This window comes from Argopecten irradians, chromosome 7 (assembly GCF_041381155.1).
Source record: "Argopecten irradians isolate NY chromosome 7, Ai_NY, whole genome shotgun sequence".
NCBI classification, from domain to species: domain Eukaryota; kingdom Metazoa; phylum Mollusca; class Bivalvia; order Pectinida; family Pectinidae; genus Argopecten; species Argopecten irradians.
This window is the reverse complement of record NC_091140.1, coordinates 7,373,385-7,434,448: the sequence shown is the minus strand read 5'-3', so window position 1 is coordinate 7,434,448 and position 61,064 is coordinate 7,373,385. Positions and strand designations below refer to the sequence as shown.

The following is a 61,064-nucleotide window of genomic DNA, read 5'->3' as shown; positions in this document are numbered from 1 at the left end:
TGAGTCTATAAGTAGTACTGACAGTATGTTCATTGTATAATCTTAGTCATTTACTGAATACTTAAGTATGTAAAGCTTGGTACACTGTACATTTTCCTGAAGAAGCTATAAATTGCTAAAAAATAGAAACGTGTGGCATTAAAAACACAAGTGAAAATGAAACTTTTTTATTAACCTTTCAGTTGATTAATTGTACATGCTTTCATTTTGATCTACCTTGATGCAGTTGTATTATAATTTCTCTAAAAACGTGTTATTGACAATCAATTCTTTCCACAAAGTGTTTGAGTCTCGGTCACCATATTGAAATAACCACGATTTTACCATCGCCAAAAAGATACAATTCATAACTCACTTATAAAGAATTATCTTGCATCTGAACGGTGGGGATGCAAATTCCGCCAACGATCCGATTTCTTTAAATTTAAGTGCATTGATACGGTATATGTTTTTTTATCTCTTTTTTCATCAACAATTAAAACTTAAACAATACAAATTAAGATTACCTTTCCCTATAATGAAGATAAGCATTATTTGTAATTGAATTTATTAAAAAACGAAACACAATTTCTCTTTCAAATATGATTAAACACCACCAAGGCTATATATAATTTATACCTCATGTCCTTTGATTTATTTACTATAACAACAAAATATGTCAACAATGCTACTATCTTATGCGGCATACCTCATAATCCATACGTACCAATTTTCACTTATACAAGACCAACTAATCATAGTCGGCCTTTTTGTTACCAGGGAAACCAAGCATATGTTGGACGTGTTCATTTGGGATACAGCATACATGTACTTGCTAACCCCTATATACCAATTTTCACTTAAATCTGACAATATCTAAATTTCCACGAATCAGAGAGGCAACCAATATTTTCTTGAGTGTTACCATTGTATTCAGCACCCAAAATTAATACTATACACTAATTTTCACATGAGTCGAACCCTGGAATCTTGAATTGGAATCGTATAGCTATGTGTTGTAGGTATGTAAAGTGCTCCGTTGCTACATGTATGTACCTGCACTGGCTATGTCAAAGTCCAATGAAATTAACCAAAAGTGTTATCGTTTTGTAGAAATGATTATTTCAACGTTTTTCTTTAAAAATCAAAAAGAAATAGAACAGATAAAAAGCATACGATTTACTCAAATAATTTATGAATCAAAAATTCAAAATATTTAAGAAAAGATATCCCATTTTACCTAGTATGTACAGGCAGGTTTAATGAAACGAAGACTCCAGGCATAAAAAGAGTAGTGTTGACTAAGAGGGACAAGTAGTACTTTCAGCATGCAAAATTTAAAGACAATCGGGTTTTGGGCTGTGTTTCTATGCAATTGAAATATACGTCTTAAGCTTACACAGAACCTTTGCATATATACAGTCATTGATGTAACATTTGTCGTTTGGTCCTTGCGCTATGTACATGGATATCATTCAAGGCTAACCGAGACTAATACGGGGTTTTAAATTCTTAAATCTATCCAACTGGCATCGGACTATACATCATGAGATTGTATCGCCGATTTGTTTTCAATACATTTATTTGTGTAAGTGGATACCATTTAGAAGACATTGTAACGGTCTGTTAGTATGACAGGGGTATGTCGTGTTTATGTCGTATCTAACTTCCTGGTGCAGTGTTGACATTCGACGTATTTATAAATCCGTGGAGAGGATCATCTGGGAGCGTCCGCATGACCGAATGCTTTAGTTTTGTGAATATTGTAGACAATCGAGGTGAGTTGTATATTATAGTTAGCTTATCACTTCTCAATCCATCCTCAATATCGTAAACATATTTCTGTTTGTATACATGTATATACATATACATTTGTATGTATATTATACAATTTAATACCGCTGTACACGGACACATTTTACACCATATTCGGGAATACATATTGTCCTGATCTAAAACACTTACCGACAATCATCCATTGATATACTGTAAATCAACTTATTGTCGTATTTTCGTACCGTACGACTTGTCCACGACGATTTAATTCCGCGATGTCACCTCCATTTTTTCCACTGTATATGTGCTTGAACCTCTTTGCGGCGATTCATTTTCGCGATTTCCATTAACCCGCGTTATTCGCGAAAGGTGGGGATGCAAAATCCGCCCACGACCCGATTTATTTTCAAATTTTGCGGTGTTAAAGGTCTAGGTACAAAACTATTTTATTATTAAAAGGGTCTAAAATGATGTTTTCTAATACTAGGCCTTTGGGTATGTGGCAAGGGGGCCCCTTGTGTCCATCTTTTGAAGATACGTTTTATTTTTTAATTATTTCTGTTAATAAAAGATATTTTGTTCTTTATTTTATACCCATTTATAATGATATTTTCTGAAACAAATTTTACTACAAATTGATTTTTTAAGCAAACAATTCAATTTTTGGCTGGATAGAATTGAGGATATTGAGTTTGCTTGAAATATTTGGCATGTTATCGATTTTGTCCACACTTTTAAACCATTTTTAACACATGCTTTAGGTAAAATCTTATAACAGATACTTTTTAAAAATAAAAATAAAATCCGGGAAAATAGCAATATAAAAAGAATAATAAAAAAATGAAAATCAATGTTTGACTCAGATGACTGTAAATTCAAAATTTATCATAGAAGCTATAATAAAACAACAATTAGTGATAAAATTTTGTAAACTCTATATATCATAAAATTAGTGCATTTTTATTCTTGCATTTTCCCTAACAGTTCAAATTACCTAACAAATAGAAATGCTCATAGGTGAAACAAATAGTTTCCTTTTTTAATATCAGAAATCAAATAAATATTGGAAAGACATATATTTCCGTCAGCAACTCAAACTCAAAAGATACAAATTAAGATTACCCATCCCTCTTGAGCTGATAAAACTATTTCAAAGTGAATAAAAAATGATTAAAGAGTGACACAGAGTTACATTTGATTTTACATCTAAAAGGAATATCAGCGCCACAAAGGCTACAATATTAATGTTGACCTATCAGGGGGCCTTTATTTCGTTACAATGACAACAAAGTATTTAAAGTTGTTACTATTTCATTCGGTCAATATCACAATATTGTACCAATATCCACTTACATCTAAAAATATTCATATTTCAACCAATCAGTGGCCTCCGTTTCGTTTCCATTGCAACCAAGTTTTTTGAAAGTGATACCATGCTATTCAGCATACCTCGTAACCTCGATATACCAATGTTGTAGTTCTGACATTATCTAAATTAAAGCCAATCAGATTCCTCCGTTTTGCTACCATGGCAACCAATATTTTCAAAGGTGTTATCATGATATTTAGCATATAAAACTATAACTGTACACTAATTTGCACTTACATCGAACTCTGGAATCATAAGCTGGAAATGTATAGCTAGGCATACTGACAAAGAAGTGGTCCGTTGCTACCTGCTCTCTCTTTTTTCAAGTCACTAAAATTGTTTTCCCGGATTTTAGTTGCGAATCTTATTTACACATAGACAGGAAATGTCATGGGAGTATTTTAATAGGGGGTAAAATTGTGGACAAATGGGTGAAATGAGATGACAAAGAGCAATGTTTCGTTGACATTTTTTCTCAAAAGTGTTAATTTTTCGTGTAAAATTATTATTTTAAAAAACATTTTCCGTTAAAACTCTAAAGGAAATGACTCAAATATAAAGTATACGATCTGCTCAAATGATTTATGAATTAAAATTGTAGACTATATTTAACAAAGGCTAAGCCATTTTGGCATGTTTGTGAATGAATACGAAGAATTCGGGCCATTTGAGCCTTTTTAAAATCACAAAAGGAAAAAGTAGTGTAATTTTAAAAGGACAGCTAGTAGTATTTTCGATATACAAAGTTTCAAGAAAATTGGGTTGTGGGCGGTTTCTATGGAATTCTTAACATTAGCTTGAACATCACTTTTGATCGCAAGCAAAATAAATTGATATACAGTATACAGTTGACAATATTTTTCGCGCAACATTTGAATAAAGCGATTTCTTTATAACGTCAGGTTGTGTTTCTAGCACTTGATATATGATTATCATTACGAGCATTTTATTTCGATACATTGACCAAAAATCTTTTTAAAAAATGCTCTATAATTTGACTACATAATGTTATTTTGTTATTCAGATGAGTTCAGTGGCGGTACAGAAGGCACAGCCTAAGATACTGGTGAGCTTAAAAAATAATTCTTTATTGTTACTCTATATAATTTTCACAGAAATTAGTATTGCGAATATTTGTGTCGGTACGACTAAGTGCTGACTTTTGTTTGAACAAGAAAGATACTTTGTAACATTTTTGTTATTTCAAACTTTATTATTATATACTTAAATATCTGTAAAATATTTCATCTTTTGTTGATAAGACGATAGAAATAATTCATAAGATTATGCCTTCCAGCGATCGGTGTTAAGTAGCTACATACAAAAATACTTATGAAAAGAGAGCACAAACCGATATGGGGATGGAAAACAAATACATTGGTACATACAGTACCAACCGTTCTGGGAAACACATGTTATAATGTTCAATTATTAATCATTGTTTCAGAAAAAGGAGCTTAAGAACATTCCGTACATTTTATCAGCAGCGTTAGACTTCGGTACTACGTTTTCAGGATATGCTTTCTCCTCACGGCTGGAGTACACAAAAAACCCATTGAATATCAGTACCCTCGTATGGCAAGCGGGGTCAGGAAACCTGGCGTCTCTCAAGACGTCAACTTGTGTTCTTTTCAGACCTGACGAAAGTTTTGATTCCTTCGGGTTCGAGGCAGAAGATAAGTACGCCGACCTGATAGATAAAAATAAGCACCATGACTGGTTTTTCTTCAGGCGATTCAAGATGTCACTGTATGAGAAAAAGGTAAAACAAACGAAGAACATGATATTTTGTATATTTTCGTGTATTAATACAAACTGTTCCAATTTCCAAATAAATACATATTTTGTATTGTTGTGGATTTAAAGAAAAACTTAATATAGTCTCGACAACCTAATCTGCTGTTAGTAAAATGTGATACTCACATATTTCAAATATACATATCATGTTTGCATTGACTATATAGATGATCTTAGTTGCTATGTAATATCACAATGTTTAGTGTAATCAATTCCATATTACATAGATAGAAGTGTAAGATTCTATTCATCACAGAACGAGTATCTATAGAAATATAAACAAACTGCCTATTACGTTTCTATATAAGAGTATATGACGAAATAAAGAGACGATAGTACAACGTCATTATTACATGTGACGTCAAAACAGTCTTATTTCACAATTGCCGCACTTTATTTGTGACATGTCCTTATAGCATAGCATGTGATAAGTTAATATATTTATTATAATTTACCCATTTCTTTTACTCCGAATCTGGAGTTAAGTACCATTCTAAATTATCATAATTAAACCCTTTGTTTCACTCTCAGTACTGAAGTACTGAGGTTTTCTGCCTTCTTTTTTTCTGACGCCAGTACTTCCTACAATTAAACTAACCCATTAAAATGTTTCAGGAAATTACAAGATCTGTGACACTGGAAGCCCAAAATAAGAAGCCGATGTTGGCAATGAAGGTTTTTGCAGCAGCAATAAAATACTTAAAGGACCACTTGTTAGGTACCTGTAAGAAGAGGGGATTCGAACTACAGATGTCAGACATACGTTGGGTGCTAACCGTACCAGCCATCTGGACTGATAGAGCAAAACAGTTTATGAGGGAATGTGCTCAACAGGTAAGCAACAATTAGGCAATATCAACTTGCCTACAAACGATCAGGTCAAATTTCATATATGTTCGGTCTTGATCGTTCTAATTTTAACATCAAAGGCATTTACTGTGATGTGAATTTGTTTTCGAAGTTATGAAAGACTATGCAAGTAATCGAAAGCATATAGATGATCGATAGTTACACTATAAAAAAAGTTATACTAAAAACACAACTTAGCAGTTCAAAATATAAATGAATGCTTATGTTACTTTAACTATGCAGGCTGGTATTCCAAGCTTTCAACTGATATTGTCGTTAGAGGCGGAGGCCGCAGCCATGTTCTGTAAACACCTGCCGTTAAAAGATATGTGTGTAGGCGAAGGAGGAGACAACCTGGCGGTATTTAGACCAGGGTCACGATATATTGTGGTCGATGTCGGCGGTAAGTTACTGTTATAAATCAGATGTGAATGATGCATGGGTTCCGCGTATTTAAGTAAAATTGAAAAACTTATATATTCGCTCGGATGGAAAAAAAAACAACATTTAACACATTTATCAGAGTGAAAGGTGAAAATATATTGATATTTTTCACCCGAGTGAAAATACAATTTTTGATATTTTCTCTCAATATTCACCATTCAGAACTCAGGATTCACAGTGAAAATATCGTTTTGGCGGGAATACTAGTTTTGAAATATCAAACAAAAAGTATAACATTACGTGTTTCTTTCCTATTGTGTTACATACGTATCATAAATTATATTACAGGTGGAACTGTTGATATTACAGTACACGAGGTGCTGGAAGGTCTCAGATTGAAAGAAGTTCATATGGCTAATGGTGGTGAATGGGGAGGAACCATGGTCGACAAGGAGTTTGAGGCGCTTTTATCAGAGATCCTAGGCCCCGGTGTCTTTGAGAAGTTTAAACACAACAACGTCGGTGATCACCTGGAGCTACAGAGGTCTTTTGAAACAAAGAAAAGATCAATATCTACAACGAATGATGCAAAAATTACATTCACGCTCCCAATTAGCTTGGTTGAAACATTTGGAGAAAGTCATCCAAAGGAGACTATCGAGGAGAGTATATCCTGAAGTAAGAAATATGCAAATAACCTGACTTGGAAAATGGATAGGCTTAGGATAAAATCTGATCTAGCTCAGACAATATTCCGACAATCCGTGCAGATGATAATAGATCACGTACTTGAGCTGATGGAACATCCGGAAGTGGAAAAGGCACAAGCAATTCTTCTCGTTGGCGGGTACTCGGAGTGTCCTCTACTTCAAACGGAGATAGCCAGGAACTTCCCGAACAAGCGCCTTATTATTCCAAACGAGGCAGGTCTGGCCGTCCTGAAAGGTGCTGTCATCAATGGGCACGAGATAGACACCATCACCGAGCGCATCAGCAGACACACGTATGGCACAGATACAATGGAATATTTCAACCCAGACAAAGACCCAATGGACAAGATGTTAATACTGGAAGATGGTAGAATACTTTGTAAAGATGTATTCAGTATTCATGCTCAGAAAGGTGAAGTAATTCCTGTCTGGCAAAGCTTGAGCAAGATGCATTATTCTGTGGTCACACCTCACCAAACGGGTATTAATTTTGACATCTTCATTTCGAACAATCCCTCCCCTGAGTATATTACGGACGAAGGGTGTGAATGTATCGGGTCCCTTCATATAGAATTACCAGACACTACCAAGGGATTGGATAGGGGAGCGGATGTTCAGTTTACATTCGGAGGGGCGGAAATAGAAGTCCAGGTGAATGACTCGGACTCGGGCGAAGAAAGGACCGCCTATCTCAACTTTCTTGGCTGATCCATCAAAACTTTATTCCCGGATAATATCAGTAACTCTTCATGGCTATTTATGGGAGATCAAAATGCGCAACAGGAATTTGCAATAAACAGTTATGTAAGACATCGCATGCTTTCTAAAACATATCGCCATGAAATCAATCAACACCGTATACATTTACACGCATATTTGTTTTAATGTTTTAATTACTCAAGACTTATACATGCAAATATTGTTATCTGACAATCTAATACATTGAGTATAAAATATAATGAACTTTGAAATATTTTCAAGAGGTCCACAAATTTGAAAACCGTGTGTCCTAATATGTTAACGCATCAGCAATAAAGAAGATTAGGATGTTAATTTTTGAGTTGTTTTGTTTTAATTCGACATAATAGTTATATTAATATGGTCAGAAACAATAACATCCACATGACAGGCATATATATATATATATATATATATATATATATATATATATATATATATCACGAGATTTCTAAAACAGATGAAATTACGATCTAGTTAGGTAAAAGTTTAGCCTTACGATTACAAAAATCAAATCGCTAACAAAATTAACCTAATTAACAAATTGTAAAGTGAAATGTTGATTATAATTGCGTGTGTAGCAGTGTCTGACAACTGCCGATCAAATAATAGTCACAACAGAAAGCAAATGAAGACGATTCATCCCACCTCCGGCAAAAATACTCGGTAATGATTTGCAGAGAAGGTCATGAAATGGTCTTTTACTGGATAGCTATCGATATAATATTATTAGTTACACAGTTTGCTACTGAACATATACGGAATAATCCTGGGTCTAAAAGTAACTTGCATCGGATGAAGTGAAGTCGAACCGGATACTTTTTTCTCATATAGGTCAACAAGCTAAGGCCATCGGTGGGAAAGTTTCGTTAGATACTGTGATATGGAAACATATTGAGTCTATTAACATGTTGTATTGGGTGAAGTTACACATTAGTTAGATGCATAGACAGTACCATATACTGAAACCATTTACAATGAAGTATATAATATGTGTGACAACAGATGTAGAAATAACTGCGTTACATGTACCATCAAATCTACATATTATTTAAAAATATTTATGATAACTTCACTGCCTGAGCTATGTTTGAAACATAGATATCAAAACATTAAATGATATTCTGCATACCGTTAAGGTTAAACAAAAGATGTTTATATTAATGTTATAACATACGACATTAAATAAAAGTTCTCTATAAATGTATTATCCTGTGTTTAGGCTTGTGATATTTTACTTGCATGTATATCACTTCTAGGATCAACTTGAACATCACTAAGCTATGCTACATAAATACACGTTTGATCCACTTGGTTTGTTCAACTAACCAATAGACGTGATTTATAGGCTTATAAAATGGTCTTAGTGTAAACAGGGAATAATACCGTAAATCACCCTTAAAATAGGATCAAAACAGGTGAAACGGAAACGGGTATTTTGGCTTGTAATCATGTTATTGTACATGTTAACACATCATAATGTATACATCACGAGCACTCAGGATACATTACGAAAGCCACAACTTTCTTTCGTTGGTAAAGAATTTCGCGATTCCCATTTCAAAACAAGATCGCGAAGATTTATATTCGCAGATTTAACAATTGAATGATAATTCCTATCAATATATACACCTGACCATAAGTAAGGGAGCAGTTTTTACTTGAAAAAATAATGAGTTTTTTCCATTTCGAACAAATGGACATTTGCGATATGTATCCTTAAATTTTATAGGTCACTGACTATCTAGTAACACATGTACTCTACGATTTCACGCTCTGAATAGGGGTACCCCCTACCTATGCAAAACATACGTTTTGGCTGTCTGCGCACAGATGCATTTTCACGTGTTTTGACGGTGTTTGTTACACCTGTTGCTGGTGTTTTGATGATGGCTCATCGAAAACCAACAACTGCTGAAAGATGGCAAGCAACAGGCATGGTACAAGATAGTTTGTCATACAGAAACATAGTTACGCGTTCTAACGTCAGTAGCTCATTTATTGCGCGGTTGTGGACGCGCTTAAACAATAATGGTCGTGTTGAAGACCAGAATTACATTCAAGGCACGATACCATACGATGGTGGCGGTGTTACAGTTTGAGGTTGCTTTTAATTGCTTACTAATTTGATGCCTATGTATAAGAAGATTGTCCCATCTTGATGGACGATTATGCCAGACCGCACAGGGCCTACTTTGTACAGGAGTATCTCCAGACAGAGCTCATACATAGAGACTATCCCGTGGCTTGCAATGTTCCCAGACATGAACCCTATTGAGCATGTGTGGAATTTTCTCGGACAAAAAGTCAATACAAGGGTTCCAAGATGCCGAAATATTGCAGAATTACGAGCTGTGTTGATTCAGGAATGGCAGCGATTCCCACAAAAACGACTTCGACGTTTTGTTTATGACATGAGACAAAGGGTCCTGAAATTTTACCGGAAGCATGGAGGCTACACCACATATTTGCAATCGTATCGTCATTAAAAATTGTTGATGATTTGTGCGTTAGGCTAAGTTAAGGAATACAACATTACATGGAGTCATATTGTGAAAAAACACCAATAAATTGAAACTTCTTTCAGTGTTTTGAAAATTCCTTTTCAGGGCATGTTTTTAATTCCATGTACATTGTAAAACATCCGGGTTCATATATGCATTTCCTTTTGATAATGTAAGAGATCTTCATAGATATAAACATTATTATTGCATATTCATGTGAATATTCGTGTCCATTTTTGTGCTTTTACATAACTGACAAAATCGGGTCCATCAAAAATTAGGGATGCTCCCTAACTTATGGCCAAGTGTATCGATGTAGATATTAATTCGCAGAGATAAACGTTCGCGAATTTACTTGAATCGCGAAATTCGCGAAGTAAATCGCACACGAATGAAATTTGAATATAAATACCGCCATCGGGCAGTATTCAGCTCAAAATACGATTTAAAAGGGAATGAACCTTAAAGTCTGTCTTGAAACATGTAAATAAAACTACTCCATGCAGTATATTTTTATTATTATTTATAAAACATATTGAAACTTGAACACCAGTCTCTTTACAATTAGCATGTTCCCTGCATTGTTTATACTATCAAAATGTCGTTTACTTGTGCATAAAAATAAACTTTACACTATCGATTAGCAAATTAGCAAAGATAGGATATATCCTCTACATACAGAACACGTTATTGTAAATATATGTCACACCATGTACTGGCTATATGTAACTCACAAGCGAGCAGAGTGATCAGTAATCATTGACCACCTGTCCGTAACTTTGTCCGTACCCTCGATATCGATCAGGGTAGATTCAGTTGTCCCAATAGCAGTGTTCGTTCCCTGTGGTGATGGTGATGTGGAAGAAGATCCCGTTTTAGACAGGTTTCCATCCACATGAGGATTCGGGGATACTGGTTTCAGTTCACTGTTAACTTTATCGCCCCCAACATTTAGTGTTTTATCAGGCTTTTTAGCATCATTCCCAGACTCAATAACATCATTAATGTCTGGCTTGTCTTTGTTTGATGTCATTGCGGACTTTTTCATCCAGTTCATAGCTATAGAGTGCGCTTTCACTGTTGTCTGGATAGAAGGTTGAGGTCTCGGCGATTTAAACACTATCTTATCCAGCTTATCCACGACGTCACTGACGGACATGCGCACCGCAGAAGCTCTCGTGACGACACTTTCTGGGATCGTATTCTTTGTTTTCTCCTGCATGTGTCTGTTGTGAGACAAATAAACAATCGGTTTGACACAAAAACTAAACAGGGCAATGATGATCGTTATGGAATAGTACCCTCTCCAGAAGTCTGGGTCATTGAGGCCGGCATGTCGAAATACGACTATAAAGTATGGCAACCACAACACCAATAATAACACCCACATTATCATATACGTGACAGTCAGATGGAAATCTGGGTCATCGTAATCATCCTCCAGTAGCTGTTTATCTCTTCGTCTCGGCGTCCTGGCACGCCGTCCTCTCTTTTTCCCTTTTTTATTCTTTCCTTTAGGATCTGGTTTTCGTTCTGGTTGCTTGGTATCTGTCCAGCCTTGTTTGGCATGCGGAGTTAGCTCTTTCTTTTCTGGATCATGACTCCCTTTAATTGTGTCAGCTTCGCCTTCTTTTTTCTCTTCCGCAATTGCCTCCAACCGCTTCTTACGTCGAAGTTCTGCCTCGATCTTAGCCGCTTCTGCGTTTTCAAATACGATTCTTTCCTTCCGAGATTTCAGAATTATTGGGACACAGATAATTCCAGACAGGATGGATAAACCTATCCCGAACATAAAAAGTATAACGGCATATGAAACGTTAGATTCATGATAAACAACACAACTCGCGTGATAAAAGTCGTAGTCCACACGACTCCATCCAGAACTAGGAATGACAGCCACTCCTAAATCAAAACTCCAGATCAGAAAAGAGATAATAGTAACCTTGGAAACCTTTCCGAACACCTTTTCGTGTAACATAGGGTTTCGTGCTAACACTGTCCTCTCGATAAGCAGAGTTGTTATAAAACTGAACATGACTAGATAGATCCAGTTCGCTATGATGGCCTGAGCGTTACACATACCCATAGGGAGGTCCCACTGTCCTCTCAGGGCTACCACCGCCCCGGGGATGAGGATGAACACCCATGCAAAAATGTCCACAACAATTAACTGGAACATCAGTCTATTGGCTGGCTCTAGAAACAAATGCTTCTTGTGGAACATGACAATGAGGAGAACATTGAGAATAATGCTGATAAGAAGAACAGTCAAATCTACCGCTGTAGCAAACTTTGGCATAACATCCTCCGAAAACCAGTTGAGGAAGGAACCTCCAATGGAGGTTCCTATATTAGAACTCATAGTGGCGATCTATGACGTCCAACAATTGAAAAGTTTACATATTCCACGAATCCTTGTTTATGTAAACATATTCCGCTAATTAGATAACTTTCTGTTTTTAACTTCTTTCAATATAACTTGCTCCTTGCGTAATGTTAAACAGATTACCATTGTTTGAATTTACGTAATCTTCTGAGTTGATAAACAGAATTCGGTGTATCTGAAATCATGTGGCTCCTAAGAGTCCAACATCCACAGGTTCATCGTCAGGTTAACACGTCCTATAATATTTTTAAACGTTCAAGCTTCTCCGAATCCATACAGAGGACACATGGTTGTGAACAAATGTATGAACTAAATGAGCATTGCATTAATCCCACAACCTTATATTTGATTTACTAGCAAGGTTAATCCGCCAACGGATTATCCGCCAGGACAATACTTTCCAATAGATTAGTTTATAAAATCCGCTGTGTTCAGTGTACGACTTCCGTTGCTGTGTACAATTGATTACACTGTCAAAACAATAGTTTAAACAGTTATTAATTATACTAGAAAACAGTGGATAATAGACAATAATGTGTCTTTATTATATGTTAATTATTAGTTTTAGGGTGCTTTGTTTAATATTTTTGTTTTTATTGTTACATGATACCAACGTTGATTTCATGTCAGGAACGCGTCTTTTTTTCGAATAAATATAACGTCAAAAATCGTTTTTTTTAAATATTAATGCATGTAGGTATACACGTGTATGTTTAACTGCAGATTGTTTTGATTTCAGTCTTTGAAATCCAAGGTCCATGTGCATTGATAAAAGAACACGATTTGGTGGATTGTGATGATATTTAATATAAAACTCATATTTACAGTTTTAAATTTATGTTTACCTAAAATGTTTCGTATATTTGCATGACATTAATTTAGAAAAATTAAATGGAAAACAAATGTACATATATACAACATATCTGGATAAATGAGGTATACCTAGTTATCTATAATCTTACATTTTTTATACTTCATCATGTTTACTCTACAGGTTACGTGTGTTAATGTGTAGGTATTGAATGGTAAATGCAAACCTGAGCCTTATTCGGTGGTACTGCATTGCACATGTATGGGTTATTATGGGCATTTAAAGAACACATTTCATTACTTGTCAATTTGGAGATATTACAAACAGTGTCTATACAATATAATGCACACAATATTTGATCAGCATACACGTGACAAGATGAGTTATCAGACAAGTCGATATTTGTCTAAATGTATTTTGTTTTGTTCATTATTGTAAAAGCCCGCCCCGGTTTGCTGAGCTATCTGTGAAGTTGGCCTGATCGGGTATCATTCTCAGAAGTTGCACTATTATACTATTCCTAGTATTTAGATCATTATAAAGATGGGCCTCAAAAAAGGGATATGACCTCGTAAATAATCCCTTCTGATTTAATAATGATGTTGACAACAGAAAATACATTCATTCCACCATGCAATTGTAATGGAATTGATAATCTGAACACACAATATGCAACCATTTGGTTATATCTGTAGACTAGTAACAAGATTTATGTGAAATATGTCGGTGTTTTATTTAAAATATATATGTACATATGTGAAGATAGACAAAACAACATTGTGTTTAAATAAACAAAGACATGAAAACAATATATAAGGTAATAATGGAAGCGTGGAGAAAACAATAAATATCGGATAGTGCCACTGCACATGTTATAGACATCATAGTTTGTGTATATAATATATTTCTTTCATACCTACGGGTGTAATACTGGCTGATCTAGGGCAATACATTCATGCCGCCTGAGGCTGTATTGCCTTTCTACCCACGCAATAAAGCCTCGTGACATCACGGCGTTAACAAAAAGTCTATTTCCTCGGTAAAATTTTAACATTTTTCACGAATTTGACTGGTTTTATTACAAAAGATGCAAAAAACGGAATTTTCGTTGAAAATATCTCGTAATTTTTCAGAAAAATTGACTTTCAGCCGCGGATTTCTTCGAGTTTTTTCAAAATGGCGGGATATTATAGTTGTAAAATTTTAATAAGACGTTGAGGTATGAAAGAAAAATACTCCTTCATAAGTGGATATGAAGGATAGGGATATTCTACCCTCGGGATCACAAAATGTTGCAAAACCCTCGGCAAGCCTCGGGTTTTACTACATTTTGTGACCCTTGGGATATCCCTATCCCTCATATCCACATATGAAAGAGTCTTATATTCTTCCCGAGAAATTCATACTCTAATGACAGAGAATAAATTCAGGGTGCATTCACTTTTCCTTTTCAAATGATGTGATTTATAGATGAGTTTAAATTTGTTTTCTTAAATAAGACCCTTACAAAAAAAATGCAAAATGTTATAACGGATATAGTTATAGTAAAGGAATGTCGTTTGTTGTTGTCAAATGACCCTTGTTATAAACATAATACGGTCTTAACAAGTGGATAGTATGGGGAATCTCTCTCCATATCAATTATATTTTGGTATATGATGTCATGTACAGTACATGACTGTAATCATTGTTATTCTGATCGAACCACTACCAATGCTTAATGTGTGTAATGGTGTGAGGTGCCTGTCCACTTTTGAGTAATATGTTGATAAGAGGATTACTGTTTTGGTGGATTAACCTAAGGTAACACACAAAGGTGTTTTGGCCTATATAACAGGTAATAAAAACAAATATGACCTAAACCTTCGCATTATCCTGCTGCTTGTTTTATTTCTGGTCGCGTACAATGACCTATGATATAGACCATGGACTGGCATGGATCCAACGTCCAAAATTCATACTTTCCATAGATCCTCTATAACCATGATCGAGTTACTGCCCTTATTCTACAACAATGACTTTTCGAATTGTTAAAGAGACAATTCACCCAGGTTGATTCTTTTACATAACCAAGAAGCAAACTATGGCATAATTATATTGTTCTACATTTCTTATGAAACATATAACACAAAATATTGACAAATTCCACGTCAATGTTTAGTATTTTAATTGATACCGTTGTAATTACAAATCGTTGATCAATACGATTAAGCAGGTACAATATGGACGCTGTACCCATACCCGAGCCAAAGTCACGCACGATAAACACATGAACTACATAACCACTAAGGAGGTGATGAAATGATTTTGAGGCAAGATAATTCACTTAGTAAGGTAAACACACCACTGTCAGAGCGATTTGAGCAGTTCTAGACAAAAGTTGCACTACTCTACGAGCAAGGGACAGGGTTTGGCTTACAAGATGTTCGACCACAATGTGTAATGGCGGATAGCGAGCGAGTTTAACATTTCACCACCATTGGCTTTTCTGGCATATCACAGTAAAACCGACTGATCTAATTTCAATTAGAACAGGGGTTTTCCCCGATATTTGTACAAATTTTAATGTTCTCTTAGACTGAATTGTCCCTTTAAATGTTTTCAGAAAGTGTAATTTTCGAATATGATAATTATCTATAAACAGTGTATAGAGTAAAATTCATTGCAAACTTAAACAAATGTATGCTTACACATTTTCTTCACATCATATCCATTTGTAAATTTAGTTTTATTTTCTACTTTGTGGGAAATGTTTCGCCAATGTTTCCGAATTATCTATTTGAAATTAATAAAATGTATGCATTGGTGATTTATAAGGTTAAACTTAGCTAAAAAAGTATTAACTTTTTATGTTTTTGTCCAATTATACATCTAACTCTATAATCTGACAAATTAGTTATGAGCAAACTGCTACCGTTATGCGTACGGAGGCGATGGTCAGTATATGTCGTGACGTTCAGCTCATTCGGGCCACTTAATATGATAGAAACTATAATAGAAACAAAACATTAAAATACACTCGTAGAGTGTATTTACTGTGAAATAATTACCGGCGGTTGATTAAATTTTTTAGCTAGTTTTGCTTCTGTCTATGTATTATACCGCGTGTCTTTATTGACATTTTTCATTAAAGCAGAGAACTAACACATTGAAAATCATATGATCAAACTACACCTATCAATGCTCACATTAAATTATTAAACTGTCTTTCTGGGATTCTCAGGCTTTAGTTGAAAACAGTGGTGTTAATAAATGAAAGACTGCTCATTACTACTGTGAAACCGCAACATTAGCAATAACTAATTGAATTATGTTGAATTAATTAAAGGGACAATTCAGGCTAAGAGTACATTAAAATTTGCATATATTTCGGAAACAAACCCGTTCTAATGGAAATAAGATTAGTTGGTTCCACAGTGATATGCCAGAAAAGCCCACTGTGGTGAATGTATTTGAAGTGTTTAAACTCGCTTACTGCCCGCCATTGCACAATATTGTGGTCGGATTTTTTATATGCCGAACCCTGGCCCTTGCCAGTGTAGTGTGGATTTTTTTGTCTAGAACTACTCATATCGCTCATACAGGAGTGTGTTTTTCTTATTAGATGCATGTTCTTGTCTAAAAAGAATTTCATCAACTCCTCGGTGGCTATGTACATGTATAACATTTGTTGAACGTGCGTGACTTTGGCACGGGTATGGGTAGTGTACATGTTGTACATGCTTAATCGTATTGATCAATGTTTTGGAATTTCATCGGTATCAATCAAAACACTTAACAACGTCGTTAAATTTGTCAATATTTCTTGCTACGTGTTTCATAAGGAACAAAATATTCATCGCACAGTTTGCTTAGTGGTTATATAACAGAATTAGCCGCACTGAATTGCCCCTTTAAATAAACTTCCATGTAAAAATCTGAAAATGATAATGAACTTGATATATAATTCTAAAATCAGAAAAATCAAAACAGACTATTAATAAGATGAAATATGAATAAGGCCTGTAACATATCAATCACCGTTAGCTGTGTATCTTACTTTATGACACGAATATATCAGAAAGTAGATAAACTGTTCAGTATGCACTTGTACGGACAGTAATTTAATTTATAGGAGACACACGGACCCTATCCCTTTCTATATCTATCAGCGATTTGGTATCTGGCATATGTATAAACACTAAATTGTCCAGTTTCTTTGATATTTTTCTGAGTGCTGCATGTGTCTTGGCTGCTCTGTTTCTCACCGACTCCGGAAATGACGCCACTGCTGCCCTCTTTAGGACTCTATTATGACTAAGGTAGACAACTGGTTTGATACAATAAGATATATCAGACACTAACACTACGATGGAGAACCAGCCGCCCCACACCGTACCCTCTCCACCGTCCAGGTAAGACAGCGTTACGTACGGCGTCCACAACCCAAACACCACCATAAACATCAGAATGTAACTAACGGACAGAGTTACGTCCCTTTCTTCTGCAGACGATTGGTATACGTTGAACATCACCTTGACCTTTGATAGTTTTGTCTTATCTTTATTTACACCATTAGATAATATATCCATTTTCGTGTCACTATCAAATGACGATGATACTGGTTCACTTACTATTGCATCTTCGCTGTCGGATATGACGTCAGCAGCTGTATCGTCACATGTAATGTCGGATATGACGTCAGCAGCTGTATCGTCACATGTAATGTCGGATATGACGTCTGCAGCTGTATCGTCACATGTAATGTCGGATATGACGTCTGCAGCTGTATCGTCACATGTAATGTCGGATATGACGTCTGCAGCTGTATCGTCACATGACATGTGACATATTGGCTCAGGAATAGAGCTGTTATTAGGCCGTGTTGCAGATTTACCATCATTTTGAATTAGCACAGTCTCCGATATGGTAGGAAAATGGTCATGAATGGAATCATCGATGATATCGCTAACACTTAAATCACTCTCCCTATTGAAATGGTGACTTGGCAATGACTTAGGGTTTTTATCTTCTGCAGTCTTGGCGAGTTTCATATTGATACTTTCGACCTGTTTGTTAAGTTTTGAAATGGACAGTACGATCTGTCGCTTGTGGGTATATGTGAGGATTCCGCAGACACACACGATGATAAGGGGGATGTACAATCCAAACACAAAGAGAATATGCATGTGTATCTGATTGCCTCCGTGGAGGTTACATCGCTGTTGTAGTGGGTTATACACGGCCTCCCCGTACCCGGTCAGGGGGAGGGCGGATACAGTCACACTAACTATCCACACCATAATAAGCATAATCAGATTCTGTCGTTTTCTATCGAAGCTTTTTTCATGAAATTTAGGGCTACAGAGTTTTACCGTTCTCTCAATGCAAAGGATAGTCATAACGACAAAGGACCCAAGCCAGCATATTGTCAAACATAGCCCGTTTATAAGGCACATTCCCTCTGGAAATATCACAGAGTCACTGAATGCTGCTACAATACCAGGCAAAATGATAAATACATATGCACAAAAATCTATCACAATTAACTGGATAAAGATTGGCTTACTTGTCATAGTCTGGTGCTTGTTTGAATACAGAACACGTATGACTAGAATGTTCAGCACTAGACCAAGCAGGAATATAACAGACATCGTCACGCCTGCAAGGTTGTCCAGGACATCGTCCTCAAGCCATTTGTAGAAAGACCCACTCACTGTATTCAACGCATCTAATCCTGATACATTGCTACTCGACATGATGATCAAAGTTTGTTTACTTCAAAAACTGACTACGGATAAAAATGAAACATGCACTGTCATCTTCTGCTTGATATAGTTAACATTAATACATTTGCATTACATCCCAATATCTGGGGCTCAAAGAGTATGCTTTCTATGATGTCCTCTCCATATTATTAAACCTCAAAAGTACGATCAGAAACAGATCAGGTTTGTAAAATATTATAATCTGAACACAAGGCCAGTACAATGTTTTCTACGTTTCGTTTTATCCTTTCGGACTGTTCACACAATGTACATACAGGACACACATTCGAGGAATGGAGTAGTTATACTCGTGTAATTAGCTGGTTCAATATCTTCTCAAACGCTTTAATACTGTAACAGGACTGGACATGGTACATCATTAGTGATTGGCGGGTCGCTCGTCCAGAAGAGCATCTGGCGCTAATGGTCGAACCCAGATCTAGGGGCTACATTATCCCCTCTACTGTGACATACTGTACAAAGCACGCCAACACAAAATACGTTTAAAGCTGACTGCCACAATAGCGAAATTATACAGATTTATTTTATCTTTTTCTGAGTTAATTACAATGCGTTATAAACATGTAACAATTGAAATAAAATTTTCATTTAAGAGGACTTCGTTATATCTAGTGTCGACTTTCGACTCGATGATTTCCAGCTTTGAATCTAGAATTAGTTGCTTCGACGTCGTAGATTATTGATTCGAAAATAAATCATGTTCATTGCCTATACAACAAAATTCAAACAGGTAAATATTTAGTGTCCACCCAATAACAAACAAAACATTAGCATGGCCTAACCGGGTAGTTGATAATGCTCACCTCATGCATGTTACCCACATTGGGTTGTATGTTGATGTTTTTATTCTAAATATTGATAGACCTCACGTCAGACAATAGACCTGTATTATAGTGTCCCTTTAAAATATATTTAAGTATTCACAATATTGATAGTACTACACAAAATAAGGCGATTACCGTTTGGAAATCACTTATAAAAACACACATCGATATCAATATACTCTTTGGAAATACAGTATGCAAAACCAAGCGTAGGTTCACATATAGCATTAATCATGTCTGGTTGTCAAGATAATAATCACGTGCATCTTGTAATGACAACTGTATGTGTATATTGGCTGCATTGATCAAATACTATTGGCTAACGTCACCAGAACCAGGAAGTATCCCCCACAATGGCTGATAATAAACTGGGCCAAAAACGGGTGGTGGAGCGATACTGTGTAACATCAGAAATGTCTTCGGTATGACAGTATTATACACTGTTCACTGATCAATGAGTAAATGTATCGTACGGGAGGTATTGTTTAAGGTTACCATGTGTTAATTCAGGTACAGATAAAAGTTCTACAGACCAGTATTTCGTAATTAGACATTATTGTAAGCACTATAAACAACCTACAAATAACGTTAAGAAATTGAACAAGATGACTATCTATATTTATACGTCTTCTCGCATACGTTGTGTAATATTGCTCAATACGTGTACAATAACGTTGTTAACTCACGGTCCTTATCGCAACAAATCTACAAACAGCAATAGTAAAATATATAATGACCTGAACAAACCTAAATACCAGTTAACACATTGTGTGTATTTACTATTAATATCAGGATTGTAGACAATATTACAAAAAAATGTTACCAACATATTCTTTGTATGATCTTATGTTTAAGGAAATCAAATTTATCACTAACATCCTATAATACCATCATGAGTTTTTACATTCAGACACGCAACATTTAGGAATTACGAAATTAGCTAATCCACATCTTTTAAGTTGCATAAAAATTAAGACAAAACCGACACTAATGTTACCAAATTCCCCTCCGTCGCTGTCAAGTATATAGTGTTTTTTTTACACTGCTGAAACCTTTCCCTATCTAAGCAGTTCCCCAAACCCTAAGGTGTTGATAATTTTTTCTATTGTCCATAACACTAGATCGCTCCTTCGCTAGAATCAGACATATATCACAGAGACAAATATACCGCTTACACTGGGAAGTGATAAATAGTTTACACGCGCACCTATATAGCTACACTGTAAGGAACTTAAAACCGAAATCTCAAAATTTCAAAAGAAGAAAAAAAACGGAAAACCTAAGCTCAGAAGGCTCTTTGTATTGAATATGTATAAATGACAACTACTCAAAGTGTGAAAACTGTGTACACATTAGCTTACTTACTAGTGTGAACTCGATATCAACTACTCAAAGTGTGTAAACTGTGTACACATTAGCTTACTTACTAGTGTGAACTCGATATCAACTACTCGTGCTACATCACTTTGAGATGGTTGATCAGTGTTCTGTATTTAAGTGTACATATTTACATCTTCCCCGAGGTCCGTTCGGGTATAGATTAGCGTATATGAATTCTATTCCGCCTAGCAACCAAATCGACTGGAGCTACCAGTTCTATTCTGCCCCAAACCAAAATTAGGATCGAACTTCATTTTGACTCCGTAATACGGTAGTATTAACGAACATAAATTCTCTGGGGCGCTATCCTTAATATCTAAATATTGATTATCAACAAGTCACTAATCAAAATTCTATTAGATTCCTATTGAAAGTGAAAATATATATCCCAAGCTACATTGTCAGTCGGCAGAAAAATGTATTAATATTAAAATTGTTTAGTATTGGTGAAGTTTTCTTCTATTGAAATAAACAGATAATAACAGAACAAGATGAGACAAGGTATCTATATGCAAGTATCGATTCTTCATTTTTTTTCTTATGCTTTCATAAAAATGAAATTGTACGTTCTTATAAGCGTCAACCAATGTTCATGAAATATAAATCAACATTAATTCCAGTTACTAGCGGTAAATCATTGACTAGATTATAGACATCATAACGACTGAATGACACAACAACTGTTACATTTACAGCTGATACATTTGCACTGTTCCTCTCTCATGTGTTCGGAAAACATGTATGTACATAAATATTCCCCGGGCGGAGAATCCACCTGACTTTCGGAATGATACAGCGTAGCCTCCACCGAACGTTGGGTTGCAGAAGGATTCACTCCCACCGGATCGGAATGGCATTTCCGTCCTTCGCCTCTTTCATTTAATATGGCGTCTCTATCCGGTCTATATCGTACACAACTGTTGTGCAAATTAGATTTTGGGTTTACTACCACAGATTCGACTTTAATTGTGTCTTGATTTCTTGAATATACTGTTATCTCAGGCTTCCTGGCATAACGAACGTCTAACTGAATTTGGCACTCACTTGATGTAGATCTCGATGGTGAAGACGGCTGGCTAGAAGGCATGGTGACTTCCCTTGCTGACAAAGTTTGAGAATTTACAGCAGTTTGTAAGGGTAACATAGCATACACCTCCTCTGTAACTGTTGAACATTCTCTTTCCAATAGAGCGTCATTAGATTGAGATGAATGGATATGATCATTGCCGGTTCTGTGGTTCGACTCACATAATTGGTCATTAGGTAGAAAATAGGAGCTTGACGATGACCTTCTACTGGAAGCTGAAGAAACGTAACCTGTATCCACAGTTGTTGGTATACCTGTATGAGTATAGTTGGTACTTTGATACTGATTTCGTATACCACTATTAGAGGACCCAGATTCTGAGTGAGGTTCAATAATAAACACTAGCTGTTTATCGGACGTAACGTTACACTCCCTCCCAGTAGATGTACTGTCTGCCTTTGTCTTATCTGATTTATTAGAACCCATGTCTGCAGATCGCACATCATCACGCGAGACTGAAACCATGTTAAAGTCATCATGTCCCTTTTCCCCTGACCAAGCAATCTGTATGTTGGACGAGAAGTGTCCATGTCCTGGGTCTCCATTCCGTGAAGAACCTGTTGGATATGAATTCCGTTTTGAATTGTCGTGATCATAGACCTGTAAATCAGGTTCACTGTAAGATTTTATTAAAGTAGTTACCATTTCTGTTTTTTCATTGATCCATTTAAGAACTTTCGTATGCACTTTGGATAGCGGTGAGTCATTAGTAACCGCCAACCGTTTACGTCTGGATCTCTTTATACATAATACTAAAACAAATATAGCTAAGGCGAGAATTAACAGGATGATCACGCCGATCATACCAAACACAGCCTTTAATTCACCGCTTAAAACCGCCACCCGAGACACAACGTCGTCCACAGCAACCTCATAATCTGAAATCGGAATATACAAGACACTATTATATTCAATTGCATAGCGTTAAGCCAACATCCCGTCAGGTTCGTCAACCATTTGGTCCCAGGAAGCAACGGACCTATTATCAAGTGAAACGAGGATTGATAACAGATGGCAGCACATGTATACCGGTAGAGAATACCGTTGGAAATACGAGAAATAATACCAGTAGTATACGCTACGAACGAGTGGGCACTCTTCGGTTTATTGACAAAAGCTGCAAAACTAGACAGTTACAAATAAAAAAAAAATGATTGTATTTGTGTTGCTCTGCAATGTACAACCTGGTTATTCCGCAACCGCAGATGAGATGTTGGGAATATGGATCCAATTCGTGAATTATTCTAATTTGACTGATAGCCAAATGCTGGTGTTCAGACTTACCATAATCCTGTCCGTCTGAATGTCCGTATGGCGGGTACAGTACCGGCATACAGATGGTATCATTGTCACTGTCTGACCTCCGACACTCGTCCACCTCCACCGTGTAACCGGGGTACTCTCTGTAGCATACGGAGCACTTAGCACACTCGTACGACGACATCAGGCGAAAGTATCCTGCTCAACAAATCAAAATCTTATAATGTTAATACCAGTGATAGGACTGAGAAAAGATAGAGCATGTACATGGTATAAAAGAATTTTTCGGTGAACGCGTGCACCTGGTTGCATAGTGACTCTACGGGGTATCTGTTATTACACATCTTACAAAACTCAAGATAGAAACACAATTTTATATCCTCAATAATGAACGCGTTGGTGATAAAGCCGAAACTCGATAACTCAAAATCGGCGGGACCATGATGCAAATTTTCGAATAATCCAAGTATTCAAGTTAACTTCAATATGCAGTTTGTATATAGCACAAACAATGTTCTATATGACTTAAAGGGGTATTTTAATTGTATGCGTTAGTTAACGACATTCAATTGTGTTAATTCGTTACCTGGGGAACAACGTCCACATTTTGTATTACGGTCCGTTTTACATTCATTAAGTGTCTCCTCACCCCGCCCACAGAACCGACATGGTAGACAATAGAGATGCAATCCCGGAGTCTCGATGTACGTGCCATTTGGACACGGCTTACACACATTGTCATTACGTATACCGCATGGTTTGCTGACGTAGTGTCCAGGTGGACAAACGTTACACCGTTTACATTGCCGTGTCGCTTCCACATAAAAGTGTTTTTTCTTGCAAGGTTTGCATTCAGCATTACGATAGCGTCTGCAACTTACATATCTATACCCTGGCACACAGACGGATTTGCGACATTTTTTGCATCTCTTTTTGAATCCACCTAGTGAAAAATAACCATGACGACAACGTGCACATTTCGTGTCTGACGTCCTTGTACAGCGAGCACGCATGTATTTGCCGATTGGACAAGCAGAACATGGCGAACATTGACCCTCTCCACCCGGCTGTAATGACCAGTAATTTCCTCTCCATGTGCAATTTGGTGAGTGTGCTGCCACCTATAGGAAATAGAAATACACACGTTTTATAATCCCAAGGCTGTCATGTGAGGTGAAAATATTAATATAACATCATAACTCGAACTCCAAAGCTATAAGATAAATGGCAAAACATGCACTCGAATAAGAGTATTAAAGAGCAAACAAAAATATAATTGAGTGTTACGCAAGAGGAAGCGTGATCGGCACGACAGCCGCTAGAAATATTTAGCTTACATTATATGAAAACACCACTCTGTCTGAAATCCACCACGAAAGAACTTTTACTCAAAGTCACGAAATGATTGGAGTGGTATTTGTGTTATTAATGAACCATAACAGTCTTGCAAACAGAATGGTACCAAACAAAATGGTACCAATGTTCGTGTATTCCATGGCCCTTGGTTCAGATATCAGAATTTAAGTAGATGGATTTCAACCCGGGTCGAAATACTCTCTGCTCCACCAATAATACGTGTTAGAAACCAAGAATGTATACGGGAGTTCTGCGTCCTTGTAGAAACTAAACAAAATTTGCTTATTTAAAGAACATTATCTTACCCAGAAATACATAAAATACCTATATACATGTACTAGCGAAAATGTCTATATGTATTTCCGACAGGTATCCCTTGCCCAAAAGAATCAAATAAAATGTCAACATCCTCTTAAACTTTGGGTGCCGGTATCACAATATGTAGGGGAGTATCTAAAATCTATAAAATGAAAAAAACGTACGCCAAGTGATTTTTCGAACAGAGATCAGGTTCAGAAAAATAGACAATGGGGACTCAAAACAGAGTATAGTCCAGGATACCATACATGGAAACTCATTGTACCTATAAATACACTTTGGTATCTGAGACAACAATGGTATTTCAATTTTTAAATGTTCTGACCGACCATAGACACCATTAAAGAGAAGTCTATTCTGGGCTTTACTACGCGTAAGGTTTTAACAACATATTTGATTGTGTTTTTACACTCTGTGAAGTATTCTGCGATGCGATCATAAAGTATATAACCACATACATCACATGCTGAACATAGGTGATCTAACTACAATAGTAAATCTATGCCATGTATAATGGTATGTGTGTATGATAACATATAGAACGCTTAACAGCCGTCCTACTGACCTAAAATGGATTCAACGCTATAAATTACGGGTTACAATGTAGTAAATTAAACTTCCTCAAAAACTCAACCAGAGTTTTCATTGGCTACAATATAACAATGCTGATATAACCAAATAGTTGTTTAACCCTTTGTTTTAATCTATTGTCCTACTTGCCACGTGTGCTGGTCTACGTGTGAGACTTAATTAGCATACAGATTAAAATAGTGTATACGTATCTACAGCCAACAAAATCGATATCATACTTGTTATACATATGTAATCTAAAATGTCTTCTGTCCGACTACAAGTGATTGTGTGATCTCACCGGAATAACCTGTTTTACCACAAATATTCCATACACACCTCTCTCTTTATATATACCCACACCCTAGATATGTTGTCCATAATTAAATAACACATGTTGTATAATTGTACCCGTTTATAGATCACTGTCCACCCACATAACAACAGATCAAATAAACTTTATAGATATACAATATAGGCCTCGGTTATTCACCGTACAATGCTCTATCACTAATACAGATATAAAATGTCCATGCATATTACATGTATAGTTCACTGTCCCTAATTTGAAACAGCTGCACTCACACAAGTAATATACATAACGATGACGTATACACTTATTAATTAACTTACAAAGTTTGTATTTGGTGTAAGTAAATCTAACTTATGACTAACTTACTTTATGTCGGTTACAAGAAACATCTGTAATTAATACGCGGTATCAAAACGAAAGTAGGTCATGCATTGTGTGTACTTGTTCAAAAGTAACTACATGTACATGTAAACACGTACAGTTGGTCTAACATTGTTATCACAGAGACAGTTAGATTAAATAAGACCATTCATTCATTCATTCATACATTATTACTTACCTGACGAAATGTTACTACACACATGGTTATTACAATAATCAAATTCATATCCAAAGGCCATGTTCAACACTGTAGGTAGATACGAGCGCTCGACTGGAGGAATTACGTGTTACTATAAATAGATTTATTTGCGCATGTAAGGAAGAGCATACTAACCAATGAAGTCAGTTCAGATAATGAAGCTGCTAAGGTTATAAAAATTCCATACATATGCAATCATAAGACATATGATAATACCACATATACCACTAATATAATTGTATATTTCTAGGTGGTAACTGTATGTATCAATATGATATGTACGTATCATACATATATATAGCTATACTAATATATACATGTATGTAACCTACCTACATTTGTACGAAATAAATACCGAAGAGAAATTTACACACCAACAACAACTACACTATATAATTGAAATACAGACTTTTTAAATTATACGGATGATTTATTGGCTCGAAAGTATGTTAGCTCATAACTAACGTGAACCTGAAGGTACATGTACAGGTATATGCTAAATCAAGCTTACATTTGCATCTTATTTAAATATACTGGCAAATTAAATATCAACGCTTGCTACGCTCTAGTTAAATTAATCCAATTCATGTTGTACTGATCTGGTTATGTACTGTTCATTTAAGGAATGATTTTAATTTTTTGTTGTTTACTGGTGTGTAAACTGCATTTTTTGTACATATATTTTAAATGACGCGCCGCGTCATGTTGAAATATATGTACAAAAAAAGCAGTTTACACACCAGTAAACAACAAAAAATTAAAAACATTCCTTATATTTACATTTCGACCGACCATTTCATTTAAATTTAGTGTTCCGGTGAAATAAACCTTCGTTTTTTCAACGTTAAACGATTGATGGAACAGCTGAGTAATTGATATTGGACAGTGAAAACGAAAATGTAAATATATTGTTGTTAATGAATGTATAAAATAAAGTCTACATTAAATGTACTTTTAAAGTATTTTCTATGACCACTATCTAGTCATTGTTGTGTTTCAACGATCTATTTCCATAATTAATACAAAAAGGAATAATTCTTCAGAAATGTACACAAATCTCAATTAATATTTACACCAATAAATAAAAACAAGTACAAATCTCAATTAACATTTACAACTTTAAATATAAATATGTACAAATCTCAATTAACATTTACAACTATAAATAAAAGCATGTACAAATCACAATTAACATTTACACCAATGAATACAAACATGTACAAATCGCAATTAACATTTACAAGTACATTTTTTGTATAAATAAAAGCATGTACAAATCTCAATTAACATTTACAACTATATATAAAAGCATGTACAAATCTCAATTAACATTTACAACTATATATAAAAGCATGTACAAATCTCAATTAATATTTACACCAATAAATAAAAACATCATTAATCTACAATAGGCATACAAACTATAGAAGAATTTTAAAACAAAAAGTAAACTGATCCAGAAAATTTATGATGTATGTAACAAAAATAATATGACATTGTTTTTACATGTGCTATAACTGGGCAAAAAACCTGTAATGTACACTGTTATCGCTAATACCAAATCAAATCCCTGCTGCCTCCGTCAGCGGAGTCTCTTCTTGTGTACCTCTGACGTCATAAGAACCCCCATTCGCGGTAAAAAAAAATAAGTCCATGGAAATAAACATAAAATCATCAGTACACTTCCAACATTTTTTTAAAGGCCCACTACCTTTCCGGAGCAAAATTTAAAGGTTTCTTAAAAACATTAATAACAAAAGAAAATACATATCGATGGCTTAAGATGAGGTTACAACACCCAACATATGCAAGATTTCCTGTCAAATGTACGATAACAGTGGAGATTCATTTCGCTGTTTTGCCGTCTGGCGCAGTGATAGTCAACTACCGCGCGGCATTTAGGACGACGGCGGGAAACATAAAACGACCCGCGTTATGAAAATTAACATTTTATTTATTCTAATTAAACAGTTCTGAAGGTGATGATGAGTGGGCTAGTAAACGTAAAGTTAATAACTTCTGCGACTCTACAAAATTATTGATCTCGTTTTACATTCCTATATTAAAAATTTAAAGCCGTTTCGGAAAGGTAGTGGCCATTTAATTCGCTATATTTTTTTTATTTTTTTTTCGTTATTGTTTTACGTTAGAGAAGCAAAAGCAATAATAAAGTTATATGGATTATGAAATTTGATACACAATTCACTATAATAACAACATCAGTTTGATAACACCATTACCAATGTCAGTTGAACACATTTCTGCTACATTTTCATGCTGTGTGTTCCATTTCAAAATGCATGCACTAATAACATCATCTCTATACTTTGTACAGATATATATATATATATATATCACTGGCCGATCCAACTGGATTTCCATAAGTGAAACATCAGCCCAGTTATCGACACTTTCTGAGAAAAAGCGAACGCCTATCAGGCCACTACCTGGTATATGTATTAAACATCCCTTAGTGGGACCTGTAACATTGTTAAGATTTATTTTGGCGCCTTTCCGTTGTGTATATTAGTTTATTTCCCCAGTCGACTAGATTGACAAACACATCTTGTCTACGTATGCTCTTCTTCCCGTGAGAAAGCAAAATAGCGCTCGAGATCCTTGCCAGAATGATAATATCACACAGTAAAATACACTAATGTTAGCTTGATCATGGCCTACTGAACTTGATAGTTCGAAAATATGTAGGTTATGTTTCAAAGTGAATTGTACTCGTATGAAATACTAATCTTTCATATAAATTAATGTAATGTTGTCAAATTCGAATAAGGTTAATTGTTCAACTTTGAAAATTAACAAAGGAGACCTAGGAAAAACATGACAAATAAAAGTAACTCGTTGAGGAAGTTGTTTATCTCGTGACTTTTAACTCTGTCTTTTTCGTGAAAACTTTATAAATCGCGTTAAAGGCACACTATACAAAACGTCAAGTTACATTCGACCCCGATATTGTTACTATTTGTAGATATAGTTAAAACCAAGCTATATCAAAGAATATTTATAATAATTTCTAAATAACTTTGGTACAGCAATCGTTGAAAGTCGATTCTTGTAAACATGCCTTCATTTGAAACTGGTCGCCATAGAAGTTACGATCGTTGCCAAACAGAAGTCGGAAAGTTCATAACCCAGGCCGTTTTCGATTATACGGTTTGACTGGTTGGACCTAGTTGTTCGTTTATTAATTAATTAAACCTGGTGATTTTATATTGTTTTCAGACGAGCCTTGACAAAGCCCTCACAGGCCTGTATTAAAAACTGCAGGTCCGTCAGGATTTATACTTGAAATAATGGCTTTAACCAACGGTCGAACCGATTGTTCCGAATAAACGAAAACGGCCCCGTTCTCGGAAGAGTTCGGAAAGACGTTACGTAAACACATTGTGTTATCGGCAACGACGTTCCATATCGGCCATATCGAAACGTGTAACCCACTTAGCCATGCTCAATACTTATTTAATTTTTAATCAATAGTTTCCGAATCAGTATTGCCCATATTGTCTTTAGTCCTATCTCTGCATGATTTATAAACGGATTTTTTTTTCAAAATTCTTCTAAATCACGAACAAAATAAAACACATCCGGATATTGGAACTTTAAGAGAAGCATGACGTCACGACAAAAATGCAATTGACATCACAGCAATGGCGACAATATATAATCAGCATTAGTCATGAAACGTAAATTTGCCCGAGATACTTGGTATTTTTGAGTCTGTGCATTCGGGTATCAATAAATAAAAATAAAAATGCTAGAACGCTGATGATACATTTATACATATTAGCAATTGTCAAAACGATAAAACTTCCAAATTAACGTACGTGTTTCTAAAGTGTAGTAAAATGTATTAAATCTGTAGTGATAACTACGAGTTACTTAGAAACAATAAAAAAAATAACAAATTTATCTGGAAATTTAAAACTCTTAATACTCATAATTAACATTCAGAAGAGCATTGGATTTGACGAAACTACAAACCCAAGGAGTCACTAGATTGTTGACAGACTGTTATTAATGGCAGAAGACAATGTAACTAACACGACGTTGTTTATCAAAAGCTGTTTACAGTATTTACGACCATGAGGGCAATCATGTCGCATTCAAAATCATTAATTAAAATCAGTTGTTGCAATCTTTTAAAACAAAAACAAAGCAGGCGTCCTGTTGTTGTAACCAAACACTAATATATCGTGTAATGTGTTGCTGTATTGATACAAAATACCTTGGTGTAACAGGACACAGATATCCAACTCCATTATTAGTTATATAGTCAGTTACTGACCCCTATAAAGTCATAGAGGGTCAGTAAGATTTATAGGGGGCGAGGGCGTAGCCCTCGCCTCCTATACTTCTTACTGACCCTCTATGCCTTTATAAGGGGTCAGTAACTGACTATATAACGAATTTATCGCATCGAGGGCCATTTATTTGTTTCATTAGATCTTTGTTTCCTATTTGTTTTCTCAAGAATCCGATATCAAACCTGAACTAGCTGGCGAAGTATACAACAATCGCCGCTTTTTAAATATTTGGCCTACAGTAGGCCTACGTATGTATATAGATGTATGTATTTCTTTCCGGAATCTGCAAATAACTGTATAAGGAACCTGAAGAACAATTTTGAGTAATTCATAAATCAACAATAATTCGACATTCCTAGTGCACAATAGGCCTACCTCAATGCGACATCAGACTGGTTGTATATTGAAAGCATCACAAACAAAAGTGACACAAACATCCATCCAACATTTATAGCGCAGACTCATGATCATCTCTGCATTCTCGCTGAGATAATCACTTAAAGTAATGCCGATAAATTAGCTGTAGAGTGAGGGTTGATAGATCTAAAGATACGAACCCCTCCATTTGTTTATGGTCAAGAAAATGCTTGAATTTCACCGCGTCATCAACTTTCAAACTGGCGTAGGGGAAGCACCTCGTATTTAAAAAATGCGTTTCATTTAATTTGAAGTATTAAAACGATTTTAAATGAATTTTACATAAAAAATAATAAGTAAAATATATTTTACGGTAAAGAAATGGTATATTTAGTTGAAGAGAATGTGTTAAAATTTTGAAGCGAGGGCGACAGCCGCCATATTGCACCATAATAAAATTTACTGACCCCCTATAAAGTATTAGGGGTCACCACGTGACGGCTCTCCGCCAATTATTTGGGGACATTTCTGTCCGAGGTGCGATAGGTAGTGCTATAGAGTAGACCAATAGTACTCATAAACTATTTGTGTTATCAAGTTTCCAGAGTTTCTGGCCATGTCGTGCATTCTGTTTTAATTTTGTTCTTTCAATGCCATGAACGTCATGTAAATAACCGATGTTCTATCGTACGTCTGACTGTATCTTTAGTCTGGTTAATTGGTGGAGGAAAGCTGGAGAACCCGGAGAAAAAACACCGATCAGCGGTCAATACCTGTATGCGTTAGCGAACATTTTGAATTTTCACGAATGATGATACATGTAACTCTTCTCTAGGGATGGAGAAATTCTAACACATTCTTACACAGACATGAGATAATGGGATGTAGATGTAAACCATCTATAACCACATCGTATGAATAATGTTTTAATTCAATTTTGCTTGATACGAGCATTTTAATTGGCTTAAAAATGTACTTTATCAGCCCATAAAAGACAAGATGGCGTCGCCGTTTGTAACGTTGCTTCTGATTAGCTGAGATGACGGCATAATGATTTCATAGACAAAAGATTCCCAAAATGAATTTTGAATATTGAAGAGATTATCTTTAGAAAATTGAAAATCTGAGTGTACTCTTATCATAAACCGCTTCGCGGTTTATTTAGAGTTCACTCAGATTTCTGTGTTATATCTCCATAACATAAAAGATCTATTCAAGTTATTTTTTAAGTAATACTGACACAGTATTATATATAGAAAGAGGGAGAGATCGAGAGAAGAAAAACGATATAGAGTCAAACGCCTGTACGAATACCTTTATTGGTTAACATGCATTCAATACCATCGTGGACACTGAAGTATGCATTTTATAGCTACATGTACATCGCAGAATGATTCAATTACCATGTGTATAACATCTCATACATACGGAGAGGGGACCTATGATAAATATACATCAATGAAACTTAATCGTTGTTGGTTGACTGTGATACTATATACACACTTTGATGTATTTGATTCTAATATTACAGATATGTTTAGGAGAGAATTACGTCACCTTTAAACAGTCTAAAACTCTAGATAAATGATGAACAATGTAGGCGAACTGCCAGACGATAACACTATTGAATAAAAACAGACGGATTCTATTGAAAAGATTTACATAAATATAAATGATTCATCAACATGTATGTATAAACTAAAAGCTTCTGGAGTAGGACGAAACGCTGAGTGTGTCAAAAACACGACTAAATAACTGTTTACTGCTAAAATGTAATGTTCTTTGAACTCATTATCGCACAGTCCGTGCATGCATAATATTTTTAATTGTAATTCATTTAATTTTAAGGAAGTAACTGGAGATCATTTCACAGATTATGGTTGTAGCATCTGGGAATCCCCTTTGCCCAGTCACACAGTATCATTCGTACAAAATGTCCAAGGTAGACTTATTTTTTGTGAGATGCTTTTATAGAACAAAATGTCTTCTCACAAAACTACGATTTTTGTGTAGATCCGCTATAAATTGTGTTTTGTTTTATAAAGAAGCCACACATTAGTAAAACAGATTTTTGTAATTGCTAAGCTTTCCGTTGTTCTGCGAATGGTCCAAATTGTATCTGATATCCGATCACTAAGTGCTTTAATTATATTTACTTACAAATGACTTAAACTCTACTCGTTTCGACTCTCAAAGAAACATAGACTTCCTTTTGATTGGTATTTATCTATTGGTAACAGGTTATGTGTATTTCATATATGTCCTATATATGTACACTATGTATATTATTAGATGAAGAAAGACAACAAAGATGATTGTGGCTAACTCGAAGAAAACAAATGAAGAAAGGTAAAATGTTAACGAAAAGTTACACATCAGCTACAATAGAAATAACATATGAAAGATGTAATGTTTTGTCATATTATGATATTCCTATGAACCACTCCCGGCCTGTGGTTACGTAATACAGACTGACCCTATGGGTGTTTTAAATATTACATCATCATATATATATATACCATTCATGTATTTTTTTAAAATTTATATAGAAGTTTCCGTATGATAGGTGTAGCTGTCTTAGTCGGAATACTTACGAATGTGTCCCCATACCAAACATAATACAGCCCCAGACATGTAGATAACGTCACGAAGGTAATGGTCGACGACATCCGCATTCACACGCAGCATCTAGTTCAAGGCAGGCTTCTTTTTCATCAGCTGTGGAAACCCAGTGGGCTATTTATAGAGTACAGAAATCCCAATATCGAAGTAACTTTGTGACAGATCATTAATTTGGTATGCTGATCTGGGCAATGAACCAACAGGACACAATAACATCAATCATGGCAAGAAAGTTTCTAAAAGAGTTTCCGGATTTTTATGTGTATGTTTCGTTTATAGTTTTCTTTCATTTTAAAAGGTAGGCAATGATTTGCTTCAATGACAATAAAGAACATAATTAGCTGGCCTGGTATGAAGAGCGTTTCCGGATAAGTTCGTTATACTCTGACAATGCCATGCAACACTGTAAGACGAGTACATCAAAAGGTAGCGTTTGATTTGTTTTTGTTCTTAAGATAAGGATAACAATACGAACTACCCTCTTTGACATTTAGGATAACAGAGAGAAAACAAATGGCAGACGTGTTACATTACAGTAAGTTTTCATATGCATACATGTGTATGTATATTCCTTCATAAAATCTTTATCTCGTTTGTAAATGTGTTTGACGTGGAATATGGACTTGATCAGTATGATTTATTTTATGGCATGTTTCCCTTTGAACAATAAAATATCCATTTGTCCTTAGCAGCTTGCTCTCAAGCGACACTATCACTGTCGTTATATCTACTTAACGATAGTGATAGTAACCCCTGGAATTATTGAGGACGCACCGATTGAAAATACATCCTAGTTCAATTAATGTTGCGGTTTCTAGACAGTTGTACAGCATGTTAAGAATGATTCACCGCCGATGAATGGTAATCTTTAGTTTACACTATTACCATCGTTGCAAAGTTTGAACGTCTTATTTTTACTTCATTGTAAGAATTTAAAATGATGCCCTATATGGAAGCGTAAACAACAAAAGTTTAACAAATTATTTTATATGAGTTGTGAGTTAATTAGACATATACACCCGATTAAACATCAATTATTGTCCGAATGATAAATATTAATTCAATAAGTTAGTTCTATCGGCTGTGGAGCATCTTTAATGTCATGATGGATGATACCTGTATGGTAATCTGAAAGCATGTTCAAAGAACGATAACTCAAACTGCTTTCTGTTTAAAAAATGTAAAATCAACTGTCAATGCTTGCATAATAACAGTCTGGTCCACGGTTTGCTAATTAATGAGGGGAAAACGGGGAAAGGGAGGGGAGTATTAAATTACCCCTTACACGGGAAAATTAGAATAATTGAGTGAAATGCTTTTGCATGTTCGAAAAAGGAAAATTAAGTCAATTATCGAGATCGTTTTATACTTTTTGAGGAAATGTTTTTTCATATAAATATATAAACATGTGGAAAATATGAAAATAGCCATACCCCAAAAATAAGATAACAATTAAAAGCGAAAATGTGATACCTATATTTTTGCTAAGAAAGGTCTACTTGAGTTAGAATTCCCATGACAGTCTCCACGCGTAAAGGTGATAACTTGAGGACTTGGGTGCACCACGCTAGACCGATGCTCGAGTGAGGGGCAACCCACAAGAGAAGACAACGACTCTGGCCACAAAGGACTTTGTGTTCCTCTGGGACCGTTTCAATACGGTTCTTGGGATTGTCCTACCACCAGAAGGCATATATCAGAAGGCTGAGACTTTACCCTAGCCTTAATGAACGTGTCGCAGGTTCAGGTGTGTTGGTTCCTTAGATTTCTGAACCACAATGTCATCGCTACCCCAAATATTGTGAATTTACTAGGTGTTTTGACGATGGGAAAGGCACCTCTATCATGATAATACAAAACAGACAAGCGAGAGGCATATGATTATAGTGTAAACCATTAGAACCCACTAAAAGAAATCGTCATGTCTTTTAGTGACAGTTAATCACAAAATTGCATCATCATGAAAAAATCACTTTTGGCATGAATTCGGAATCGGATCACCGCGAAGGTAAGTTTACAGTAACTGTGTTCCTATGTTGACCGCTTTGTTTTCGAAGTCTTAGGAAATCAGCTCATCGGATCCTTGGAAACGCCCAATCAACCTAAACATTTCAACTTTGACGGGTTTGGTGATTATGCATATTCTTCAACACGGAAGTCAATAACCATGTAATTAACAGAGACAGCTAATCTCAAAGCCCCGTATGTAATAAGGCTGATGAAGGGAAGTTTCCCTAAACCCACCCTCGGAAATCCAGTTTACGCACAAAACTTTTCAAGTGATGAGAGCTGTCCTGCTGGGTTCTGCTAGGGTTGTACTGCAGTGACATGTTATCTGCATGGCGACAGACAACTCTACCAGGCCAGGGGGCAGCAAGCTACATGTAGGTCACACGGGTGTGTTCTGGCCAACAAGGTTATGTTGGTTTGCCAGCAGTTAATTTTGATATATTTCCCACATATCATGTAAAGACCATGTATATGCAAAAGGTAACTTAAATTTTCTCTCAGCTGTTCTTATTTTTCCAATGTAAGGGGTAATTCGAATTACCCTCCTTTCCTCATTTAATGTCCCCTCCCCTCAGTTAATTATGCTTGACGGTAATTGACTGAAAAAAAATGTTGTAGAATGATTTACTTTTGAAGTAGACCTAATTTGCATCACAAATAGATACAGGTATCACTTTCCACAATAAGGTAAGTATGAAATTTGCTCTAATTCAAGGCACCTTTAACTCGACGGGATTATCATAACTTCGAGGGTACAAATAAAGCTGTTCAACTTTGACTTTTCTTTTCAACTTTTTACCTTAGAATACATTACCATTTCAAAATAATGGCGTTTCGTTTCCGTTATCCATGTCTTCTACACCTTACATCATATAGTGAAGGTTTAGTATATTGCAACAAACAATGTTGGAGGTAAACACACGCTGTACATAACGACCCTTGTGTTCTTCCTTAGGGATTTTTACTGCTGGTCCTAATTATCGACTGATCCTAAAAAGTTACTGGTCCTTACTGAAAGTTACTGGTCCTTACTGAAAGTTACACACTGGTCCTTACGAAGTTACAATTCATTCTTCATCCTTGTAGTTTATAAGGGCGCAGCCCTTCGTGCCCAAATTTTCAAATTCAATCAAATATACTGACAGCTTCAGTTTGCGGCCGCCATTGTTTTACCCACTGTAAAAAAATCCTATCAGCGTGATATAATCAAGCGGTTCAAACGCTTTTATGATCCGACGAACATAATCTTCATCCGGCAGAAGCTTATGATCAGTGCTATTAGCTCTTTATTTGCAAGCGTTCAAGTGATAGACCACTTTCAATATAATCAGCTAACCAAAAACGGAATATCTGTACAAGGAAATAAAATGTGGATTTCCTTCTCAAATGGGGATTTGGGTACAAGAACAGTGTGAATATATGAATAAAAAATAAACAGAAAATTCTGTCGGCTCCGAAGCACTTCTAAGGTAACAGATGCACACGAAAATATAAGAAAAAAATATAAGAAAAAACACAATCTTCAAAATTCAATCTTACACACTGACAGCTTCAGTTTGCGGCCGCCATTTTTTCATACATATGGGGAGGTTGTGCGTTGCTGCGGTACTGCTCTCCCCAAATGCATAACAGGGGTAAGTAAACATTTTTATTATTTTTTAAATAATGATAATAACATTTTGAAAATTAAAAAATATACACCAAGGCGAGGATGAGCACAAGGAATCATGACGTCACATAACGTCAACAAATGGCGCGAAATCAAAGGATTCGCATACGCGTCATTCCAGGCCTTGAATGGACACAGAGAAATCCGAATCTTTTAGTTCATTTCTTTGAGTTTATGCTTGACAATTATTACATCATATACTTCTATAGTTTAAAGTGTGTCCTTTTATTTCTAAATTATGTCTTCTACATGAAATAGAAAATAAAATAAACAAGTAGAGCTTCGCTCATTCTATGCTGTGTATGATTCATATTAAAACATCTGGCTGCGCCCTTTAAGGCCTTACCTTCAGTCATATTAAGGGCGAAGCCCTTCTATATGTTAGGTAACACATACATGAAAATATCAGAAAAATCACAATCTTTCAAATTGCATCCCACACACTGACAGCTTCAGTTTGCGGCCGCCATTTTTCCCCACTGTAAAAAATCCAATCAGTGTGAATGCAGTGATTGAAGTCAGCTCAATATATAATCAAGCAGTTCAAACGCTTTAATGATCCGACAAACGTAATCTGGCAGAAGCTCAGTGCTATTGCTCTTTATTTGCAAACGTTCAAGTGACTCTACAGGGTACATTGTATCTGTTATTACACGTCTTACAAAACTCCAGATAGAAAAACAATTTTATATCCTCAATAATGAACGCGTTGGTGATACAGTCGACTCTCGATAACTCAAAATCGGCGGGACCATGTTGCAAATTTTCGAATAATCCAAGTATTCAAGTTAACTTCAACAAACAGTTTGTACATAGCACAAACAATGCTCTATATGAATTAAAGGGGTATTTTAATTGTATGCGTTAGTTAACGACATTCAATTGTGTTAATTCGTTACCTGGGGAACAACGTCCACATTTTGTATTACGGTCCGTTTTACATTCATTAAGTGTCTCCTCACCCCGCCCACAGAACCGGCATGGTAGACAGTAGAGATGCAATCCCGGAGTCTCGATGTACGTGCCATTTGGACACGGCTTACACACATTGTCATTACGTATACCGCATGGTTTACTGACGTAGTGCCCAGGTGGACAAACGTTACACCGTTTACATTGTCGTGTCGCTTCCACATAAAAGTGTTTTTTCTTGCAAGGTTTGCATTCAGCATTACGATAGCATCTGCAACTTACATATCTATATCCTGGCTCACAGACGGATTTGCGACATTTTTTGCATCTCTTTTTGAATCCACCTAGTGAAAAATAACCATGACGACAACGTGCACATTTCGTGTCTGACGTCCTTGTACAGCGAGCACGCATGTATTTGCCGATTGGACAAGCAGAACATGGCGAACATTGACCCTCTCCACCCGGCTGTAATGACCAATAATTTCCTCTCCATGTGCAATTCGGTGAGTGTGCTGCCACCTATAGGAAATAAAAATACACACGTTTTATAATCCCAAGGCTGTCATGTGAGGTAAAAATATTGATACAACATCATAACTCGAACTCCAAAGCTATAAGATAAATGGCAAAACATGCACTCGAATAAGAGTATTAAAGAGCAAACAAAAATATATTTGAGTGTTACGAAAGAGGAAGCGTTATCGGCACGACAGCCGCTAGAAATATGACATAGTCTACAATATATGAAAACACCACTCTGTCTGAAATCCACCACGAAAGAACTTTTACTCAAAGTCACGAAATGATTGGAGTGGTATTAATGAACCATTACAGTCTTGCAAACAGAATGGTACCAAACAAAATGGTGCCAATGTTCGTGTATTCCATGGCCCTTGGTTCAGATATCAGAGTTTAAGTAGATGGATTTCAACCCGGGTCGAAATACTCTCTGCTCCACCAATAATACGTGTTAGAAACCAAGGATTTATACGGGAGTTCTGCGTCCTTGTAGAAACTAAACAAAATTTGCTTATCTGAAGAACATTATCTTATCCAGAAATACATAAAATACCTATATTACATGTACTAGGGAAAATGTCTATATGTATTTCCGCCAAGTATCCCTTGCCCAAAAGAATCAAATAAAATGTCAACAACCTCTTAAACTCTTGGTGCCGGTATCACAATATGTAGGAAAGTATCTAAAATCTATGAAATAAAAACGTACGCCAAGTGATTTTTCCAACAGAGATTAGGTTCAGAAAAATAGACTATGGGGGCTCGAAACAGAGTATAGTCCAGGATACCATACATGGAAACTCATTGTACCTATAAATACACTTTGGTATTGGAGACAACAATGGTATTTCAATTATTAAATGTTCTGACCGACCATAGACACCATTAAAGAGAAGTCTGTTCTAGGCTTTATTACGCGTAAGGTTTTAACAACATATTTGATTGTGTTTTTACACTCTGTGAAGTATTCTGCGATGCGATCATAAAGTATATAACCACATACATCACATGCTGAACATAGGTGATCTAACTACAATGATAAATATATGCCATATATAATGGTATGTGTGTATGAAGGGAAGAACGATTTGTTTACATCATAACATATAGAACGCTTAACAGCCGTCCTACTGGCCTAAAATTGATTCAACGCTATAAATTACGGGTTACAATTTAGTAAATTAAACTTCCTCAAAAACTCAACCAGAGTTTTTCATTGACTACAATATAACAATGCTGATATAACCAAATAGTTGAAATAACCCTTTGTTTTAATCTATTGTCCTACTTGCCACGTGTGCTGGTCTACTTGTGAGACTTAATACGTATCTACAGCCAACAAAATCGATATGATACTAAAGCGTGTATGGAGCCTGTATGATTGTTATACATATGTAATCTAAACTGTCTCCTGTCCGACTACAATTGATTGTGTAATCTCACCGGAATAACCTGTACCCTAGATATGATGTCCATACTTAAATAAAACATGTTGTATAATTGTACCCGCTTATAGATCGCTGTCCGCCCACATAACGACAGACCAAATAAACTTTATAGATATACAATATTAGCCTCGGTTATAACTATATTGTACGTAAATCTAACTTATGACTAACTTACTTTATGTCTGTTTCAAGAAACATCTGTAATTATAATACACAGTATCAAAACGAAAGTAGATCATGCATTGTGTGTACTTGTTCAAAACGTAACTACATGTAAACACGCACAGTTGGTCTAACATTGTTATCACAGAGACAGTTAGATTAAATAAGACCATTCATTCATTCATTCATACATTACTTACCTGACGAAATGTAACTACACACATGGTTATTACAATCATCAAATTCATATCCAAAGGCCCTGTTCAACACAGTAGGTGGATACGAGCGCCTCCACTGGAGGAATTACGTGTTTCTATAAATAGATTTATTTGCGCATGAAGTCAGTTCAGATAATTTCATACATATGCTATCATAAAACATATAATAATACCACATATACCACTAATATAATTATATATTTTTAGGTAGTAATTGTATCAATGTGATATGTACGTATTCCGTCTTTCGTTAAACATACATGTAGAAGAAATATAACATGGTTCTTACAGGAAATGTTTGCGCTATATCTTTTCCGTCTTTGCATATTACAGAGTTAACTCCCTTGTGGGTAGGTATCGATTGTTACGTCATTATTTTGTGAGCGCAATTCACGTCATTTTCTCCGAAAAGTATGACGTTACGCTCGAAAACACATGACGTCACAATCAATACCTACCCGCAAGGGCAGACAACTCTGTAATATACAAATACGGAATATACGTAGCTACATAATATGATAATACATAGCTATACTAGTATATACATGTATGTAACATGTACCTACATTTGTACGTACATTTTTTTTCAGCTGATTTGCAAAAATAAATAAATAAATACCAAAGAGAAATTTACACATCAACAACAACTACACTATACAAATGAAATACAGACTTTTTAAATATTTAAATTATATTGGTCACATACGGATGATTTATTGGCTCGAAAAAATGTTAGCTCATAACTATCGTGAACATATACAGGTATACTGGCAAATTAAATATCAACGCTTGCTACGCTCTAGTTAAATTAATCCAATTCATGTTGTACTGATCTGATTATGTACTGTTCATATTGTTATTAATGAATGTATAAAATAAAGTCTACATTAAATGTACTTTTAAAGTATTTTCTATGACCACTATCTAGTCTTTGTTGTGTTTCAACGATCTATTTCCATAATTAATACAAAAAGGAATAATTCTACAGAAATGTACACAAATCTCAATTAACATTTACACCAATAAATAAAAACATGTACAAATCTCAATTAACATTTACACTAATAAATAAAAAGATGCACAAGTCTCAATTAACATTAACACCAATAAATAAAAACATGAACAAATCATAATTAACATTTACAACTATAAATAAAAATATGTACAAATCTCAATTAACATTAATATCAATAAATAAAAGCATGTACAAATCACAATTAACATTTACACCAATAAATAAAAACAGCATTAATCTACAATAGGCATACAAACTATAGAAGAATTTTAAAACAAAAAGTGGACTGATCCAGAAAATTTATGATGTATGTAACAAAAATGACATTGTTTTTACATGTGCTATAACTGGACAAAAAAACCTGTAATGTACACTGTTATCGCTAATACCAACTCAAATTCCCTGTTGCCTCCGTCAGCGGAGTCTCTTCTTGTGTACCTCTGACGTCATAAGAACCCCCATTCGCGGTAAAAAAAATAAGTCCATGGAAATAAACATAAAATCATCTGTACACATCCAACATTTGTATCAATATGTTCCATCTTTACGATATTCAACATTTTAAAATCATAACAACAAATGTTGTTGCAAATAATATACAGCAACAATTGTTTTTTATTCGGGTAGCATGCAAGTAAGCACCAAAAAAATGCGCATTGCGTCATTACGTCAGAACGACGTCACAATACATGTTAAACATATCACTACACCATCGGGAGTTATAGGAGAATGATCATATCATAAATTCCCTTTTTGGTTGCTAAGGTTATATATTGTTAGTCCCGAGCATATGGAAATATTTCTTAATTGAAAACCATATTTTCTATCAATTAAGCTGTAAAAATCATTTATAGGCATGTATAAATGAGTATGACATTTAACAACAAACCTACATACAATAATTATTGTTTTAGGCTTGATGAAAACATATGTGAAGAAGTAAATTTATAATTATGCGCATTATCTCTGATAAGTTACATATTACTACAGATATTGTTATCGTATCTCATACAAATTATTGAGGTAGGTAGATATTGATAATTAAGTAGTGTAAAGCAATGTAAGAACTGGATTATAAACATGCCTTTCAACTATCCATCTTCTGTGTGTTTGCTACATCACATGCTTAAATGTTTTTCAATCAATAAACGTTAATTCTGAACAACAGTTTTTTTTAATTCGCTATATTTTTTTATTTTTTTTTTTTCGTTATTGTTTTACGTTAGAGAAGCAAAAGCAATAATAAAGTTATATGGATTATGAAATTTGATACACAATTCACTATAATAACAACATCAGTTTGATAACACCATTACCAATGTCAGTTGAACACATTTCTGCTACATTTTCATGCTGTGTGTTCCATTTCAAAATGCATGCACTAATAACATCATCTCTATACTTTGTACAGATATATCACTGGCCGATCCAACTGGATTTCCATAAGTGAAACATCAGCCCAGTTATCGACACTTTCTGAGAAAAAGCGAACGCCTATCAAGCCACTACCTGGTATATGTATTAAACATCCCTTATTGGGGCCTTTCCATTGTGTATATTAGTTCGTATGTTCGAGATCCTTGCCAAAATGATAATATCACACACTGAACTTGATAGTTCGATAATATTTAGGTTATGTTTCAAAGTGAATTATACTTGTATGAAATACTAATCTTTCATATAAATTAATGTAATGTTGTCAAATTCGATTTAGTTAATTGTTAAACTTTGAAAATTAACAAAGGAGAGCTAGGCAATACATGACAAATAACAGTAACTAGTTAAGGAAGTTGCTCTGTCTTTTTCGTGAAAACTTTATAAATCGCGTTAAAGGCACACTATACAAAACGTCAAGTTAGATTCGACCCCGATATTGTTACTATTTGTAGATATAGTTAAAACCAAGCTATACCAAAGAATATTATAATAATTTCTAAATAACTTTGGTACAGCAATCGTTGAAAGTCGATTCTTGTAAACATGCCTTCATTTGAAACTGGTCGCCATAGAAGTTACGATCGATGCCGAACAGAAGTCGGAAAGTCCATAACCCGTTCTCGGAAGAGTTCGGAAAGACGTTACGTAGTTACGTAGTCACATTGTGTTATCGGCAACGACGTTCCATATCGGCTAGTTTGAAAAGTGGAACCCACTTAGCCATGTTCAATACTTATTTAATTTTTAATCAAAAGTTTCCGAATCAGTATTGCCCATATTGTCTTCGATTTAGTCCTATCTCTGTATGATTTATAACATTTTTTTCTCAAAATTCTTCTAAATCACGAACAAAATCAAAACTTTAACAGAAGCATGACGTCACGACAAGTATTACTTAAGGATTAACTTGAATAGATTTTTTATTAATTATTATTATTATTATAATTATTAATTATTGTACTATAGCTATAATGTAATCTTATAAGAAATTGTTCAGCAAATCAACAATGTGCTGTTCACAACATAAGTACTTTGTCCATGTTTAATATTATAAAAGTTCCTAATACAATATTTTCCCTATCATTAACATTACATGTAGTTTATATTAGTGTTTACACATTGTATTATAGAAAAACACCTGTAATGTGTGTAAGTAATTTTGCCTTACAATTATATAAGTTGATCCAAGCTAAAAATGTTTTGTATACATTAAATTCAAAGTTATCTGCAAGTGTTCAAGTATACTAAGATATTTAATGAAGATTCAAAGTGACTCTGGCTTTGTGCTATGTATGTGCCAGATGTAAATACTTATTGATGAATATGTATGTAAAACTCAGAACAGGTAAATGAGGTGTTGTTTATGTGTAAACACCAGCAAATTTAACTTCAACCATAGAAAATATATATATTTCAAGTACAAAATCAATAACTGGTATTCTACATGCAGACTATATATTAATTGTGAACACAAGATGTAGTCCAATGTGTTGAATATATGTACATGTATCTGTTTAAATATAGACTCCATGTTTACTGGTATTCATTGCATTCAAATTAAAGCTTTTTTGTTTTTTTCTTATGAATCTCTTTTTGTAGATAAAATAGCATTTAAAAAGTATATGAAAACTGTAAACATGAGCTGCATTTATAAACAAAGTAGACATTTTAAATTCCTTGTATATTATATTAATATTTCTTAGCATATCAATTAATTATTATTTATTAGATGAAATTCTACTTAATCATTTATAAGATGTGCACAGTTTCACTGCTTGTAATGAGCTATAAGCAATAATATATGTTGATATATGTTGTATTTGTGTTCATGCCAATATGTATAATATGGAAATTGGCTATTATGTGTTATTCACACAATATAGATATCACATTATTTATCATATTACCTATATCCTTCGCAATTGCACCTTCCATCTCTTACTCAACCTCAAATACCCAGTTATCTCCCATTTTCTATACCCCTCTCTCTCCCCTTCTCTCTCTCTCCTTTCCATTTATATGTAGCTACTTTGCCTGCTGAGTGTGTATTAATCATATTATTTTTGTATATTTTATATAACATGACCTTTCGCCGCTCACTACATATAACTGTGTTTGTTTTTGATAATGGGTAATGATCTAGAGTCATACCGAGCGGCGATTGGTTGTTTTTACATGTGTACACATTATGTTTTAACACATAGTCAGTACCTTTTACATATGAATCTTTATAGATTATTAAGTGGAATATGTTCTAATTTAAAGTACTATGCTATCAAATTAACACTTATGGTTCAGTTATCTTTATCTGCCCTTGTCGACAATCCATGCTTCTTCTTGATTATACAGATATTGTTGATCACCTGTAACGATGTTCATCCAAATCCAGGCCCCATCCCACATTTTAACGATATATCTTTATTTCATCTTAACATTCGGAGTCTTAGAAATAAGCTAGCATATCTAGAGAACTCTTCTATAGTTGCTGATAACACCCAATACCTTCTTCGTAATGCAGAAAATTACACACTTCCTAATAATAGACTTGAATCTTCAAATATATCTTTTTTCCCCGTCTACCGTTCGTTTATGGAACCAGTTACCTATAAACACCAGACATAGCGAGTCATTCTCTAATTTTAAACATGCTATCCAGAACCAAGACGTACCTGTAATACCCAACTTTTTTTATTTTGGAGACCGTCAATTAAACATTATACATACAAACTTAAGAAATCGTTCAAGTTCATTACGTGGCCATTTATTCAGAGCCAATATTGTAACAGATCAAAAATATCATTGCAGCAATATATCAAAGATACTCATGGATTTTAACTTCGTCCTTCTAATATCAAATATTTCCATATCTGCCTTACTCCCAACATCTTACTGGTTTTGTATTTACACTTAAATTATATTTGTATAACCCTCCGATACTGACGACAAAAGAGAAACGAATATTCAAAGAAAGCCTAGAGTGACCAGGAGAAAGACAAACCGAAGACAGGATGATATGAACATTGAGGAGTCGAAAGTTAAGAAAAGAGGTTTAGAACTTCTGTCGTCTTTATCGGAGGGGTAGATTTTAGATTTTAAAATAATAGTATATTACGAGTTGAAACTAACATCTTGAGGAGCATACTGGTTATAAAATAGCTCTCTCCCTCCCCACCTCTCTCTTTCTCGTTCTTCCCTCACTCTCTCCCTCTCTCTCTATCTCAAATACAACTTTATATATTATGTATATATTCTATTGTAAATGCCATCTTGTCTGTAATTTGAATGTTTTATTATTTTTGGGAACGGGCTTTATATATGTTGTATAACTTGTGCCCAATCCCATTGCACATTTTGCAATAAAATATGTTTAAATCAATTACAGATATGTTAAGGAGAGAATTACGTCACCTTTAAACAGTCTAAAACTCTAGATAAATGATGAACAATGTAGGCGAACTGCCAGACGATAACACTATGGAATAAAAACAGACGGATTCTATTGAAAATATTTACATCAATATGAATGATTCATCAACATGTATGTATAAACTGAAAGCTTCTGGAGTAGGACGAAACGCTGTATGTGTCAAAAACACGACTAAATAACTGTTTACTGCTAAAATGTAATGTTCTTTGAACTCATTATCGCACAGTCCGTGCATGCATAATATTTTTAATTGTAATTCATTTAATTTTTAGGAAGTAACTGGAGATCATTGTAAGCACTTCGTGTGTATTTTAAGCTATCACAGATTATGGTTGTAGCATCTGGGAATCCCTTTGCCCAGTCACACAGTATCATTCGTACAAAATGTCCGAGGTAGACTTATTTTTTTGTGAAATGCTTTTATAGAACAAAATATCTTCTCACAATACCACGATTTTTGTGTAGATCCGCTATAAATTGTGTTTTTTATAAAGAAACCACCCATCAGTAAAACAGATTTTTGTAATTGCTATGCTTTCCGTTGTTCTGCGAATGGTCCAAATTGTATGTGATATCCGATCACTAAGTGCTTTAATTATATTTACTTACAAATGACTTAAACTCTACTCGTTTCGACTCTCAAAGAAACATAGACTTCTGTAGTATAACGATGCCTTGAAATGGAAATTTAATTTAAAGATTTAAGTGAAAGTAAACTATATATAACTTGATAATTTGATTGACCAATGTGAATATGTCTTCAGGCAGTTGATTCAGGAACATCGTCTAAGAATTAAGCCCATATAGGAAGTTACTTCATATCTAGGAAGTTGTTATTGAATCATTGCCTGACATAATTTTAGGAAATCATGACCTTTACGCCATTCCTGCTTCCTGGTATCGAATATATAAGAGACTTGAGATATTCTTTTAACACACTCTACAGACACTCGAAACACACTCCACAGACACTCTACACTCCATAGACACTCCGGACACAACAGACACTACAGACATGACACACTTCACACCAGGACACCTATGAAGATGCCAACACTAGGAAGCATGGAAATAATTTTGTACATGTATTTTAGTAGACGGAGAAGTTATGATTGTAATTCCCGTCAGGATGTATAGGACTATATGGTCCTTTATCCACTGTACTAAATATGCATATGGAACCAAATAAAAACCATGCAACTGAAAATCAACGCCTCCATCATCATTCAACTCTACAACTACAACGACATGGACATCACAAGAAACATCAAGCCTTCCAACACCATTTTAAAAGAAAAGACATTTCATTATAGCATTCCTTTTGATTGGTATTTATCTATTGGTAACAGGTTATGTGTATTTCATATATGTCCTATATATGTACACTATGTATATTATTAGATGAAGAAAGACAACAAAGATGATTGTGGCTAACTCGAAGAAAACAAATGAAGAAAGGTAAAATGTTAACGAAAAGTTACATATCAGCTACAATAGAAATCATTCAATATTCCTATGAACCACTCCTGGCCTGTGGTTACGTAATACAGAGGCCCTGTGGGTGTTTTAAATATTACATCATCATATATATATATATACCATTTATGTATTTTTTTTAAATTTATATAGAAGTTTCCGTATGATAGGTGTAGCTGTCTTAGTCGGAATACTTACGAATGTGTCCCCATACCAAACATAATACAGCCCCAGACATGTAGATAACGGCACGAAGGTAATGGTCGACGACATCCGCATTCACACGCAGCATCTAGTTCAAGGCAGGCTTCTTTTTCATCAGCTGTGGAAACCCAGTGGGCTATTTATAGAGTACAGAAATCCCAATATCGAAGTAACTTTGTGACAGATCATTAATTTGGTATGCTGATCTGGGCAATGAACCAACAGGACACAATTACATCAATCATGGGAAGAAAGTTTCTAAAAGAGTTTCCGTATTTCTATGTTTATGTTTCGTTTATAGTTCTGCATGGAATCAGTTTTTTTTTTCTTTCATTTTAACAGGTAGGCATATTTTCGCACATGTAATGATTTGGCCTGGTATGAAGAGCATTTCCGGATAAGTTTGTTATACTCTGACAATGCCATGCAACACTGTAAGACGAGTACATCAAAAGGTAGCGTTTGATTTGTTTTTATTCTTAAGATAAGGATAACAATACGCACTACCCACTTTGACATTTAGGATAACAGAGAGAAAACAAATAACAGACGTGTTACATTACAGTAAGTTTTCATATGCATACATGTGTATGTATATTCCTTCATAAAATCTTTATCTCGTTTGTAAATGTGTTTGACGTGGAATATGGACTTGATCAGTATGATTTATTTTATGGCATGTTTCCCTTTGAACAATAAAATATCCATTTGTCCTTAGCAGCTTGCTCTCAAGCGACACCATCACTGTCGTCCACTTAACGATAGTGATAGTAACCCCTGGAATTATTGAGGACGCATCGATTGACAATACATCCTAGTTCAATTAATGTTGTGGTTTCTAGACAGTTGTACAGCATGGTAAGAATGATTCACCTCCGAAGAATGGTAATCTTTAGTTTACACTATCACCATCGTTGAAAAGTTTGAGCATCTTATTTTTACTTCATTATAAGAATTTAAAATGATGCCTTATACGGAAGCTTAAACAACAAAAGTTTAACAAATTATTTTATATGAGTTGTGAGTTAATTAGACATATACACCCGAATAAACATCAATTATTGCCCTAATGATAAATATTAATTTAATAATTAGTTCTATCGGCGGTGGAGCAGCTTTAATCCTGTATGGTAATCTTAATTCATGTTCAAAGAACGATAACTCAAACTGTTTTCTGTTTAAAAAACGTAAAATAAACTGCCAATGCTTGCATAATAACAGTCTGGTCCACGGTTTGCTAATTAATGAGTGGAAAACGGGGAAAGGGAGGGGAGTACTTAATTACCCCTTACACGGGAAAATTAGAAAAATTGAGTGAAATGCTTTTGCATGTTCGAAAAAGGAAAATTAAATCAGTTATCGAGATCGTCTTACACGTTTCGGGGAAATGTTTTTTTCATGTAAATATATAAACATGTCATTGTGGAAATATGAAAATAACCATACCTCAAAAATAAGATAATTCAAAGCAAAATTTGATACCTATATTTTTGCTAAGAAAGTTCTACTTGAGTTAGAATTCTCATGACAGTCTCCACGCGTAAAGGTGAATACTTGAGGACGTGGGTGCACCACGCTAGACCGATGCTCGAGTGAGGGGCAACCCACAAGAGGTTCCTGTAAGACACAACGGCTCTGGCCACAAAGGATTTTGTGTTCTGGGAAAGCACCTCTGTCTCGGGACCTAACAATACATTGTGAATTTACGAAGCGTTATAGTTAAATTACGGTTCTTGGATTGTACAAAAGAAATCACATGAATTCGGAATGCCGGATTCACCGCGAAGGTAAGGTTTACAGTATCTTGTGTTCCCATGTTGAACCTCTTCTGTTTTCGAAGTATTAGGGAAATCAGCTAATAGGATCCTTGGAAACGCCCAATCTACACTAAACATTTATAACTTTGAGGCGTTTGGTGCAATTATGCATGATTCATTCAAACACGGAAGTCAATATACCACGCGGTAATTTAACTGAGACAGCTAATCTCAAAGCCCCAGTATGTATTAAGGCTGATGAAGGGAATGTTTCCCGTAACACCCCACCCTCGGAAATCCAGTTTAAGCACCAAATCCCTACTTTTCAAGAGATGAGAGCTGACCTGCTGGTTTTTTCTGCTAGGGTTGTACTGGCGATTGAACATGTTATCCCTGCATGGCGTCAGACAACTCTCACCCAGCCCAGGGGGCTGCAAGTAACCATGTCGGCCCCACTAAGTATGTCACACGGGTTGTCGCTTCCTGGCCTATCAAGGCGTATGTTGGCTTTTGACACTGCTGTTAATTTAGGGGGGGGGGGGGGTGATTATTTCCCACATATCATGGTAAAGGGAACACATTTATAAGCAAAAGGTAAATAAGATTTTCTGTCTCAGCTGTTATTATTTCTCCAATGACGAAGGCGGTAATTCGAATTTCCATCCTTTTCCTAATTTATTCGTCCACTCCCCTCAGTTAATTATGCTATGTCGGTTCTCTTGACACTGATTACTAAAAAAATGTTGTAGAATGATGGTACTTTTGAAAGTAGACCTAATTGTGCATCACAAATAGATTTACAGGGTCAACTACTTTTCCACAATAGGTAAGTCTGAAAGTTGCTCTAATTCAAGGCTACCTTATAACTCGCCGGTATTTATCATTAACTTTCGAGGGTACAAATAAAGCTGTTCAACTCTTTGACTTTTCTTTTCACTTTTTTACCTTAGAATACGATTAACCATAATTCAAAATAATGGCCGTTTCGTTTCCGTTTATCCATGTCCTTCTACACCTTACAAGCATTTTGGTGAAGTTTAGTATATTGCACACAAACAATGTAGGAGGTAAACCACACGCTGTACTATAACGTCCCTTGTGGTCTTCCCCTTAGGATTTTTACTGGCTGGCTCCTAATTATCCGAATGATTCCTAAAAAGTGTAATGGGTCCGTACTGAAAAGTTAATGGTCCTTACTAAATGTTACACACTAGTCCTTACGAAGTTACTATTTCTTTCTCATCCTTGTTGTTAGAGGGGCGCATTCCTCTTGTGCCCAAATTTTCAAATTCAATCATATATACTGGAAAGCTTCATGTTGAGGCCTCAATTGTTTTACCCTCTGTAAAAAATATCCTATCAGGCGTGATTATAATCAAGCGGTTCAAACGCTTTTATGATCCGACGAACAGAATCTGTCAGCCGGCAGAAGCTTATGATCAGTGACTATTAGCTCTTTAATTTGCAAAAGCGTTCAAGTGATAGACCGTCTTTCACTATAATCAGCTTAACCATAAACGGAAGATCTGTACATAGAACTAAAATGTAGTTCCTTCTCATATGGGGATTTGGTACAAGAACAGTGTGAATATATGAACTAACATACATAAAAAGAAAATTCTGTCGGCTTCCGCAAGCACTTCGAAGTAACAGATGCCACTCTGAAAATATAAGAAAATAAAATATAGATATAATCACAATCTTCAAAATTCAATCATACACCACTGAACAGCTTCAGTTTGCGGCCGCCATTTTTTCATTCACATATGGGTGGTTGTTGCGTTGCTATGCGGTAACTGCTCTTCCCCAAATGCATAACAACAGGGTGTATTAAAACTATTTTTTATCTCTTTTTAACTTAATGATAATAACAATTTGAAAATTAAAATACACACACCATAGCCGAGCATGAGGCCCGCAATGATATCTATGGACGTCACATGAACGTCCACAATTGGCGCGAAATCAAAAGGATTCGCATCATCGCGTCATTTCCAGGCCTTTGAATGGACCCGCGAAAAAATCGAATCTTTTAGTCAATTTCTTTGTGTTTATGCTTTGACCATTTATTCATCATATACTTCTATAGTTTAAAGTGTGTCACCTTTATTTATAAATTATGTCTTCTACACTGAAACTAGGAAAATAAAATAAACAAGTAGAGCTTAGCTCATTCTATGCTGTGGATTGATTCATATTGAAAACACGTGGCTGCGCCCTTTAAGAGCCCTTACCTCTCAGTCATATTAAGGGCGACGGCCTTCTATATGTTTTTAGTAACGACATACATGAAAATATCAGAAAAATTCACAATTCTTTCGAAATTGCAATCCCACAGCACTGACAGCGATCAGTTTGGGCGCCGCCATTTTTTCGCCCACTGTAAAAAATTCCATTCAGTGTGAATGCAGTGTTGAAGGGTCAGCTCAATGATATAATCCAAGCAGTTCAAAACGCGTTAATGACCCGACAAACGTAAATCTGGCAGACTCAGTGCTAATCTCTCTTTATTTGCAAACTTTCAAGGGAGCTCGTTCAAGGGTACATTGTATCTGTTATTATACGTCTTACAAAACTCCGATAGAAATTACAATTTTAATTATCCTCAATAAGGAACGCGTTGGTGATACAGTCGACTCTCGATAACTCAAAATCGGCGGGACCACTGTTTCAATTGTCCGAATAATCAATCCAAGTGATTCAAGTGAACTTCAAACAAACAGTTTGTACATAACACAAACATTGCTCTATATGACTTAAATGGGTATTTTAATTGTATGCGTTAGTGTAACGTACATTCAATTGTGTTCATTCCGTTACCTTGGGAACCAAGTCCACATTTTGCATTACGGTCCTCGTTTACACTCATTAAGAGTCTACCTCACCCCGCCCAGAAAAGCCGCATGGTAAAACAGTAGAGAATGCATTCCGGATCCGTCGATGTACGTGCCATTTGAACACGGCTTACAACACATTGTCCCATTAATTATACCCGCATGTTATCTGACGCAATGGCCCAGGGGAACAAATCGTTACACCGTTTACATTGTCGGGTCGCTCCCACAAATAAGTGTTTTTTTCTTGCAAGGTTTGCATTCAGCATGACGAGATAGCATCTGCAACTTACATATCTATATTCCTGGCTCCACTGACGGATTTGCGACATTTTTTTGCATCTCTTGTTGAAATCCCACCTAGTGAAAAATAACCATGACGACAACGTGCACATGCAATCGTGTCTGACGTCCTTGTACAGCGAGCACGCATGTATTTGCCGAATTGGACAAGCAGAACAAGGCGAACATTGACCCTCCTTCACACCGGCTTGTAATGACCAATAATTTTCCTCTCCATGTGTGCAATTCGGTGAGTGTTGCCTGCCACCACATCTTGAGTGAAATAAAAATACGACACGTTTGATAATTCCCAAGCTTGCCCATGTGCGGTAAAAAATAGTTTATACCAACATCACATAAACTCAGAAACTCCAAAGCTATTAGATTAAATGGGCATAACATGCACACGCATAGGAGTATTAAAGAGCCACCAAAAATAGATTTGAGGTGTTACGACAGAGGATGCGTTCTCGCACGACAGCCGGCTAGAAATTATGACATGATTCTAACATTAGAATGAAAACACCAATCTGTCCAGAATTCCACCACGAAAGAAACTTTTACTACAAAGTCACGATAATGATTGGAGTGGTATTAAGTGATCTCATATAGCAGTCTTGCATATCAAGATTGGTACCAAACAAAATTGGTACCAATGATTCGTGTATTCCGATCCCCTTGGTTCAGATATCAGTATTTGAAGTTTGATGGATTTCAACCGGGCTCCGAAATACTCCTCTGCTCCCTCAATAATACGTGTTAGAAACCAAGGATTTATAAGGAGTTTTCTGCGTCCCGTTGTAGACAACTAAAAACAAAAATTTGCTTATCTGAAGAACATTTTCGTAATCCGAAATTACTAAAATACAATATTACATGTAACACACCCCAACCCAACCACCAACCCAAACCACCCCCCCACCACACCCATCACCCCTCACAACATTTACTTAGGGAAAAATGTCTATATGTAATTCCCCCGCCCGCAGTATCCCTTGCCACCAAAAGAATCAATAAAAATGTAAACAACCTCTTAAACTCTTGGTGCCGGTATCCACAATATGTAGGAAAGTATCTTAAAATCTATGAATAAAACAACGTACGCCAAAGTGATTTTTCCAACAGAGATTAGGTTCAGAAAAATAGGACTATGTGGGCTCGAAACAGAGTATAGTCCAGGGATTCCATAGATAAAACTCATTGAACCTATAAATTCACTGTGGTATAGGAGACAAAAATGTAAATGTCAATTATTAAATGTTCTTGACCGACCATAGGTACACCATATAAATGAGGAAGACTGTTTCTAGGCTTTATTACCGTAAGGTTTTAACAACATATATATTTGAGTTGTTTATTAACACTCTGTGAAAGTATTCCGGCCATACGATCATAAAGTATATAAACCACATACATCACCTCAGTACATATATGATCTATACTACAAATGATAAATATATCGCCATATAAACATGTAATGTGTGTATGAAAGGAAGAACGATTTGTTTACATCATAACAAATAGGAAAAACGCTTAAATCAACACCGACCTACTAGGCCTAAAATTGTTTCAACGCTATATATCTACGGGTTACGAATTAGTAAAATTAAACTTCCTCAAAAACTCAACCAGTGTTTTTCATTGACTACAACTATAACAATGCTGATATAACCAAATATGTTTGAAATAAACCCTTTTGTTTTAATCTATTTCCCTACTATGCCACGTGTGCTGGTCGTACTTGTGAGATCTGAATAGCGTATGCTACAGCCACACAAATCGATATGATACATAAAGCGTGTTTGGAGCCTGTTGGATTGTTATACATATGTAAATTACAACTTCCTCCTGTCCGACTACAATTGAATTGTGAAAATCTCACCGGAATAACATGTACCCTAGAGTATAATGTCCATACTTAAATAAAAACCTGTTGTATAATTGTACCCCGATTATAGATCGCTGTCCAGCCCACATAACGACTAGACAAAATAAACTTTTATTAGATATACAATATTAGCCGTCGGTTATAACTATATTGTACGTAAATATAACCTTATGATCTTCTACTTTCTTTATGTCTGTTTTCAAGAAACATCTGTAATTATCAACTACTCCATGATCAAAACGAAAGTAGATCATGCATTGTGTAACTATTTTCAAAACGTAACGTACATGTAAACAGCTCTACAGTGGATTCTAACAATGTTATATCGAACAGAGACAGTTAGATTAAATACAGACCATTCAATTCATTCATTCATAAATTACTTACCTGTCTAAAATGTAACTACTACACATGGTTATTCACAATCATCAAAGTCATATCCTAAGGCCCTGTTCAAACACAGTAGGGGGATACGAGCGCCTCCAACTGGAGACATTACGTGTTTCGTATAAAATAGATTTTATTTGTCGCGATGAAAGTCTGTTCAGAGAATTTCATACATATGCTATCATAAAAACATAGTAATAATAGCACCATTTACCACCTAATATAATTAGATATTTTGTAGGTAGTAATGGTATCAATGTATTATGTAGCTAGTCCGTCTTTGCTTTAAACAGACATGTCGAAAAGTAATTATAACAAGGTTATTACAGGAAATGTTTGACGCTATATCTTTTCACGTCTTTGCATATTTTCAGTGATTAAACTCCCTTGTGGGTATGTATCAGTTGTTACGTCATTATTTTGTGAGCGCAATTCACGTCATTATCTCCGAAAAGTATGGACGTAACGCTCGAATAGCACAATGACGGTCACAAACAATAACCTACCCGGCAAGGGCAGAGAACTCTGTAATATACAAATATGGAATATAACGTAGCTACATTAATATGATAATACTTAGCTATACTAGTTTATACATTGTATGTAACATGTACCTACATTTGTACGTACATTTTTTTCAGCTGATTTGCAAAAATAAATAATCAAATACCGAAGAGAAATTTACACACCAACAACAACTACACTATACAAATGAAATACAGACTTTTTAAATATTTAAATTATATGGGTCACATACGGATGATTACGGATGATTTATTGGCTCGAAAAAATGTTAGCTCATAACTATCGTGAACATGTACAGGTATACTGGCAAATTAAATATCAACGCTTGCTACGCTCTAGTTAAATTAATCCAATTCATGTTGTACTGATCTGATTATGTACTGTTCATATTGTTATTAATGAATGTATAAAATAAATTCTTACATTAAATGTACTTTTAAAGTATTTCTATATGAACCACCTATCTCAGTCTTTTGTTGTGTTTCAACGATCTATTTCCATAATTCAATACAAAAGAGAAATAAATTCTACAGAAAATGTGTTACACACCATCTCAATTATCATTTAGACCAGTATAAATAAAAACATGTACAAATCTCTCAACTTAACTTTTTACACCAGATAAATAAAAAACATTGAACAAATTCATAATTAACATTTACAACTATAAATAAAATACATGTTACAAATCTCATCAAATTAACATTTACAACTATTAAATATAAAATATGTACAAACATCAATTGAACATTTACAACTATAAATAAAAGCATCATTAATCTAACAATTGGCATACAACACTAAGAAGAATTTTAAAAAAAAAAGTGACTGATCAAGAACAATTTATGATGTATGTAACAAAAAGTGACATATTGTTATTACATGTGCTATTCCGCTCTGGCCTTCCGTCAGCGCAGGTCTCTTCTTGTTGTACCCTCGTGAGGCGCATAAGAACCCCGATTTCGCGGTAAAAAAAATAATGCCATGAAATAAACATAAAATCATCTGTTCACATCCAAACATTTGTATCAATATGCTTCCATCTTTACGATATTCAAACTTGTTAAAATTATAACAACAAATGTTGTTGCAAATTAATTTTACAGCAACAAGTGTTTTTTTATTCGGGTCGGCATGCAAGTAAGAACCAAAAACTGCGCATTGCGTCTTTGACTCTAACGACCCCGGGGTCACAATACATGTTTAAACATTAAATCTCTACACCATCGGGATTGTTTAAGGAAGAAATATCATACTCATAAATTCCCTTTTGGGCTGCTTAAGGTATATATATTGTTAGTCCTAGCATATGGAAATAATTCTTAATTGAAAACCATATATTCTATCAAATTAGCTGTAAAAACTCATTCTATAGGCCATGTATAAATGAGTTTTGAACGACCTAAACAACATACCTTCATACAATAATTATTGTTTTAGGCTTGATGAAAACCAGAGGGAGTAAGAAGTAAATTTATATAATTATGGCGCTTAATCTCTGATAAGTTACATTTTACTACAGAGATTGGTATCGTATCTCATACAACATTATTTTTGGATGTTGGTAGTTATTGATAATGAAGTAGTGTAAAATACAATGTAGATCTGGATTAGAAACATGCCTTTCAACTATCCATCTTCTGTGTGTTTGCTTACTTCACATGCTTAAAGTTTTTCTCCAAATCATTAATCGTTTATATTCTGAACAACTGTTTTGTTTAATTCGCCTATATGGTTTTATTATTTTTGCGTGGTATATTGTTGTTTACGTTAGAGAAGCAAAAGCTATTAATAAAGTTATATGGATTTATGAAATTGTTGGATATCACAATATCACTAACAACAACCACATCAGTTTTGTTAACCACCATTACCAAGTATAAGTTGAACACATTGCAAGCTAAAGTTACATGGCTAGGTGTTCCATTTCAAAATGCATGCACGAATAAAATCATCCTCTATACTTGTATAGGAGCAATATATCACTGGCCGAACCAGACTGGATTTCCCATAAGTGAAAACATCAGCCCAGTTAGTGGACACTTCACTGAGAAAAAGCGAACGCCTATCAGGCCGACTACCTGGTATATGTCGTAACATCCCTTAGTGGGGCACTTTCCCATTTATGGTATATTAGTTCGTATTGTTCGAGATCCTGCCAAAATGAGAATATCACACCACTGAACTTGATAGTTCGGATAATATTTAGGTTATGTTTCAAAGTGAATTATCACTTGTAGAGAAATACTAAATCGTTCATATAAATTAATGTAATGTTGTCAAATTCGATTTAGTTAATTGTTTAAACTTTGAAAATAATCAAAAGGAGAGCTAGGCAAATACATGGACAAATAACACGTAACACGTTTAAAGGAAGTTGCTCTTGTCATTTTCGTGAGAAACTTTATAAATCCGCGTTAAAGGCACCCACTATACAAAAACGTCAAGTTAAGTATTCGAACACCCGATATTGTTACTATTAGTAGATATAGTTAAAACCAAGCTATACCAAAGAAATATTATAATAATTTCTAAATAAACTTTGGTACAGTGCAATCGTTGAAAAAGTCGAGTTCTTGTAAACAAGCCTATCATTTGAAACTGGTCGCCATAGAAGTTACGATTCGATGCCGAACAGAAGTCGGAAAGTCCATAACCCGTTTCTCGGAACGAGTTCTCGGAAAGAGCGTTACGTAGTTACGTAGTTACGTAGTCTCACATTGTGTTCATCGGCAAACGACGTTCCCCATATCGGCTAGTTTGAAAGTGTGGACTAACCCACTTAATGTGTCCAGCCACGCACTGTTCAATACTTAATTTGAATTTTTTAATCAAGAAGTATTCCCCCGAATTCAGTATAGTGCCGCGCATATTGTCTTCGATTTAAGTCTATCTCTGTATGATTTATAACCATTTTTCCTCAAAAAACTTCTAAAATCACGAACAAAATCAAAACTTCTAACAGAAACATGCATGACGTCACGACAAGTATTACTTAAGGATTAACTTGAATAGGAACTTTTTTAATTTAATTATTATTATATTATTATAATTGATTAATTATATGTACTATAGCTATAATGTAACGTCTTATAAGAAATTGTTCAGCAATCAACAATGTGCTGTTCAGCAACATTAAGTTACTTAAGATCGCATGAGTTTAATATAGGTGGGGGTTAAGAGGGGGGTTGTCTCTAAAACAATTATTTTCTGGGGGGGGGGGGGGGGGTGATAAAGTGTTTAAGGGTTGATTAACATTGGGACTATGTATGTCTTTATCATTATGTTTTATCCACATTGGTATTACATAGAAAACCAACCACCTGTAGATCGTGTGTAGCGCGTAATTTTGGCCTTTACAGTGAATATCTAAGGTTGATCCAAAGCAAAAACTGTTTTGTATATCATTAAATTCCAAAGTTATCTAGCAGGTGGTCAAGTATACTAAGATATACTTAATGCGAGATATCCTACTGATATGTATGTCCCAACACGCCAATAGTCCCAAGATACATAGATGGACTCCTAGGCTTAAGTGCATAGAATATGCGCGGACTGCCAGATGTAAATACTTACTTTTGATGAATATGTATGTAGAAGACTCCATAGTAAGCCCACAACAGGTGAAAATAAGACAGTTGTATTTTGTTTAGCGTGTGTATAATACCACCCAGCAATGATTATTATAAACGTTTCAAACCATAGAAAATATATTGTATTTCAAGTTAAATTTGAAATAAATGGGGTGTACTTAGGGCTGTCATGACTCAATATATTAATTTTAGTGAACAGCAAGGATGTAGTCCAATGTGTTGAATATTATGTATACATTGTATCTGTTTAAATATAGACTCCCTGTCAATTAAATTAAAGCTTTTTTGTTTTTTTCTTATGAAATCTCTTTTTGTAGATAAAATAAGCATTTAAAAAAGTATATATGAAAACTGTAAAACTGAGCTGCATTATATCAACAAAGTAAACATTTTTAAACATCCCTTTTTTCATTATATTCATATATCCTGAGGCATATCAATGTAATCTATTATTTAGTGCAGTCGCTCTTTTTTACTTCAATATCACACATTAATTACACGACACCCCCCCGCTGTTCAACCACCATGCACAACCAACTGGCAATCGCATCCCCCATAGAGCAGTCCGCGCATCCTGTACATATCCTGCTATATTCTCCCGTGCTCAATATGTTTATTTGTGTTCATGCCAATATGATTATATGGAAATTGGCCTATTATGGTGTTATTCACACAAATTAGATATCACATATATTTTATCATATTACCTACTATCCTCTCGCAATTCAAACTGCCATCTCGTACTCAACCTCAATTTACCCAGTTATCTCCCCAGTTTCGATTCGCCTCTCTGTCTCCCCGTTCTCTCGCTCTCCTTTCCAGTTCTATTTGTACTAACTTTGCCTGCTAAGTGGTTGTATTAATCAGATTATTTTTGTATAATTTTATATAACATAGACCTTCGTGCGGCCGATCACTACATTACTATCTGTTAGTATGTTTTTTGAATTAATGTGGAGGTAATGAACTAGAGTCATACCGCTGCGGCGATTGCGTTGTTTTTAACATGTGTACACAATATGTTTAAAGAACACATAGTCAGAACATTTTAGCATATGTAATCTTGAATTAGATCTAATTAGAGTGGAATTATGTTTCTATAATTGAAAGTACGTAATGCTATCAAATTAACACTTATGGTTCAGTTATCTTTATCTGCCCTTGTCGACAATCCATGCTTCTTCTTGATTATACAGATATTGTTGATCACCTGTAACGATGTTCATCCAAATCCAGGCCCC

The 61,064-nt window shown here is 35.2% G+C and overlaps 3 protein-coding genes and 1 pseudogene across 5 annotated transcripts; 1 reads left to right on the top strand and 3 right to left on the bottom strand.

Moving 5' to 3' along the window:
* The first annotated feature begins 1,285 nt into the window (after positions 1-1,285).
* LOC138327426 (heat shock 70 kDa protein 12A-like) lies at positions 1,286-7,946 on the top strand (annotated as a pseudogene).
* A 2,890-nt stretch (positions 7,947-10,836) lies between these two features.
* On the bottom strand, positions 10,837-12,468 carry LOC138326836 (uncharacterized). The gene has a single exon (XM_069272835.1). The coding sequence runs from the start codon at positions 12,466-12,468 to the stop codon at positions 10,837-10,839; it is 1,632 nt and encodes a 543-aa protein (XP_069128936.1).
* Positions 12,469-17,406: 4,938 nt separating this feature from the next.
* Positions 17,407-19,041, bottom strand: LOC138326833 (octopamine receptor-like). The gene has a single exon (XM_069272834.1). The coding sequence runs from the start codon at positions 19,039-19,041 to the stop codon at positions 17,407-17,409; it is 1,635 nt and encodes a 544-aa protein (XP_069128935.1).
* A 2,736-nt stretch (positions 19,042-21,777) lies between these two features.
* LOC138327425 (uncharacterized) lies at positions 21,778-35,290 on the bottom strand. 3 transcript variants are annotated; one of them, XM_069273503.1, is made up of 4 exons: positions 34,030-35,290; positions 24,209-24,743; positions 23,647-23,820; positions 21,778-22,919 (listed from the first exon to the last, which is right to left on the bottom strand). In XM_069273503.1, the coding sequence occupies exons 1-4, from the start codon at positions 34,108-34,110 to the stop codon at positions 21,931-21,933; spliced, it is 1,779 nt and encodes a 592-aa protein (XP_069129604.1). In that variant the 5' UTR covers positions 34,111-35,290; the 3' UTR covers positions 21,778-21,930. The 3 variants fall into 3 exon arrangements, with proteins under 3 accessions (XP_069129604.1, XP_069129602.1, XP_069129603.1); XM_069273501.1 differs by having other exon boundaries at positions 21,778-23,240; positions 34,030-35,285; XM_069273502.1 differs by lacking the exon at positions 34,030-35,290 and adding an exon at positions 26,739-26,876 and having other exon boundaries at positions 21,778-23,240.
* Between the last annotated feature and the right edge of the window lie 25,774 nt (positions 35,291-61,064).

What these genes read in the sequence shown, in the direction of transcription:
- LOC138326836 (XM_069272835.1), bottom strand. Translation starts at nt 12,468, where the DNA reads ATGAGTTCTAATATAGGAACCTCCATTGGAGGTTCCTTCCTCAACTGG.
- LOC138326833 (XM_069272834.1), bottom strand. Translation starts at nt 19,041, where the DNA reads ATGTCGAGTAGCAATGTATCAGGATTAGATGCGTTGAATACAGTGAGT.
- LOC138327425 (XM_069273501.1), bottom strand. Translation starts at nt 34,110, where the DNA reads ATGCGGATGTCGTCGACCATTACCTTCGTGACGTTATCTACATGTCTG. An exon ending in ATGTGGACGTTGTTCCCCAG is followed by an intron (nt 23,821 to 24,208) that starts GTAACGAATTAA and finishes TTTGTTGAGCAG; the next exon opens with GATACTTTCGCCTGATGTCG. An exon ending in TTCAGACGGACAGGATTATG is followed by an intron (nt 23,241 to 23,646) that starts GTAAGTCTGAAC and finishes TTCCGATTTCAG; the next exon opens with ATTATGAGGTTGCTGTGGAC.